Source organism: Neofelis nebulosa, chromosome 1 (genome assembly GCF_028018385.1).
Source record: "Neofelis nebulosa isolate mNeoNeb1 chromosome 1, mNeoNeb1.pri, whole genome shotgun sequence".
Taxonomy (NCBI): domain Eukaryota; kingdom Metazoa; phylum Chordata; class Mammalia; order Carnivora; family Felidae; genus Neofelis; species Neofelis nebulosa.
Window position 1 is genome coordinate 143,928,252 of NC_080782.1, and position 72,089 is coordinate 144,000,340.

At 37.6% G+C, this 72,089-nt stretch overlaps 1 long non-coding RNA gene across 2 annotated transcripts; it reads right to left on the reverse strand.

Annotated features, from left to right (window-relative positions):
• Positions 1-10,860: 10,860 nt before the first annotated feature.
• LOC131516870 (uncharacterized) lies at positions 10,861-48,230 on the reverse strand. 2 transcript variants are annotated; one of them, XR_009264280.1, is made up of 3 exons: positions 48,031-48,230; positions 46,752-46,924; positions 10,861-11,295 (listed from the first exon to the last, which is right to left on the reverse strand). It is a non-coding gene; the product is annotated as an uncharacterized LOC131516870 (long non-coding RNA). The 2 variants fall into 2 exon arrangements; XR_009264278.1 differs by lacking the exon at positions 10,861-11,295 and adding an exon at positions 29,572-29,713.
• Positions 48,231-72,089: the final 23,859 nt, after the last annotated feature.

Here is a 72,089-nt window from a genome sequence, read left to right on the forward strand (position 1 = left end):
ACTATTGTATCTTCCTAAAATGGAGCATCTAATTTATGTTCTGTTTATGTTTATGTTATGTTCTCATCTCATTCATCTTATAATGAAACCTGGGTGTGGCAGAAGGGACATATGTATGCACTGATATCTGCATTACTTTTTAATATTGATACCCTATAAAAATATTAAGAAAACATGTGAAAATAATATATTCTACAATTTATTCACAAATTGGACACCAAAGATGCATTTGTAAGTTTGTTACTTGAAATATGCAATGGAATTTCCATAATAATGATTTAAGAAATAGTTACTAAATGTAGTTTAGTTCGATCAAATACATATTTATGGAGCACATGCCATGTTTGGATAATGCAATGTGTCCTGCTTGCTATCAAGGACATAATCTCTGACCTCGTAAACTCTACAGTGTACCTGTTAACCATAATGCAAATAATCATAATGGCTACCATTGACTCAGAACTTATATTAAATACTCTTTGAAATGTTATATGTAAATTACCTCACTTATCCTTCATGAGTGCCCAGTGAGGTAGATAAAATTGTTATACTTACTTTACAAATAAATACCCAAGGTTTGCAGATATTTTGAGTCTTGCCTGAGTTCAGAAAGTCAGAACGTGGCAGAACGTTGAAACCAGGCCCGCCATATGTTCCCATGCATAAATAACATTATTGGCTAGATGGATATATGTTGGCTAAGCTAAGCAGCTACATACCATGGCAGTATTGTTTTCTTCAACTGTGTCCTTCAGAACGTTGATAACATATCTGTTCTGCATCCTAGAAGTCAGCAAGTGCTCCTTCTAACCTCAAACCTAAAAATAAGCCTGCTGGCCTCAGTAACAACAGCAGACATGCCAGTTTAAGACAGTGGAGAGGTAGGCACCTTGGCTCTGAAAGAAGGCTTGCCCTCTGGATACAAATAGATGAAAGAAGTCGGGGCTCCCAGAGGTGGATTGACTCACCATCTTACTCTATATTGAGATTAAGTTGAAATTTTAGGAAGGAGATTATAAACGGGAAAGATTTTTTTAATGATTTTTTTTTTTAGTTTTCTAAATTTATTTTGAGATAGAACACAAGTGGGGGAGGGTCAGAGGGAGTGGGATAGAGACAGAATCTCAAGCAGGCTCCACACTGTCAGCACAGAGCCCAATGGAGGGCTCAAACTCACAAACCATGAGATCATGACCTGAGCCAAAGTCAGAGGCCCAACTGACTAAGCCACCCAGGTGCCCCAATGGGAAAGGATTTTAAAGAAAAAAAAAAAGGTAACCAAAGAAAGATTAAATTGGATAGAAATTATGAGACTATAATAGGGATTTCTGAAAAGAACAGTGAATGTTAAAGCAAAACAAAACACTTTCCCAAAAATATTGTCCAGTCAAATGGATTTATGTTTTTTTTATTGAGAAGACATTGATTGCCACAGCAAGTGAAAATCTTGTGGCTTTCTGATTTGGATTCTGATTCAGTGTGCTTAAAGACAAGAGGACAGGCATGATGGGACAGAGTCTCAGAGATTAAGTTATTCTTCACATACATAAGGTTGCATGATGAATAGATTTTTGAGGCTGAGGAGGGCTTTACACCTCTGTTTGGGAAGCTTCATGAGTTGCACAGCGTGGAAACATTTTTTAAGCAAATCTTGATAACTGCATACATTTTATTTATTTGAGTTTATTTGTTTTGAGAGAGAGACACACACATGCACGTGTGCGCGCGCGCACACACACACACACACATACACACACACACACACACACACACACACACACACACACACGAGCTGGGGAGGGGCATTCAGAGGGGGAGAGAGACAATCCCAAGCAGGCTCCGTGCTATCAGCACAGAGCTCCATGTGGGGCTTCAACTCACAAACGGTGATATCATGACCTGAGTCGAAATCAAGAGGCAGGTGCTTAACTGACTGAGACACCCAGGCGCCCCATAACTGCGTAAATTTTAAAGCAGCAACACAAATTTGGATATTTTCCTGATGAGGGTGTGAATTGGCTAATCTGTGGAACCTTTTATTTATGTCTACATTATACAAACCTATGATTCTTTCATTAGAAATTGTCTCCGTAATTACTAAAACATAAAAGCTGCATCATGATTAAAACATGAAATATAGAGGATGTTTATCAGAAAATTATCCAGGTCTCTTTGAACTTATAATTCCACAAGAATAGATTTCTTCTGAGATTACCTCCTGGGGAAAGCGTGACTGTCTAATCATAATAAAAGTCTGCCTTCCTGTGTTTACAAAATTGACTGATGCGGTTTTCAGAAAATCAGACAATTCATAAGCTGTGAAAAGACAAAAACAAATGGTAAGTTTGTAATGTGTCCTAAGCTATTTTAACTTCACTATTTTTTTTAAAGACCACGGTCTGAATTTGAAGTAGTTATACACATTCTTTTTTTTCTTTTCTTTCTTTCTTTTTTTTTTTTACAATGCTTTGTGTTAATCTAACATGAGTAAACTCGATGAGAGAAAAGACAATAATAACATTTTTTAATGAATGAACCATTTGGTGAAAGTATTTAAACATTAAAAACCCTGAGTCCCGGCTAGTTAGTTAGCTGTGTCTCTGAGAAATTGTTTCAGATAATTGAAGTCTCATGGGATTACAAGACTGGAAAATCTTGGAGATTATTCTAAAATGCTTATTTATTCAAATAAGAAAACTGAAAGGAGAAATTAGGATTTATTTACCCCGGTGGTAAAAATGGACCAAACTGTTACTAGAAGCTGGTGTTTACAAACTCAGTTTAGGGTTCTCCTTTCTTTGTAGAGAATATGATATAATAGTCCTTCAAATGAAGAAAAAAAAAATTCTGCCATTTCTCATGGTTCACAGGAGATACTAAATAGCCAATCTATAGAGCAAATGCTTTTTAAAAAAGTATTTATTTATAAGGTGATGATATAGAGTTTTGACTTTTCATTGTGTTTGAGGGCATCTGGTTTTACTAAATAAGGAAAGTGACTGGCTTTTCATGGTCCATATATTCTATGTACATTCTCTTCTCTGTGCAGCGGTGATAACAAAGATAATCAGGTCGAATTATCATGTTTCCAGAAACTCTTTGGTGGGTACCTGGTTGCCGGAGCTACCTCCTCAAAGCCAGCAAGTTTAACCTATGAACTTGTAATAAAGGAAAACGTTCATGGTGATGCTCACTCAACAGAAAAATTGAAAGAGAGACTAGATTATCTAAATGGGGATAAAAGACGTTGGTCCTCGTTGCTCTGCGGATGTGTCTGAGGCAAGCGCGTTTCAGAGCCAGCCAGTTTGACGCAAGTCTCTCTGGGACTAGCTGTATATGAGTTGGACCTGAACAAAACTGGAAATATAAATGTAACTACCTCTGAAAAATACCTTTTCTTTAGGCATGGGTCTGGAAACCACTGTCTGGCAAACACCAGGCTGTTCTAAGCAGTACGGTTGAGTTGACAATGATGGTCCAAGGTAAAATAATGAAATGGAAATTGTCTTCTTAGAAAAGCAATCAAAGTGAAGTTAAGCACCCTCAAGATGAACAGGTCACTCTTTGCAGATGGAGGACTTGACTGGACTCTTTGGACTAAAGCAGTCACACAACTTAACTGATAGTCCAGGCCTAATTATGATTTAAGATTGTTTAGGATGTGCCTCTTAAAAAAAAAAAAAAAATCCTGTACCCGTTCTTGCCCTTGAAAACTTCATCCCAGAGGGCCTTAATCCCCCTCTATTGGATTAGGGTTTTCTCAGCTTTCCTAGCACTAAATTCATGTGAATATTGACTAGGTCTCAAAGTCTTGGTTGTTCCCTTATGAGTTCAAAATATGATTTGTGTCTAATGTTCTATCATTGCATTCTGAGCATTGCGTTGATACATTAAAAAAATTTTTTTTGAATGTTTATTCATTTTTGAGAGACAGAGAGGGACAGAGCATGAGCGGGGAAGGGGCAGAAAGAGAGGGAGACACAGAATCCGAAGCATGCTCCAGGCTCTGAGCTGTCAGCACAGAGCCTGACGCGGGGCTGGAACTCATGAACTGAGAGATCCTGACCTGAGCCGAAGTCGGACGCTCAACCGACTGAGCCATCCAGGCGCCCCGATACATTTTTTTAATGTATCACCCACACCTTTATCCATGTGTGTCTTTAATTATTGAATAATTAGGTAATTAATGTCTTGAATGTTGAATTCTCAGTGAGTTATTATGAAAGTGTCTAGGATGCTTAAGTGGTATTTGGAGAAAATTGGTTGGGATTTTGGAATAGGCTGGGAATGCGTTATTTTTCACATTTAAAATAATAGAACAAAGGCTACCCTGTTATTAAACAGCATGATATTCTACCCGTTTAAAAACTCAATCTCAGTGATTATTGAACACATATAAATTAAAGTAAAAAATAGATATATTTTAATCCATCAGATTGGCAATTATTTAAAGATTTTGATGATAATTCAGTTTTGGTATATTTATGGTGAAACAGGGATTCTTATATTTCACAGAAGAAGCCAAGATATATGTGTAGTATATACTTTACAGCATTATTTTTGACAGCAAAAATCTAGAATATACTAAATGTCCATTAGTTGGGAAGTGCTTAAAAATTATAAATGTACATTTCAGCTGTTAAATGAGGTAAATTTCACATGTTTTGATAATGGAAATATGGGGTCCTTTTGGTAAAAATAAACCAGTATTTATATTTCACAAGTATTATATTTCACAAATGTACAATTTGTGAAATATGGGTACCTTTGAGGAAACGTACAGAGGTGACTGGATGTGGAAATAGAAAAATATATTTGCATTTCGTATCAAAGCCTTTTGTATGTATTTTCCTACCATTTACATGCAATATACATTTTAATGTCAGCAGGATTTTTGCCAGTGATGGGATTAAGATTTTTGTTTGTTTATTTATCTCTATATAATGTTCTTTCACAGCAGAATAAAACTATGAAGATTAAAGTAAAAGAGCCACCTCAAGTATTTTTTAATGAATAGATATTCTTACAAACATTTCCCCCTAAACTGTGCTCTAGGGTGATTCTTCCAGATATTTTAAATATCACAATTGTAAATTAAGCCATCTAGCAAACAACCTGAGCTTGAAGTGATGTTAAATTTGAAATAGAATTTTTTTTCTGCCATCTCTCTTGGAAATAACATGTATTTATGCATATCCAATCATCCTTCCCCAATCCCTGAACCATTACACCATTTCCAGTCGCTTCCGTGGAACTAGAAACACGAGTAGGTTCACCTTAAACCTCTAATCTCATCATCCCCCCTTGCTTTGACCTTGGTCAGGGAGACCTGGGTGGAGATAACCCTTTTAATTCTCTCCTTGTCTTTTCCAGTATTAGAGAAAAGAAACAAAAATCTTTTCCTTGAACGGGCATGCGGGTGTCCTCTTTCTTTGAGGTGGCTACTTCAAAAGATTCCGTGAAGCACATGTGTAAATGCTTCGGAAGCTTCCCCATTGCCCTGTTTCCCAGCATGTGAGCTCTAACTCCATGTTCCTGCACCTTTTCTGTCCAATGTGCTTTCCTAGTGGGATGGAGAGGAGTCAGCATGTAAACCCCAGCTAGCCAAACCACGCTTAGCTCAGTCTCATTCTCCCCTTTTGTTTGCTGCCTTTTTCCACTGATGAGGTCAAAGCATGTGGGTTGTGTAAAGAGGTAGTTAGCCAATTAACTGACTTCTGCTAAAGTGTAGGAAGGGGACAGGGTCCCTGATTTTGTTGGGTCCAATAGCAGGACATTAGGAAGAGCTCCATCCCAGTTCATTGCCCACTAAATCCTCTCTAAATATGTGAAATAGACCCCAGAAGCTAGCTATCGTTACAAACTTTAGCCTCTGATGCTAGGAATCTGCCAGTTTATTGTAAATCTTGTTTGAAGATTTCCTGAGGGTATTACTAAGCTAATATTTATTCTGTGCCTAAAAGAGGGGAAATGGTAAGACATAAGGCTGAAGAGATCAACCAGAATAAGGTCCTGAAAAAGTATTTTATTCCCCCCAAAATGAGTTTGGATTTTGTCCTTTCAGTAATGAGAAACCTCTGAAAATTTTATCTGGGGTAATGATAACTAGCTTTGTCATTTAGAATGCACATTGGCTGCTATAGAATGGTTGGAGAGAGGCTGGCTCCTTTGGTGGAGTGGACTCACACCTGAATGAGTTTGTTTCTAAACTCAATAGGTAAGTCCAGAAGCATTGAAGGTTGTCAGATATGCCTTGAAATCAACTGGGGAAGTACCAAGTTCGAGACCAACATACCATCTTTAAATAGATATACAAGATAGGTAATTTTTCCTCCCCTTGTGATATGTCTGCCATATGTTTGGCTAAATGGCTGGTTAGCTTGCATTCAGCGGTTATATTGTAGTTTTCTGAAACTGTCTATTGCCAAGTCAATGAGAAGTTTACACAGGAAAGGAACACACAGGAACTCAGACCTATAGAGGAACCCAGCAAGTGCATCTGACACGTCTCTAGTTGATTCTGGGGCAACCCTTCATGAAATTAAAATAGTTGGTGGAATTGCCTATACTATCCAAGTAATTTTACCTTCTTTATTTTTGCAGAACATGTTAATTATGCAAAAGTTAACATTAGTATAATACAGCACCGTCATGATCTAGACAGAGATAAAGAACCTTGATAGAGAGGAAGAAAGGTCAAAGTTTACATCAAGTTTTAGGGGAGGGAAAGTAATGGCATTTGATCAATGATAGAGTTTGAAGGAGATGCAAATAATATCCAAGACATCAGGGTGGGAAACCAGAAAAATGCTGTGGTCATTTCTTTTACTAGAGACAACATTAGGAAATGTAAATTTGGGGAGATTATTATTTCAATTTTAGTTTAGTTTAGATTTGAACAGTTAGTAGGATACACCAGTGTGTAGCTCTGGGTAAAGAGCTAAGTCGGAAGGGGGAGTTTGGAAGTCATGAACCTATATATGATCAGAGTTTCTCAGCCTCAGCGCTACTGACATTCTGTACAAGGTAATTCTTTGTTGTGGGGAATTGCCCTGGGTGCCGTAGGGTGGTCAGTAGCATCACTGGCCTTTTCCCTCTGGATGCCTAGTGCGGCCACCAGTCACGGCAACCATGGCATTGTCATTTGTGCCTGGAGGGCCGAATTGCCCCTGATTGAGGACGAATGGCATAAAAGATACAACAAGACAGAGTTAGGTGGAAAATTCATTGGGAGAGAATTACATCGACATTTTTTTGGACAGGCAAAAGAAGAACCATCTTCAAAGTGCACTGAGGGGGTCTGCTCTACATAAAGGAGGGAAACCAGAGGAACATGAAATCTTAGAATCCTGAGGAGATAGTAATTCAAGAAAGGAGTGGTAAATTCTCTCAAAAGCTATAAACATAAAATAAGGTGAACACATTAGTTTTCTCTTGCTGCTGTAATAAATGACTACAAACCTGGCGACTTAAAACAGCAGAAAGGTGTTTTCTTATAGTTCTAAAGATCAGAAGTCCGGCAAAGTTCTCAGTAAGCTAGTCAGCAGGAGTATGTTCCTTCCTGAAGTTTCTAGGGGAGAACCTGTCTCTTTGCGCTTTCAAGCTTTGGAAAGAGTTTGATATTGCTCCCCAAGCTCAGCAATATCATACCTCTGTGACCCTTCATCCTTTATCAAATCTTGTACCTCTGTTTCTGACTGCAGCTGGGGATGTTTTTTTTTTTTCATTTTAAGGATTCCTGTTGATTAGAATGAGCTCATCTGGATAATCCAGGCTATTCTCCATTTTACCATGTTTAACTTAATTACATGTGCAAAGTCTCCTTTGACATGTGCTATAGTAGAGTCTCAGGTTCCAGGATCAGGACGTGGACATTTTGGTAGGGGGATTACTTTAACTCTCTCAGTGGATCTATGGAAGACCTTTAGGTCAAACAACAAGAGAATCATGTTTGGCTTTGTTGAGGGCATTTCAGAAGAATGGTAGAAGAAGAAGGCGGATTGCAGTGGGTTGGAGTATGGAGCAACTGAGGCAGAAAAACCAGATTGTTGATTTTACCTGTCTTGTTCTAGGACAGTTTTAAAGGGAATTATGTTGCTTTTTGCCATTATTTGTAAAGTTTCCTGTGCTCTGTCTTCCAAGTAACTTTTATGTTAGTGGCTATTTCTTACAATCTTGATTTTACTAAGAAGTTTTAAACTACTGACTAACTTCTATTCAGATTTCTTTTTAAAACTATTAATGTCTTCAGCCAGGTCACGATCTCGCAGTCCGTGAGTTCGAGCCCCGCATCAGGCTCTGGGCTGATGGCTCGGAGCCTGGAGCCTGTTTCCGATTCTGTGTCTCCCACTCTCTCTGCCCCTCCCCCGTTCATGCTCTGTCTCTCTCTGTCCCAAAAATAAATAAAAAACGTTGAAAAAAAAAATAAAATAAAACTATTAATGTGATCAGTTACATTAATAGCCTTTCTAATGACAAACTATCCTTCTATTACTAATACAAACCCAATCTGGTGTAAGTATCTTTTAAATATAATGCTGGATTCCATATACTTATGTTTTATTTAGAGATTTCCTATCGATGTTCATGAGAAAAGTAAACTTTAGCATTATGTTCTTTGGCATTTCAAGTTTTATATAAAGGACAAAATAAGCTCAAAAAACAGAAAAAACAAAAATGATGCATTCTTCTTGTGTTTTTTGGAAGTTTAAATAAGATTAGCTTTTAGAATGTCTGATAGAATTCACCTTGAAAATTGCATGTGCCTAATGCAATAGGCACTAGATTCAATAGATATTCAATAGATTTTGTCTACTGATTCACTGTATTCATTTATTCTAGGTTAAATTGCAGAAATGGTTCAGTATTGGGAAATTGTATCTTTATAAATAGTTATTTTCAACCAGATTTTTCAAAATGTTTATTTATTTTTGAGAGTGAGAGACAGAGTGCAAGTTGGGGAGGGGCAGAGTGCAAGGGAGACACAGAATCCCAAGCAGGTTCCAGGCTCTGAGCTGTCAGCACAGAGCCCGACGTGGGGCTCGAACTCACAAGCTGTGACATCATGACCTGAGCCCACGTTGGATGCTTAACCGACTGAGCTGTCCAGGCGCCCCTCAACCAGATTTTCAAATTAATTGGTATGAAATTGATGAGGGTATTAACCTTAGTAACTTTTGTGTCTTTTGCTGAATTATGTAAGCATGCTCACCTTTGAATTCTTCCCTTTGTTTAATTGTACCTCCTTTCTTTTTTTTATTTTATTTATCAGTTTTATCACATTATTTTGTATTTTATAGCTTTTTCTAAAGAATCAGTTTCTGTTTTCCTCATCTATTTTCATATATTCTTTTTACTTTAGTCCATTTTTGCCCTTATCTTTATTTTTCTCATAGTCCCTTTTTCTTTTTTAAAGAATTTTTAAAATTTTAATTCTTTTTGAATTACTTCAAATCTACTCTTTGCTCCCTGTTCTAAGCCAGTATTTTGTTCAAAATATCTATCAGACTATAAATATCCCCCAAAGAAAAGCTTTATCTGCATCTTACAAGTTTTTACCTATACTATTTTATTTTGTCTCAAAACATGTTCAATTTTCATTAAAATTTGTTTGTTTGTTTATTTATTTATTTACACATACATGTGTGACCATGGCTGTTTAGAAGTATGCTTCTGGGGCGCCTGGGTGACTCAGTCAGTTAATTGTCCTACTTTGGCTCAGGTCATGATCTCAAGGTCCGTGAGTTTGGGGGCGTGTTGGATTCTGTGAGGACAGCTCAGAGCCTGGAGCCTGTTTCAGATTCTGTGTCTCCCTCTCTCTCTGCCCCTCCCCCGCTCATGCCCTGTCTCTCTGTCTCTGCAAAATGAATAAACCTTAAAAAAAATTTAGAAGTATGCTTCCAAATCTTCAAATGGATTTTTGTTTTTGTTTTTGTTTTTTTTGTTACTGTTACTGTTTTGTTTTCTTTTTGTTACTGATTTCCAACTTAACAGATTCAGAAAGCATAGTCTAGTATCTAAATTTTTCATATTTATATGGGCTCCCCCCTTTTTAAGTCATTTGCTTTGTAGAAGCAAAATGAATGGTAGGCTTGGATCATTATTGGAACATCTTTGAAATTAAAGTTTTGTTGTTGTTGTTGTTGGTTTGCTTTTGTTTTTTATAAGTGAGGTTAACCGGAAAGATGTAAAATGCTAATGGCCAGAGAGAGTAGAGTATGAGAGGGGAAAATGAGTAGTGTGCATTCCCTGGGGGCTGGGAGGTGACTACTCTCCCAAATATTGCTGAGCAGTGTGTCTTAGAAATAAGTAGCCTTTATTGTCACAAGAGAGAATGAGCAAGGGTGTGTGTGTAGAAAGCTTTGTTAACTGAATGGTTGAAAAGTTACAGAATGCATCTGCACTGCCTGTGAAAAACACAGCAAAATTATTCTGTAATGGCGGGGATTGGTAGGAAGTTTGACAAAATTGAGAAATATATAAAATACTCAGACATAGTCAGGAGCGCAAACTAGGGAAACATTAGAAGGGCTGATGGACAATGTTAAGTAGCTAGCATAGTTCTTCATTAATTGATATCTATGTTAGTTTGAAGTAGCTCATGAGTAACTTTCCATAGACATTCACCCAAAATGCTTATTAAATATGGGGCATAACCTTCTTTCAAATCCTATTGAAACTGAAAGATATTCCATCACTTCCAGTTACAGGGTCTTTGGGGGCATATCCTTAACGCCCCACTCTGTGCTTATGTGAAGGAGGAAAACTTATTTTTCCTCTACCCTTTTTGGTATAACTGACCTAACATGAGGTTGCTCCTTGGTGAGTTCCAGTGAGAGACTACACCAGGTTGAGTTGTTCACAAAGTCACATTTATTTGCAGCAAATAAGGAGATCACAGGGAATAACCTCCAAAGCCATGACTCCCCAAGCAAGGGTGGATGGGTTCCTTTTATTTAGGGTTAGCATGACTATTTCAGAAGGAGATCCTTGTCTTCGTATATAGAGGCAGGCATAAAGTCCTGTATGCGCCTTATGGAAACATGCCTACACACACATAGTATGTTATGTAAATGAGCCTTGTGCTCCTCCTTGGGTGGAGATTCTAGTATTATAATGAGGTAAAGGTAGCTGTCCATCATTCTAAAGGTTACTCCATGGTTCTTCTGCACAGGCATGAGGTGGGCTTTTGCTCAAACTGATTTGGGCAGTCTCAGCCGGCCGGAGGTCTTGTAGAGCAGCCGTTATTGCTAGAGGGGAGGTTTTGCTTTCCATTTGCCTGAGGTAAGAGAGAAGCTGAAAAGAAGAGATTAAGGAAAAATAGGGGACAAAGATCAGTGAGTACACGCAGGTGGATAGTGAAGGTCAGGTCTTGGTGTCTAGCTCATGACCTAGGTTTTTGGCTGAGACCTCTCTGTAATGAAAAGCAGATTAACAGGAGAAAAAACAGAAGTTTAATATGTATAATTCCTGTATACTTGGGAGATACCCAGGAAGACTCTCAGAAATGGTCTGAGCCACCAACTTAAAAAACATCTATAGTTAAAAAAGAAAAGATGTTGGGGGGCGAGGGAGGCAGGGAAGAAGGCCACTTATAGAAGATTATCAGAAAACTGCAGGAAACAAAGGTAAGGTTGTTATGCCAATTTTAGTCCAAATGTATCCCTGATGAGTTTCTAGAGATTTGGAGGCATCCTTCTCTGCCTGGTACAGAGAGGGAGACTCCCTTACAAATAGAGATTTTCCTTATCAATGTCAGTGTCTCTAAGGCAAGTAACTTTTTTTTTTTTTAATGTTTGTTTATTTTTGAGAGAGAGAGAGCAGGCAAGCAAGTGGGGGAGGGGCAGAGAAAGAAGGACAGAGGATCAGAAGTGGGCTCATTGCTGATGGCAGGAAGCCTGGTGCCAGGCTTGAACCCATGAACCATGAGATAATGACCTGAGCTGAAGACGGGTCCTTAACTGACTGAGCCACCCAGGCACCCCTGGAAAAGTAACTCCTACTGAGTTTTCAGAGCTTCACCTGTGTCTGGTGTTTCTTAAAAATAACCAGCTTAAAATAATCAATATGCTAAAGAGGTATGTGGAGGGGTGGTACATTTTCCTCTCTTCACTTGGCACCATAAACATGTCACATCCTTTCTTCAAAGAGAATTCCATTCTGGAAATTGTTGAGCAGACCTTAGCTAATAGGCTATAGTTGCATTATATTCAGAAATGTTTAAGGCATTTCATTTCCAAGATTGAATTTAGGATTAAAATTTTTCATTTAGCCTGCATGTTACACAGGTCTCATTTTTGAAACTAAATGCTGACTGTTCCTAATTTAAAATCAGGGTTAGTCTCAGAGCTGTCCCAAATGGCAAATTCAGTTTGTGTTCACGTAACTGTTTACAGCTATAACTGCTTCAATTTGTGAATTTTTAAATTCTTTCTTTTTGCCTTTTTCCTGGCATGCTCTCTTGTTGGCTCACTTGCTCTCTGTCTCTCCTTCTCTCTGTATATTTATACTGATTAAACAGTATCCACTTATAAGCATATGTTACAACATCAATGATTTCCAACTAGAGGGCTGATATCTTGGATTCTATAAGTATTTCTGAATAACCGCACTGTAGGGGAGGAAATTCTTTTCTTTCTTATCTTCTAGCTTCTTTGACTGATCTAACAATTAAATTGGCATTAGACACATTAACAGGAGTAACACAATTTAACTTCATTTGTATGGGAATCCCAAAGATACAAGACTCAAAGACAGGAAGTTGAGGTGTATATGCCATCTTGAGCTAAGAAGGTGCTCAGGGTTTGGGACTTCAGAGTGAAGGAAGACAGTTCACCAGAAAATGGAAAGAGCAAATGTTTGGCAAACACATGTTTGCCATGCATGCAGATAAGTGTTTCTGATACAAAAATTTATCTCTGGTAACAGCTGTCTTCCCGGTACGGGACCCTATCCCAATTCTTTTAGGCAGGTAAGGGGGAGGTAGAAAGCTCTCCTTTCTTGAGTCTGTTAGACTGACTTCAGCTCAGTTAATGCACATACAAAAGTGGCACATTTTGGGGCAGCCTGCCCTAAACCCCATCAAAAATATACAACGTATTTGATTACACTAGGTCTCAAATTGTTTGTCTGTTTTGTCCATATTGACAATTTTCTTCTGTTGCACTCACGATAGGTGGTTAAGAACCCATGCTATAAATTGTTGGTGGTGTCCGTAAGCTCATCTGGAAATAAAGTGATCAGTGGTCTAGGACTGAGGTTTTCCTAGAACTGAGGGGTTCCCAGGATGTGGGATTTTCAGCTTTAAAATAGGAATGATCCCAGGAAAACTGGGACAATGCATCACCCTACTATGAGAGTCTAACTTGATCCATAGTTTGGGTTATCTCTGTTTCTACCCAGAATTCAGTGTCTCACAGTTTGTTATTAATTTTTTACTTGTTTATAGTAATAAATGTGATAGTTCCCTCTCATGTATTCTATCTTAAAGTTTGACCTCAAAACTCTTTCAAAATAGGCATTTTATATGAGGTACATACAAAAAACTTGAAGAATCATGCTTGGACAAGTAATGCTTGCTCTGGAAAACTCTATTTGCCCTTAATGTGCATTTGTAAAGAACAGTAACTCACAAAGTCTGGAAATAATTTAAGGTTGCAGACCACAAAACCTCATGCATTAGTTCTGAAATCAAATGTCAGGATACTTCACTGGGTTGGCCTGATCCAAAAGAAAAGTGAATAAATACATGGTTTGAGAGAATGGGTGAGGGGTGGGGTGTTTATCTAAGTAACGCAAGTAGAGATCAAAAGTGAGACTTTTCCTCCTGCAAGTTTTTTTTCACACAATTATGTTCATTTGCTAGCTTTGGACTTTAATAATACACTAAACTAAAATAGAGCACAGGTGTTTGTGGAGATAAGTATTTTAGTGCAAGGTGTTGAGGACTTAGCTCTAATGCATTAACATGGTCTGAATTTCTTTGTCTGATATCCCATATATGATAGGGCAGGAGGGCCGAGCATACAAACCTGAAAGACTAAAAAGGAGCAAATGAGAAAAAGAGACATTTTTCATAAAGGGAATGTTGGCCAAATTCCTTAACCCTGAAAGTAAATTTTGACATAGTCAAAGGCTGAGGAAAGAGGGCATATTTGCAGATAAAAAGTCAGTGATTTTGGTCTAAGGAGAATGGAATTGAACAGTTGTGCACAGTAACAGCACCTCCGTTATACAACAGGTATTTCTGGACCCGGTAGCGTAGACAGGAAAAGCTTTGCAAACATAGGTAAACACGTATGCCCCTCAGAGCTAGCATACCTTGTTAGAAATAAAGCCAGCAATGATACCTTGGAACATCTTTCTTTCCTCCCACGGTCATTAAAGCAAAGAGTTTAATTACGTCCTTGGAAAGAATGTGGGGATGGTAACACCATGTTTTTGTGAGAGAACAATCTGTGTAGATGTGGTGTAAAGAGTTCCCGAGGGGGATGCATGACTTTTGAGGAGAATGTCTCAAACACAATTACCCTCCTTTGATAGAGGAGAAGGCAGGAATGTGAGGCCAATGACGGCGTATGTGCAAAGACAGTGAAATCAGAGAGGAAGGGTATTGATAATGACAGGCACCTGTGACAGGGTCTTGGGAACCCATCGAAGGGCCGATTGAGGTTCAAGAGTAGGCAGGCACGCAGAGTGATGGTCAGAGCCCTTTGTAAAGGACACAGTTGAAACCTGCGTCAGCAGGTGACTTCTCTAATTTCACCTGTTTTCCCAGAGGTGGTGAAAGAATGGGGAGAATTAGTGTCAGCTGCCCCTGCTTTCCTGTCCCCACCCCCTCTCCCACCTTTTCACCCTTTCCAGCGGAGCTGGAGCAAGGCCACTGAAATAGCTAGACGGGCTCATGTTTTGTGATATACCTTCCCTGGCTGGTGGATCCGTCAGCAAAAGGCAGTTGGCTTTATGCTGGATGGTAAGTGTTATTCATTCTTTGAATTATGGTTGCGGACCTAGTAGATTCTTTCCCTTAATGCACATTTATGGAGCACCTCATAAGTGCCTGGTATTGTGCAGGATGGATTTATGCAAACACTGAAGACAGTAGGAGTTCAGATTACCCTTAATTCTATTTTCTCTGTTTGGAATTAACCGGCAGCTTGTAAATCTCATAATAAAGGCATTGAAAACTGAACAGTGCTCTTCTCCCCTTGCCCGCTCCCCATCCCTTGTGATTTACACATTTGTGCAAGTAACAGTTTGAAGAATAGTGTTTGGGGTTTTATGCTAATTTCTAGTAAGCATCAAATTAAGAAATGATAAGGGAAGGGCACTGTGTGTGGAGGGGGGAGGCCCTCCATTATTTAAAACTGGCTAATTCTATCCCTAATGTTGGAGCCCTCAGAATATTGAGGTTATTTTACCTAAAATCAGAGGTACCTCTGAAACTTTCTTAAAAGCCCAATTTTTCTTCCTTTTTTGTATTGATTTGTTCATAGCACTGCCAAATGAATTGATTTATCCCATCTTCTGTCAATGCAGCCCAGCTGTAATATTGAACATGGGCCACTTCAGGTAATCTATCAAGAGATGGCTTAACAGTGCCCAAGTTCCTTTAAACTCCTCGTTGACTGTGTTTTCTTCTGAAAAGCCACCACTTTGCAGGCTGACCCTTATACCTGGTGTGTCAAGATTCAGTAACTTACTGAATACACAGTGATTTCAGTTTTCCACCAGAGGCAGCCTGATAATCAGAGAACTATCTTACACAGTGGGACCTATAAATTAGCTTGGTGGCCCATCAATCCATGCTCTGTCAAAAAGAAAAAAAAGAAGAAAGAACTGTTAGCAAAATTATACCCTTCCCCATTTGTACTCAACAAATAATCAGTACACTGAATCTGTGTTAGGATGTGAAATAAATATAGCCTTCTATTAAAATCCTTAGCATGTAGAAGGAAAAGAGAGCCCTCATCTGGGTTGAACGCATTTTATTGAACAATGAAGGTCTAACTCCCAATTTCATCTTCCCTGTCGTGAACACTACCTATTTTTATATATAACAGGTATTCTTGTAGAAAATGTTTTTTCTTTTTCTTGTACATTATAAGAACAAGGTGATCTAACAGATTTGAGGCTTCATGTCACTTCCCAGAGACTCTGAAGTACAGATTCATTTGCAGAAAGTTTATGAGGGAATGTCCCTGTGGGGGTAGAAAACTGGATTATGCAGAGCAAGAAGTTGAGCTAGCAGGAAGTAATACCAAAACCTCAGCGTACCCCGGGAGGGGTTTGATGCTTGGGTTGCCCATCTGAGGTGTCCACATTTGGGGTCTGGCCCTTGTACCCTTGCTCAGTCATTGTATGCTGGATGCTTAGGATGACCTTTGCCAAGGTGACTCTCTTCATGTCCCAGGGAGAGCTTGGGCATTGAAGGAAGCTTAGCAGAGAGCATTCCCAACAGCTTAGGGAACAAACCTGTAAATCCTAAAGCAATTTTCTCACTCAGCACATCCAAGCGTTCACACCATCACCTCTACATCAGCTGTTAACAGTCCAGTGTAAGCATGCAGACAGGTCCAGGAATTAAAAAACAGAAACAAAAACAAACTAAGAAACAAAAACAGTTCAGGAAAAATCCAAGCAGTTAATTGTTGTCTTTCTTGCCAAAATAAATGTTGGTTGAACTCCTTGGACATGAAGGCCTCAGTGTTAGATTCTTGATGATATCAGTTCTTGAGGCATACTTTGTGATGAGGGTGGCTTGACCCCTGCCCCCATAGGTATATCACCAGTTTTGACTAGTGGTTTAACTAACTTGCTGAGAGATTTTCAATAGCGACTTAGGAGCCTAAAGGGCCTATTAAGGTTCAGAGAATGGGCAGCCACAGATGCCATGCCTGGGATTTTGTTGTTTTTCAAAGAATATTCCGGAAAGAACCAGGCGGATGGCTATAGGCCACAAAGGCTGGTTGTATGGTTAGGAAGTAGAGAGCCGGTCAGTGCTTTTGCGCTGTCATAAACTGGCGATAATAAGTCAAGAAATCCAGCTTGTGACTATAAGAACAGGCTGTAGGAGTTAGAATAGTTGACATAAATTAGTTGAATCATAAGCAAGTGGTGCTTTAGAAGAAAAGGTCTATCACGGGAATCACAAATCTGCTCAAGGGAAAGACCTAGAGAATAAGGAGTTTGGAATGCTGTTGGGGCGATATGTTAATCTAAGGTTGGTCTTCGCCACCTCAGCATTGTTGGTGTTCTGGGCTGGATGATTCTTTGTCTGGGGGCTGTCCTGAGCATTGTGGGATGTTTACCAACACCCCAAGACTCTACCCACTCGACGCCAGTAGGAACGTCTCCTTCAAATCATAACAGTCAAAAATGTCTAAGGACCCATGCCAAATTGCCCCGTCCTCACATTCTGTGCTGAGAACAGCCAGGCACGTTAGTGCTTGTGCTGTTATGGTGAGCCTAGAGAGGAATTTTACTTGCATTCTAAAAACAAACTTTTCAAAAAGATCGTGTTTTTTTCATGTTGCTGTTGTTCACTGGTGTCCCCCGTTCCTCTCATGAATGTGTTCCTCGCTTTATATTTATCATTTTCTAAGTCAAGATAGCTGTGTGTGCCATGGAAACAGTGTAATTGGAAAAGATGGAAATGGGGTGTAGAAAGAATGAAAAGTGTAATGGAAGGACTAGTTGGCTGTTGAGTGTAATCCTCAGGAGATTTTAAAAGTATTTCAGAGGTGGTTTATCACTGAAAATCTCTAAAGCTGTATTTTCAAAGGTGTCTGTGATAATCAAGTCTTTCTAGGACTATATTGATAACAACCCCATCGTTTTATTCTTCATCTGAATTTTTAATAGAAGTTTTGAACGTGATACATATATTTGGAGTCCTTTCACATTTTCCAAATATGTGAATTAAAGAAAATGCAATTCAGTGTTATGTGATTCTAAGCAGCTATAGATCATGTTGTGTGAGACACTCATACGACATAATGTTAGGTTATATAAGGGACATTTCAGGTGATACGATCACTTTTTTTTTTTTCTTCTCAGGGACAGTTTCATCATACTGTTTACGTTTATAGCGCTATATGAGCTTTATTAAATAGGAACATTCCATTTCCTTTCACACACTTAGAAAATAAACACTGAGCCAGATTTATCTGTTACCACAGCTGTGTGTTTGTAAATGTCACAGCAAGACATGTTGTATTAGACTGGTATCTGTTACCATTCATGAAAGTCCATTGCATTTGTATAGTTAGAAATCTAAGGGAAATTCACAATTAAATTCTCCTAGTACAAAGGCACCGTGGTGACTCAGCCAGTTAAGCATCTGACTGCAGCTCAGGTCATGATCTCGCACTCCATGAGTTCAAACCCCATATCAGGCTCTGTGCTGACAGCTCAGAGCTTCAGATTCTGTGTCTCCCTCACTCTCTGCCCCTCACCCACTCACACTCTGTCTCTCTCAAAAATGAATAAATGTTAAAAAAAAATTAAATAAATAAATAATTTCTTCTAGTATCAAAGCTGTAATAAAGAGAATTGATACTTTGCCTAGTTATGAAAGGTTGCTTTTAAATTCCTGAACTTTGTTGGTCTTGTGTCTGTGTTTGAAACTCCAGGTCGACTTTATTAAAGACTTTTTCTGTTAGCCAATGGAGATATTAGGTGTCTGTGGAGTATGGATTGTATTCAGTTCTTTGCATATCTCCTCTGTCACCTATGAAATGACCACCATTTCTCTCAGTTGAAGACAGCGTTGCTGCACATTTGCAAGTTACTCTATCACCAGAGAGAGGAACAAGGAGGTAGTGCTTTGAGAACTGAACATTAAAATGTTCACCAACATAAGTTGTTTTCTTCGTGCGTGCTGAATCATACCTTTGATTTAGTTCCAGGGTTCGACTCTATATTTCCTTCCAACTGAATACCTTCAATCCCATATCTGATTGGTTAAGTCATTATCAATTTTTTAAATTTAAGTTTATTAATTTACTGTTTCTAAGAGATAGAGCACAAATGGCAGGGGTGGGAGGGGCAGAGAGAGAGGGAAACATAGAATATGAAGCAGTCCAGAGCCTGACCCGGGCCTGGAACTCACGAACTGCGAGATCATGACCTGAGCTGAAGTTGGGGGCATAACCAACTGAGCCACTTAGGCACCCAAGTCAGTATCAATTTAAATGCTGTCCTCAGAGATCATCAGCAAGTTGTAATTCTCCTTTGCTGTGTCTGGTAGGCTGAAACTCCTATGAACAAGATTGTGCCTTCCCTTTTGCTAATGGCTTCTATCCTCAGCTCCTGATAGTCCAGGATTGACTACCCACCCATTCCATGTCATTGTCTTTCTTATGGATGTAAAAGACCTCAAGGGTGGTTCTCTCAGGAGTTGATACTTTTGTATGGAGAAAAATCTCCATGGGTGTTTTGAGTTTGTGCATGTCTTATGAGTGGAGACACTGCCTGCCTTTGTTCTCTAATATCTTTTTAGATATGTTTATGTAAGGTGCAGTTGTAGAAGATAGTTTCTAACTCCAGAGCAAAGGGTCATTTGTTTTCTATTGACTATAATAAAAATAATATCTTCCTCTGGGGCAAAGATTATACAGGTAACTGTCCATTATAAAAAGTATGCATTCTAGGAGTGCCTGGGTAGCTCAGTTAGTTGAGTGTCTGACTCCTGATTTTAGCTCAGGTCATGATCACATGGTCTTGAGATCAAGCCCCACATCAGGTTCATGCTGAGCATGAAGCCTGTTTGGGATTCTCTCTCTCCTCTCTCTCTGCCCTTCCTCCACTCATGCTCTTTTCTCTCTCTCTCTCTCTCTCTCTCTCTCTCTCTCTCTCCTTCCCCCCCCTTAAAATAAATAAAATTTTTTAAAAAAGTATGAATTTATAAGGTCAGGGATCTTCTCCTGTGATGTACCCTGTGGAGGAGGAAAAATAATAATCCTCCAACCCTTCTAGGTCCTTGGCTGAGACCCTCCCTGTTATTAAAAGCAAATTACAGGAGAAATGCAACAGTTTAATAACATGTATACCTCTTGTATACATGGGAAATACCCAGGAAAACCAAGTAATTCCCTGAAATAGTCCAAGCCACCACCATAAATACCATCTCCAGCTATAGACAAAGTGTTGGGGGATGAAGGGAAGGCCACTTAAGGGACATTACCAGGAAAATCACAGTACAGGGTAAAGTTGCTAGGCAGATTTAAGTCATTGCCTTCTCCACTGATGAGAGTCCCTAGAGATTAAGAGGCATCCTTCCTGGTACAGAGAGGGAGACACCCTTACCAGTGGGAATTTCCCTTAAAAATGTCAGTCTCTTACAAAAGGGTAACTTATACTCAGTTTTGAGAGTTGCACCTATGTCTGCTGTCTCTCAAAAATAACCAAGTTAAATAACATAAGGTATAGAGATGCTGAATCACTAATTGCACACCTGAAACTAATATTGTTTGTCAACTATACTCAAAAGAAGTCGACAGTAATAAGTGCTGAAGAGGCTTATTTTGGTGTAGTATCACATTCCCCCTTTAACCCCAGTGCTTTTGAAGGTGTTCCTTTTTTTTTTTTTTCATTCTGTTGGAAATAGGGCTTGAGGAACTAGTGCAAAGGCTGATTCTCTGGCTACTACTATTTCAGTGACGAGTAAACCATCTTGTGCCTCTGACCCAGGAATCTTGTGTTTCCTTTCAGTGTCCATGAAATTAGGGCAACATTACTTGTTAGCTTGCAAGTTGGGTAATGTCTCCTAGACCTTTCAGTTTATGGCGTTCTGATCCCTGGAAAATGTTTCTCCAAACTTCCTCAGCTGTCACTGGGCCTGTGATTCCTTCTGAAACACTGCCCTCTTCTCTGTCCTAGATTCTTTAGGTCTTCTCTTAAAGATTGTCTTTTTCTTGATGAGTCTGGCTAAAAGTTTTTAAATTTTGTTTATCTTTTCAGAGAACCAGCTCTTATTCTCATTGATATTTACTACCTTTTTAAATCTTTATTTCATTCATTTCTGCTCTGATCTTATCTTCTTCCTACTAATTTTATGCTTTGTTTCTTCATCTTTTTCTAGTTTCCTTAGTTGTGGGATTAGATTGTTTGAGGTTTTTCTTGATTCTTGAGTGAGGCCTGTGTAGAACTGCTTTTGTGGCATCCCAAAGATTGTGATCTGATGTTATTTCCCCTTTCATTTGTCTGAAGGTATTGTATGACTTTTCTCTTTCATTTCTGTGTTAACACATTTGTTGTTTTAGTAGCATGTTGCTTAGACTACATGTATTTCTATTTTGTCCAGTTTGCTTTTTGTAATTAATACTAGTTTCATATCATAGGAAAGATGCTTGATACAATTTCAGTCTTCTTAGAGTTATTGAGAATTGTTTTGTGGCCCAACATGTGATCTATCCTGGAGAATGTTCCATTTGAATCTGAGAGAAGGTGTATTTGACTGTTCTTGGATTTAATATTCTGTCTGTATCTGTTAAGTCCAGCCCTAGCAGGCCAGGTAGAACCTCCTGGATCCTGCTCCTGTCTGTGCTGTCAAGGTGGAGGGCAGATGTAAATAGTGTGCTTGCCAGCACCTTTGGTTCTGGAAAGTTTCTGCAGTTCTGTTGTTATTTGGCAGCTGCTCTAGGGTTACTGAGTAGATTTCCTTACCTTAACTCTAGTTGCCTTTAAACTATTCTGCCGTGCCCAAAGGCAGGTGAATCTGTATGTGGGCACCTCAGTGATGGCAGTCGCTCCCTACTGCAGGTAGGGGGTGGGGGTTCCAATCATTCCCTTGGCTCCATGTCTGCTACCCCTGTCTCTGTGGTCTCTCCATCCTTTGTCGTGCAGAAGCTGTTGAGTCAGCTGGTTTTCCAAGAGGAATTCCTTTATTTGTAGTGGATATTTTGTGTGTCTGAGGAAGGAAGTGAGTGCAAGGTCTTCCTATGCTGCTATCTTGGACCCTGAAAGTGCTATAGGTCCTATTTGTTTCTTAAATACTTTAATGACATTCTGATTATATAAGTTCATAAAATTCACTTCGTTTCTCAGAGTACCAAATTGATTGCTTTACTATCATTTTTTAAACATCTTTGTTTCTTTATTTTGATGGGAGGAAGGGAAGAGAGAGAGGAAGAGAGAGACTTCTAACCAGGCTCTGTGCTCTCACCACAGAGTCCAATGTGGGGCTCAATCCCACGATTGTGAGATCATGACCTGGGCTGAAATCAAGAGCTGGACTCTTAACTGACTGAGCCACCCAGGCTCCATGCCTTACTATCTTTTAAAATTAAATGTTGCCATGGCTTAAATCTCCTCTTGAATTTTGTTTCTGACTTTATGCCTACACGATTCTTCTCAGATGCTTTCTTTGCTATCACTGTCATTATCAGAATCGTCCTATATAATAATAATAGCCAATATATTTAACTTCTTTTTACCTATTGGGGATGGTTCTAAACAAAGAACTTACTCTAAATTGTCTAATTCTCATAACTCTATGAGGTTGAGCCATTATTATCGACCTTTGATTGTGGATAAACAGGCACAAAGAGTACATTATCCAAGGTTATACAGCTAGATATAACATGGATTTGAGCACAGGAAATATGACTCCAGAGCCTCTAGTCTTAACCACGATGCTATGCTGGATTTGAAATCATATAAAAATTGATCAAATAAAATCATAAAAATTGGTCAAATAGATGCTCAATTTCTAAGCATTAAAACAATATATATTGTTAGGGAGGAAGAATTTTTCCTCTACCCTTCTAGATCCCTCAGCTGGTAAAGTGGTATAAGACAGATTAACAAGAGGACAACAAACTTAATTATGCATGTCCTGGAACCCCCTAAGAATCTGAGATCCCACAGGCCGTCAGGCACTGAGGCTTACATGCCATCCTGAGCTAAGGAGAAAGGGGTAGATGCCTGAGACTACAAAGGGGAGGGATACAACTTAAAGCAAGATGGGAAGAACAATTATTTGGTAAACAAATGTTGGCCATGCCATGCACAGAGAATAGGACACAGGGAAGAATTTTGTCTCCAGGCTCCACTGAGCTGAGCTTTGTCCCAGACACCGTGCCCCATACATAGTCCATGCTCGTTATAGATATCTTTGGTAGTGATTCTCTTCCAGGACCAGGGCCTCTGTCTCAATTCTTTTAGGTAGTTAAGGGGGCATACAAGCTCTCCCTGAGTCCTTTGGACCTCGCTTCACTTTAGTTCAGAGTGATCCATATGCCAGGGTGGCACGTTGTGGGAAGGCTCATTTTGAAACCTTTGAATATGGAGGAAAATAAAACCTGAAACTCTCCCTTGGCTTCTCAATCCCATTTTCCTCTATAGTGGCAAGTAATGTTCACACTTGAATATTTATCTGTAAATTTTAATTTCTCATAGAAGCATACACTTGTATTTAGCATAGGTGTTTCCTTCAGTAAATTAGAATGTGACATAATGATGTTCTACAGTTTACAATATAAAATAGATCTTGTCCATGAGCTTAGATATGTCTAATGTTTTTAAATATTTCAGAGTATTCCAAATGTCAGTAAACCATAACTTATTAACTATTTATCTCTGGATAGACATTCTGCTGAAACTTAAAGGCACACATAAAATAATTATAGTATTTATTTATTTATCTTTATATTATATATTTGTAATGGGCCTCTGGCTAGACTCTGGGTTTTTTGGGGTCAAGGCTAGTTTGTTCTTAAGTTAAAGTCATTTTGATGCTTGACACTTGCCCCATCCGGCCTTCTTGTCCATTGAAGCCCTACTTCTAAAGGTCAGTATGTCCTCTATTTGACATCCCAACTAACAATTCCGAGTAGGCTCTTAGGGCATATTGTCAATATTTAGTGTGGCAAGAAACGCCAGTCATTTTGTCTTTGCACTTTGGTGGCTGGAATTTTCCTGTGGAACATAGCTGCCTCTAGATCATGATGAACTTTTTCTTCTATTATTCATATATCTAATGTCTATTTAAAAATATTCAAGTCAGTGAAACTTTCTCACTTAGGGATCCATAAATGATGCTGCAATGTACTTTCCATTTTTAACAGGAAGTCCTTAATGCAAATGTGTGAATCTCCCTGGATGCATTGATGTGACTTTGAATTATACAAGTTTTTATGTTTAATCAAAGGAAATTGTAGAGGTGTACTATATTGTGCTTTCATGTACTCCTGTTGTTGTTGTTGTTGTTGTTGTTGTTGTTGTCAGAGACGTACCTGGCACACTATAATAAGAAAAATGACAGGTCCATGGATTGGGCAAACTTAGACTGCTCTAGCTTTTTCCTAATTTCTTATATACCAAGACTGGAGAGATCATACTGGTCGCTCTCAGGACTCTCAGCCTTGTGTGATCAGTGCCAACAAGTATCCTAAAAATACACACTTATGAGGCCCATTCATTAACTGTACTTAAGAGAGAGTCAATTTTATGTACTTGCGAAATTGCCTTTGTCAGAAACTCTTTTGTGTAAGACTATTTGTTCTGCTTCAAAGTTTAGCCTTGCAAGGAATTTGTCTGAATAGTGTCACTTGACCATTTGGGTCCTTCATTTCCAAAGAGTTAACCTCTTGGATATCGGGTAGACACTGACTATTTCCTTTCTGATTGACCTTGAGCAGGGGAATTTAACCTCGACATTGTTTTTTCTTTGTCTGACCCACCTGTCGTTCTATCTCAGCTTTATGCCAACTGGTTTTTTAAGGGAGATTTAATTCATGCTTGTCAAAGCCTTTTAATATCCTTAGCTGAAGGTGTTCTAATAAATAGAACAATGTTAACATAATAATTTGAATGAGAATAAAGAGATAGGAAAAATGAATTCAGAGAACTTCTAGCTAGCTCATTTTAAAATGAAAATATTAGATCAGAGATGAAGATCCCATATAAGCATGTCATTTGCATATAGAGTTATCCGGATTTGATAGTGGGGCTTAACATAGCAAAGCCTAACAATCTTATCCGTAGACTTTCCATATTTAAGAAAAGCCATAATACCGAGTTCTCTTTTTTCCTGTGGCAGTGAAACAGATGATTTAAATGAATCCTGCAATTCGCCCTTTGTGCTAATTTCAGAAATAGATAGCATGTCTTAAGCATTTCATTCAAACAGCATTTTTCTTGAAGCTGATGGCAGAGGGCTGGGAGGGAGGTCTGTCTCAAAACAAAATTGAACATTCCCTCAATATTTGCACTTACCATTCCAATAATAATAGGAAATCAAGTTTCCATAATGATACCAGCTTCTCCAGCTGGAATCAAGAGGAGAGTTTTCTCCACTGCATCAAAGATCATCACAAGCCAAAAAAAAAAAAAAAAAAAAGGCAAAATAGGAATATACAGCCACTAAGACCTTATGTTTAAAAAGCCTTGCACAAAAATTTTTATGATGCTTTCTTATCCGAATATACAAACTAGAGATGTATTCAAAACAATTAAGATTATATTTCGTACTATCTTCCAATGTGATACTGCCTTTGTCAGTTTATTATTTGATTGTAAAGGTATATAGTAAAATACTATTTTGAAACCATAGCTGATCAGGTAATGAAAAATATACTTGTAGACTTTTTCATAATGGATTTTGGAATCTTTTTTGATCACAAGGGCTCACGACATACAGTGTAATTATCAGTATTGTTTTAGAGATAACTTAATCTAAGGGTACCACATGATAGTTCAACCATGCTTGGTTTTATTAGCAACTCTGTGTGATTATAAAATGAAAATAACCATGGCTCTGCTTCTACATCAATGAAATGACCATTGCAAAATTTTCTGTGTTGTGTGTGTGTGTGTGCGCGCGCGTGTGTGTTTTGGTGGTTTGCACTGCAATGTAGACGCTGATCAAGGGAAAGTGATTATCTTGAACTTTTGTTGTTGATATTTTTTTCCAATCCGCTAGCCTCGTGCCAATTTTCCCCCCTTAATAAACAACCAGCATAAGTCATTTATCAGACAAACATGGCTGTGGAAGTTTTGGGGGCGCTATCTTGTTCCCTCCTGCAGGATTTTTCAGCCTCTCCAGAGAAAGCATACACGGTATCTTTGTCCTTCTCCTACAGTATTCTTGGCATCTAGTGAGAGTGCCACACCTCAGGTTTCTGGATTCTCATCATTTTCCTACCTCCTACCAGAAATTTCCACTTTGCCAAATTTCCACTCTCCTGAGTCTTTTTGGGTAAAGCACTTCAGCTGCTCATCTTCTCTGCCTCTGTGTTCTAAAATGGGCTCGGTGTTTTTCTACACACAAGCACAGGGTCCATAGAATGGTTTTGTTTGCTTTTCTTATTCCATGAACAAGATATAGAGGCCCAACAAATGGGAATTTAATTCTCTATCTTCAGTAAGAAGAAACAATTGGCAGCATTAAAACAGCAATCAGTAGACACCCAAAAATAGACTAATGAACACATGTCTCTTCCAGCTTCTAAACATCTAATTTTGATGTGTCATTACCTCTACCCATTTACAGAGAAAATAGATGGTTTTTAAATTGGTTCACATGAACCATCTAAAGGGTCCTCACCCTATTCTATTTATTATCTATGTACCCCAGGATCCTAATGCTGCTGTGGGATCCCAGAAGGCTGTCCTACCAGTGGCAGAGGTTAAGTATGGATGTGGAAGAAGGTCAAACCCAAGCCATATTTCACATGTGTGGTGTGTACGGGTGGGGGTGGGGTGCTCTTTTAAGAACCCACAAACACAGCCTATGTCAGGATGATGTGAGATGTCATCTATATATTTGTCACAGAAAGATAATCCCTCCTAAAAAAGCAGCGAAAAGCAGAGAGGGTGTTCAAAACAGTCCTGATATGTCACACAGGGAAGCTCTGCCTCCCTTATTGCTCCCAACCTCAACACCAGGTGGAAGAAAACCTTTCCTTTCTCTCTCTCTTTTTTAGGCCCTTGAGGACCTGCCCATTCAGTCTTTACTTGGGAGTGGATGGGATGGAGGAAGGTTGGTGGAGAAAGAAAGAGATATGGGAAAGTTTTCTTTTCAAAAAAAAAAATATTGTTTACTTAAAAGCAAGATTATAACATTAAGATGCACAGAACTGAGTCTTAGTAATAATAGACTGAAATTATGAATGGTCACAAAATGAGACCATTTTGGGCATGGAAAGCCCAAAATTTACTTAACAAGGTCACTACCTTGTAGGAAAAGGGCTTCATATAGCAGAGTAAGGACCGATTTTTGAAAAACTTAAAACAGCTATCGATTTTCATTCAACGGTGGAATTTCATGAATACACTTGGCTCTATAAGCAAAGAATGTGATTGAGAGAGGAAAGACCGAAAATAAATACATCGATCATTATTTTTTTCTCTTTATCCCTAACAGAGCTATAAAATCATGAGTTCAGACAACTGAGAATCTTGGTGCAGGTTTAACTGTCTTGATGTAGTTTTTATTTCTACTATCCTATCACATTTCTTGATGTTTCTTTTATCTTGACCTTGAGAAACCTTTCTTCATTCTCTAGATCTCTAGGGAATCTTATTTATTTATTTATTTATTTATTTATTTATTTATTTATTTATTTATTTTTTCATTTTAGATCTGGTTCCATTGAACCCAGCTTTAGATTTCTTTAATTAGTGCTGCTCTTAACCAGCCATGAACATTGTAAACTCACGAGAATCGTATTCTTTATGATGTTTGTGCCCCCCAGATAACGAGTGACATTAGGAGTGAATTGACAGATCTTTCCCCAATGAGTACAGTGGCAATGGGAAGAGTCCTGCAGAAGTTCAGTCACTTGGATTAAGGAAGACAGGGGTCAAGGATTGTGCTCAGGGCAACCACCTTAGGAAGTCAAAAGTGAAGGCAGATTCAAGTAATGGTGACCCGTAGGATACAAAGAATGCCAGAGAAAAACGCCTGGAGCCTCTGTTATCTGTGTTCAGATGAAGAATTTACAGAGTCAAACTCTAGCTGTCAGAGCCTCAGGAGTAAGCTTGATCTGAAATGCAGAGATGCCATAATGTTCTTCCAAGCATTGGTACTAGACAAAGAATGATCTTAGGTTAAATGGTGTAATCATTAACATAGCTGTGCTGGTTGATAAACAAGAATGACCTTAGTTGGAAAACGTACGTTGCAGTTGGAAATTGAGAGAGTTAAGTGCAAGCATTATGTACAGAGCTATTTTAATGAAACCGTTTAATCTGTAAGGAAGAGAAATTTAGGTTTCAGAGAAGAATTGTGATCTTCTCGAGATATATCCTTTATATCTTTACATAAAACTTATTATATAGGTCTTTGTGGTAGGGACTTTCTAGCTATTGAAATCCATTGCTCTTCTCTCTTGGCTCCTGACTCTGAAGGGTAGAATCAATCATAATTTTATGTAGAGAAATGCCTTTTTAGCATTTATGGGGAGGTCCATGTGTGACTCCCAAACAGGCTCATAAAAAGGTAAAGCAATGCAAAGATACTCTTTAAAACGTTCTCCCCACCAAGATGGCTCCATTATCTGACACACTACACATTCAAGGGACTTTCCCTGGCTATGTCTCTTCATTGCTTTAGTAAGTAATTGCAGTAACCCAGGACTAATTTCTGAGAGTTATCTTTCTTGCACAGGGAGAACTTTTCATATTAAAGAACAATATTTTTAAAGAAAGATCAAATATCTTTAGGAATTCTAAAAAGAGAAATTGCCATTGGTGAGGATGTGGTTAGAAAAGGGGTGTGTAAAAAAAAAAAATAAAAAATAAATAAACAAATATTTTAAAAAATTTAAAAAAAAATAAAAAAATAAATAAAAAAAAAGAAAAGGGGTGTGTTCGTTCCTTCGTTGCCCCAAACCCAACTAATAATAACAGTTGTCTCACACCAAGACATAATTAGCTGAAATGGTTTAACAGGTCAGTTTTTCAATAGCCTTCATCCATTAAAGTTATTTTGGTCTCCGGATGTGTACATAGGTCCGCAAGAGGTTATCCTAAAATAACCTTAAAGAGATCACAGTGTTTGAGCAGTTGAATTCAATAAACTTTGAACGAGGAAAAAGTCCACAAAAATACATTAATATGAATTTTAGACTGATTTAGGTAGCCTGCCATTAGAAAAACTACCAGCTTTACAGCCATTGAAGAGCTTCATCCATAGCTGAGTGGGGTCTCTTGTTTGAGGGAAGGAGTGGGAGTAAATGGGAGAGAGGTATGCAAAATATGAAAAATTTTCCTGTCTCTTAGGCATTTTTATGATCCAGGCCATTCTTTGACAGTGATAGCTGGATTCTGCTCATTACATTGGATGAAGCTAAACACCTTTCTTTGGGGTACGATGAAATCTCAATTTCTGGACTCTAATATAAGAATCAAATTTGTCTTCACTCTCAAGGTCTACTTCCGGGCCACCTTGCACACTCGGCCATTTACCCTGAAATAATCCTGGTGCGAGTGTTTTCTGCTCTCAGTGTTTAGACTGGATTTGGCTTACTTCCACTTACTCTGAGTGTTGAACAGACTTGTGATTGCCTTCAATCAGAATAAATAAGGAGATTACTGTGGCACAACAAATAAATTATGGGCTAAGTCTTGTCATAATAATAGTTTTCATTTTTGTAACAGATTGGCTTGGGAGATCTTGAAGAATTTGCAAATATGGTTTCCTCTGTTTTGCTGATAGGAAAACAGTCTCTGGCTCCAGTTTAGGATTACAAATCTCAGGGACTCCAGCCTAAAACAGAGAACACATATTTTAGAAATTTGGACTTGGTTCATTAGAGCAGGATAATAAAAACATGACCAGGATCTGCATCCTTCTGCCATTTGGAGGAGGTGGATTTGCTGATTCTGCTAAAGAAATACTTGGCAAAGAATTTATTGTTTCCTGCTTTGAGACTTCTAAAGGATTTAGAAAACGCAGGATGTGAATCCTAAAAAAAAATAATAGCAGGGGGTCATATGCTAACCGCCATCTCTAAGGATTATCTGGAAACAAATTTCCCATTTTGGACAGACACTTTTATTTAGGAAGTACAATCTATAAATAGGCTCTGCTTGGTTAAATATTCTCATACAATTAATCGAGTAATGTAATTGGCTGGCCTTAATAGGCCCATCAGCTCTATGGGCAGCATTGCTAAAGTTAACAGTTACGCTGGAGTTGGGACCAAGAGGCTGCAAATGAAGCCAGATGTACACACAGAAGGGCTGTAGACCCATCAGGGTTTCCTGGGGGAAATATTCATTAGACTGTGCATCTGGTAGAGTTCTTCAGAAATCACCTCCTAAGTGATCCTTTGGTATATCTAGTTTAAAACAATCCTTCCCCCCGACCTCAACCTCCACCCATTTGAAAAGCAAACAAACGTATGATTGTCTTAAATTAATATATTATCACTAAACATATTGCTCAGACAAAATGAAAGCTTCCAAAAGTTAGTGATGGAAAGTAGTGGAAACTTCCTTCTCCCTTATTGTTACAATAATATATAGATGATGGTGGATTAAAGATATTTGTATTTCTTCGATACTCTTTTTCATTAATACTTAAAATATTTCTTTAACCTCAATGGCACTGCCATTTTCTTGTCTATCTCCGCTCTCTGTGACTTTTCCTTCTTAAGCCCCTTTCTTTAAATCAGAGTTTTTTCTCTTCTTAGATGATCCCCTTCATATCCATCGCAGAACTTGCTCTTGGGCCAGACCTCTCTGTTGAGGTCCATACGTTTATACCTAACCATCTATTGGCTATCTCCACCTTTCCCGTATTGAAACTGTCATTTTCCTCTTGTCCACATGTGACCAGCCTGTCTCACACTTGATGTTTCATTCTCAGTGAGTGACCACATCCCCAAATATCCAAGAAAACCCAACATTCCAGCTTGGTTCTTCTCTCTGTCACGTCTTCCAAGTTCAATCAGCCACCAGAGGTGGCTTTTGTGACTTCATGGAACTCACCCCCATCTGTCCACTTCTTTCTGATTGCTCTCCTCCAACCTTAGGGTAGGCAATCATCCCCTGACCACTCTTCCCCTGTCCCTTCTGCCTCCCATATTGACCAATCCATTTTCAACGTACCAGTTGAGATAATCTTTATAAAATGCAAACTGGAACATGCCATTCCCTTTTATAAAAAAGTCTTCAATGACACCTCTGCCCCTTAGACATCAGGTCTTTTATTTACATTTTCTGCTTCTCTGAGCTCTTCTCCCCCTGCCCACCTTTCAGTGGCTATGAACTTCCTATAGGAGCCATTCAGATTTCTTTTCTAAACTATCATGGGAAGCACCTGCTCACTCTTAAAGTTCCTATGATAAATGGCAGAGGGCTTAATCACCTTTCTTCACCCACTCCTTTTCTGTAACATACTGGGCCAACCTCAACCTGTCCCACATTTAAAATGAGCTCAAAATTATTTGAACTTGGACAAAACATCTCTTAAGAGTGCTGCTTGGTAACTTTACGGTGCCATTTATTTTGACTAAATACCTCTTTTGAACCTACAACCTTCTGTTATTCTCTATGAGACAGCTCCTGACTATTTTTTTGCTGAATAATAGTGGCATGTGTCGCATTAAATTTTCCTTTGCCTTGTGTCTCTTTCTGAACTAAACCCAGTCTGTTCCTGGAGTTAGCCTGTCTGTTGACATACTAGGACATACTGGGCCTCTATGATGATCTGAATCCATTCTTTTTGTCTTCATTAACATGAGGTAGGAATGGGAGGATTCTTATTTGCAGTAAAAATTACCAAATACTAACTATTTTTGGGGGGGGGGGTGACATCTGATCTTTAAAAGACAAATCTGTATGTTTATTTTTTCTCAGATTGGTATAGTTCCAGTTCGGAATGTGAGGTGGCAAGCTAAAATAAATCTGTAAGACTGATTTTTTGTTTACTCTTAAAACTCAGGGTCTTAAATCAATGTTTTTAAACAATCCTAGTTATACTCCAGTGCAATAGCAAAGCCCAAGGAAAAGCTCAAAACAACTCAGCTTACACTTATTGATTTACAAATTGAGGAGCTGATCTTATAAACAATGCACAGAGCAATAGTCTGACTCAGATATCTCTAGGCTTTAACTTTGGCTTTTAATAGCTACATATATTAATATGTTGCTAGTTGGAAAGGTTAAAAAGAAAGAGTTTTAGAAGTTATGCCTTCTTACTATTGAAAGTAGAAAATTTAAAAGAGGAGAAAATTAAAATTTTACATATTCCTTATATATTAAGAATAAGGTCTGTTAACTTTCTATAGTGCCTTCCTTTAATATTTACTGTTTTAGTATTTATGTATGTAGTATGATACATATTTTTTTGCTACATAATATATACTCCGTTAGCATAATAAATAGTTGAATGAATGGAGAAATGTATATAAATGAAAGTAATTATACTTCCACATGTCTTGAAGTAAATATGATATTAACAAAAGCATACTATTCTATAAATCATCATCTCCTTGTATGCAACAGTTTCCCTCTTGTTAAGCATCCACATAATTTCTTATTGTAAATAAATGCAAATATGATAGACCTTGGGTATATATCTTGCCTGCGTTTTTTTAAAATGACCGTTTCCTTAGGGTAATACATATTTTTTTAAAATATGCTTGATAAATACTACCAAACTGCTTTTCAGAAAAATGGTGTTTAATTCATGTGTTCGGTAAAACTGGCTGGGAGTATCTGTTGTGAAGTGCCTTGGTTACACTACACATCTTTATTTCAAAACATAACTTTTATGGTAAAGTCATCTTATATTATTGGAATTTAAATTTCTTTTTATTTTATTTCTGTATTTTTTAGTAGTATGGCTAAACAGTTCTCACTTACCATCTCTTGTACTTTTGTGGGTTTTCTCTGTGAATCTATTGACAAGGTATTTTTTCCCTAACATTTAGTGAACACCAAGCACCATTCTGAGGGTTTTACTTTTATTGATTTGCTTGATCCTCATAAGACCCCTATAAACAATAGGATACTCCTATAATCCCCTATTTTATAGAAATGAAATACATAGCTGAGATGATTTCTGATGTTGTCAAATCATTTTTTTTCTTATTAATTTTTATAAACTCTTTACATATTAAAACTGTTAGCCAGGTAGACAAAAGTGTAGCACATAGTCCCATATTATACAAATTCCTTTTCTCAGGTTTATCAATAAATTTTATTTTGTGAAGTTCAATGATTGTACTATTAAACTCATCAAAACCTTAAGTTCATAGGGTTATTATTTATATATTATCCCTGTCTTTTGTGTTTTTGTTTGTTTATTTGCCTCTTTTGTTCATTTATACCTCCTGTTGATTTGGAAATAATGTGTTATGTGAAATGAGAATGTCCCTTACTTTTCCTTCCATAATCGATAAAGTTTCCACTGATTTGTAGTACTCACTGAAGTATACTGAGTACATGTACCTGAGTATGCATGTATATGTACATATACCCAAGTCTATTTTGAAACATTACTTAACATTTTTTGTCACATGATATTTATTTCTAAATCATATTGTTTTCCTTATTGTGGTTTGGAAATCATTTTATTACATGAGATAACAAATAATCCCTTGTTATATTTCCTTGGAAATGTTTTGGTCTGCTTCGCTGACCACAAAACAAAAACAAGTCCTGTTGGATTTGAATAAAATGAAACACACATATTACAATAAAAGAGAATGTATTTTTGTTTTACTTTATCTTCATGTAATTTGTGATTAAATGTTAAAGTATGCAATTAGTTTTCAGGAATGAAAAGGAAATATAAACATATCAGTAAGGATAAAATAGGTTCTACTGTTGATGTCTTCACTATTAGCTTTCATCCAGGAACTAGATGATTTGAGGGGACTGACATCAGTGATTTGAAAGAACTGGAGGAACACCCAGGCAGTGCTGAGCTTCTTGGTCAGTGCTTCCCAATTCTGTGTGTAGATACTCTGGGAGGGCAAAGGAACATCCTGTTTCCTGTCAACTGACAGGTTTTCTTTCTTCTCAGTCCATACAATATGGCTGAACTAGTGGTTAAGTTTGCCAGCCCCACGAGGTTCTTTAAATTTTCATCTTTTTCGTTGTCTTCTTAGGTTTTAAGTAACTAACTAGAGTCTCTGTTTGAAAATGAATGTCTTCTTTGCTTCTCTTAGGATAATGACAGATTTTAAAGCAGTACTCAGAACCAAGTCTCACTAAACTCTGCAGGTATTTCCATTTAGGGGAAACGTACACACCATTTCAAAGTAAAAAGTTAATCTTGTATGCTTCTACCCTTTATTTTTTTTTTCTTCTTAATTCTAGAGGGGGTGGGGGCGAGAGAGAATCTTAAGCAGGCACCACGCTCGGCATAGAGCCCAAATGGAGCTAGATCCCATGACCCTGGGATCATGACCTGAACTGAAATTAAGAGTCAGACACTCAACTGACTGAGCCACCCAGATGTCCCATTTCTACATCTTTTTAATTATATCTGTAAAAGTGGATATAAAATATTTCCCTAAAGTGAGTCTGGACAAGACACTTAGTCTCCACGTTCATTCTCAGGAAAAGAGTAAAGGAGCAGTCAGAAGATGATGTTTTTTCCTCGGTGGTTTGTAAACATGTTATGGTGTACGGGCAAAGTGTATTTCACAAAATTTCACTGAGCCTTCTAGATCAATTTATTTCTCTATCATCTCCATCTTCAATTTAGTAAGAAAATCCATTTTTTTCTCTCCTATATCCCCACCATTATATATCCCCACCAGATATATTCTGCTTTCTTACATAATAGCATCAACTTATATCTAATGTTTGACATGTTTATTCTGTTTCAAACTTCTATAGCTGGTGATACTTATAAGTAATTTTGAAATAAAATGGTAATATAGGATCTATGTCTTTTATTTACCTCATATATCCTTTAATTAGTTGGAGCTTTTCCATGCTTCCGTGATGACTTAGATGAGCTAAGTCAACATTTATACTATGGGTAACATCTAAGGGTATGTGAGGACGCACATGAAAGTTTCATATGGCAAATATAATATTGATAAAGGTAGTATTTCTGAAAATTTCAATTGGTGGATTTTATGGAAGGTTTTTTTTTTTTTTTCAGATACTGTGCTTTAGCTATTGTCTAATTCAGTTTTTAAAATGTCTTCCAAAGTTATGTAATAGGATTTACGTATTTGATTAGTGTCTATCGGAAAGTTGTTCTGAATTGTACGGGTACTGTAATTGCTCCAAGAGTATGTCTCAGTGACAGTGTTTAAATGTTATAGCTCAGTCAGGATAGATTATGATCCTATGTAATGGATTTTGGTTTTATTTTCATTTTTTAAACGTTTATTTATTTATTTTGAGAGAGAGAGAGAGAGAGAGAGCACACGAGAGAGACATTGCAAGTGAGGGTGGGGCAGAGAGAGGGAGAGAGAATCCCAAGTAGGCTGTACACAGTCATCACAGAGCCTGATGGGAGCTCAGTCTCCTGAACCCTGAGATCATGACCTGAGCCAAAATTGAGAGTGGAACACTTAACCCACTGAGGCACCCAGGCATCCCCTGTGCAATGTCTTTTATGCAAAAATGTTTCATTTATTGTTTGTCTGACCTTTGCTAGGTATCACACCAGATTTTTCAACACACACACACACACACACACACACACACACACACACACACACTTTACATCACTTTTCTCTACTTCATTTTTCATAGACATGATCATGTGAAACATAGATGTGATTAGAGATATAAAAACTAAAACTTGAAATGTTATCACTACTTGAAGGTCATACAGGTCATAAGTGGTAGAGCCCGCATTAGAACATACACATATTTGAATCTTTTCTTATGCTTAATCAAATATGTAAATAAAATCCCTGTAAATAGACTCCCTGAATAGTTTGATTAGTAGATATGTGTCACTAAATCACCTTCTAAGGAATTGGGTTAAAATTACATGAAACCAGGAGGCATTTCCACATGTATTTTTACCTATTTGACCTAGTTTTCTACATGTATTTTTGCCTACTGTATCTAATAGGACTTTATTTGTTTATTTATTTATTTTTCATTTTCTAATATATCTAATAAAACATAGAAATCTTGAATGCAATGGGAGTTATACATGTTAACTTTGATCAATGTCGCTGAAATACCCTCCAGCTTACAGCCCTGCTTCATTCTCTCCCAGTGATAAAGACTAAATTTCCAGAATGCAGCAGAGCAACCATCTTTTTGGCATTGGCCATATGGTATGGTTGTTGCAGAACTAGGTTGTTCTGGCCTGAATCTATGAGTGAAAGAAGATCTTTGGTCACAAAACTTTGGGGAGAGAATCTAAACTCATGCAGTCTGTATCATCGAGATGGGTTGTGTTTTTAATACAATTAACCTAACCCAATAGAAATTAAACACTTGTGGTGAATTATGACTAATTATTTGAGGTGTCACCAGTTATAAAGTTAAGGAATACGTACTTGGAATGGTTTACTAAGTTTTTTTTTTTTTTTAATTTTACAAATGGCAGTAGAATCTAGGATGCTCTGATATATTCTAACTTTCATTTGATAAACTGCCTTGAATGACAGAGAAGGTATAGGTGCAATGCAAAAAATATACCTACTGTGAATATACATATTGTGTGTGGTTGTATATATATGTACATGTGGGTGTTTGGCAGTGGTGATGAAAGTTACAGGTAGCTAAAATGCTTGTACTCTTTGGCATTACAGATACTGACTTCAGGTTGGTTAAGTCACAAATACATGTTCACAATTTAAAGTTAGCCCCCAAAATGATATAAAACATAACTTCTAAACCAGTAGAGGGGAAAAAGCTAATAAAGAAAGTTCGATCAATACAAGAGAGTACAGGAAATTAGAAAAGAGAATCAAAGAACAAGCAGAGTAAGAAGGAAGCACACAAAAGTGGTAGAAATAAATCCGAATATATTAGTAATCACCATCATCCATCATGAGTGCTAGGATAGAGGGCAAGTCGAAAATTGCTGATATAGATGATATTGTGCAACCAAGGATCTTGGTAGAAATCCTGAAATATTGGAAACACACAAAAGCATTCTGATCACAGCATAATGGCTAATCTAGTGTTTGACCTGAGATAACTCTGGGTAAAATTTCACATATGTTGAGCATCAGTAAGATTTCCATATTACCTATGCTAAAATGACTTGCACCTCAATTTAATGAGTTTTTCCAAATCATTTCCTCTCGCAGTACCCTGTTATTTTCCTACTATCATTTGTAACTGTATAGCACAATTTTCTATATTAGTTTAATAGCTGTCTTTGTAAGCAGTCAGTATTCCTGCCAAAGCAGAGACTACTTCTCTTTTGTTCTGTAGAATTTTCCCAATGGCTGGCATAAGTAGAACATTGATACATATCGAATGAGTAAATAAATGCCATTGACTGATTGAGATAAGTTTTACCCTACAGGATAAAAAAAAGCAAGCCATCCAGATGCGTTGTCATAGTAACATGCCTGAAAAATGCCATTATAAGAGCTATATGGCCCTTTGTAACTGAAGTACGTATGTTCTGCAACTATATCTGGACAATTATAATCAGAGATTTTTAGCAGAATTATACTCATTCTGGTTTTTCAAGTATCATGTGGCGCATTTAACAATTGTATTAATTAATTCATTTTAAATTCATTATAAAGAATAATTGATCTACAGTGTTATATTAGTTTCGGATGTACTGATCTGAAAATTCTATACATTACTTAGTGCTCACCACGGTAAGTCATTTGTCATCATACAGTGTTATTACAATATTATTAACTGTATTTCCTACGCTGCAGTTTGCATCTCTCCAACTTACTTGTTTTGTAACTGGAAGTCTTCATCCCATTAATCTAATTTCCCATCCCCACAACCACCTCCCCAATGGTAAGCATCAGCTCACTGAATTTAGAGGACTGTTTTTATTTGGTTTGTTTCTTAGATTCCACCTATAAATGAAACAATATGGCATTTGTCTTGGTCTCTTTTTACTTAGGATAATAAGCTCCAGGTCCATCTATATTGTTGCAAATGGCAAGATTTCATTGGCTAACTAATGTTCCATTTTATCTGAATGAATAAATAAATAAATAAATAAATACCTCCAACATCTTCTTTATGCATTCATCTATAAATGGATGCTCCCATATCTTGGCTATTGTAAATAATGTTGCAATAAACAGGGTGCATGTATTGTTTTTTTTTTTTTTTTTTTTTTTTTTTTTGAATCAGTGAGGTTTTTTTTTTCCTCCTTTGGGTAAATACCAGTAGTGGAATTACTGGAGCATATGGTATTTCTATTTGTAATTTAAACAAAAATTTAATGTTTGTTTATTTTTTAGAGAGAGAGAGAGAGAGAGAGAGAGAGAGAGAGAGAGTGAGTATGAGCTGGGGAGGGGCACAGAGGGAGACAGAATCTGAAGCAGGCTCCGGGCTCTGAGCTGTCAGCACAGAGCCTGATGTGGGCTCAAACCCACAAACCGGGAGATCCTGACCTGCTGAAGCCGGATGCTTAAGTGACTGAGCCACGCAGGCACCCCCTCTTTTTAATATTTGAGGCGCCACCATACTACTTGTCAGTGTGGTTGCACCAATGTACCTTCCACCAACAGTGCACAAGGGGTCCCTTTTCTCCACATCATCAGCAACACTTGTTATTCCTTTTCTTTTTGTTACTTGCCGTGAGAACTGGTATAAGGTAACATCTCGTTGTGGTTTTGATTCGCATTTTCCCTGATGAGTGAAAATGAATATCTTTTAATGTATATGTTGAACATTTGAGTCTTTCAAAGCCACATCATGTGTCATTCAAAGTCACTGTTTCCTTGTTGGTCTGGATGATCCATCCATTGATGTAAGTGGGGGTGTTAAATTCCCCTACTGTTACTGTAATACTGTCAATTTCTCCATTTCAGTATTTTGGTACCTCTATGCTGGGTACGTAAATATTTACAACTGTTGTATCCTCTTGTTGGAATGATTCCTTTATCATTATGTAATGGCCTTCTTTGTCTCTTGTTACAGTATTTATTTTAATGTCTATTTTGTCTGATAATAGTATGGCTTTCCCAGCTTTTGTTACATTCTATTTGCATGGAATATCGTTTTCCATTTCTTCACTTTTAGCCTATGTGTCTTTAGTCTGAAGTGAATCTCTTATTGACAGCATACAGATGGATCTTGTTTTTTGATTCATTCGGTCACACTGTGTCTTTAGATTGAAGCATTTATTCCATTTATATTTAGTAATTATTTATAGGTATGTATATATTATCATTTTGTTTGTTTTCTGGTTGTTTTTGTAGTTCTCCGATCCTTTCTTTTTCTCATACTCGCTTTCGTTGAGATTTATTGACTTTCTTTTGAGTTAAGCCTGAGTTCCTTTCTGTTTTTTGTGTAGTTTTTCTATAGTTTTGTGGTTTGTGGTTCCTGTGAGGTTCATATGTAGCATCCTATGTATGCATTAAGCAGTCTGTATTAAGTTTATGGTTGCTTAAGTTTGAACACATTCTAAAAGTACTACATTTTTACTTTCCACTCTACATTTTATTTATATGATGTCATACTTCATGTCTTTTTGTGTCTGCCTTAACTAATTTTTACAGACATAATTGATATTACTACTTGTGTCTTTTAATCTTCATAGCTTATTTATTTATTTATTTATTTATTTTCAACGTTTTTTATTTATTTTTGGGACAGAGAGAGACAGAGCATGAATGGGGGAGGGGCAGAGAGAGAGGGAGACACAGAATCGGAAACAGGCTCCAGGCTCCGAGCCGTCAGCCCAGAGCCTGACGCGGGGCTCGAACTCACAGACCGCGAGATCGTGACCTGACTGAAGTCGGATGCTCAACCGACTGCGCCACCCAGGCGCCCCTTCATAGCTTATTTATAACTAATTGATCTAGTACATTTAGTGTATGTTTGCTTTTACCAGTGAAATTTTTTCTTTTATAATTTTCTTAATTCTAGCTATGGCCTTTTCTGCTATAAAAGTCCCTTTAATGTTTCTCGTAAGGCTGGTTTACTGGTAATGAACTCCTTTAACTTTCGTTTGTCTTGAAAATTCTTTCTCTCTCTTCTTCAATTCCGAATGATAGCCTCATGGGTAGAGGACTTTTGGTTGCAGGTTATTTTTAGCACTTTGAACATACCTTACTACTTCTTTCAGGCCTGCAAAGTTTCCGCTGAAAATTTGTTGATAGCTTTATGTGGTTTCCCTTGTTGGTAACTATTTGCTTTTCCCCTACTGTTTTTAATATTCTCTCTCTCTCTCTCTCTCTCCCTCCCTCCCTCCCTCTCTCCCTCTCCCTCTCCCCCTCTCCCTCTCTCCCTCTCTCCCTCTCCCTCTCCCTCTCCCTCTCCCTCTCCCTCTCTCCCTTTTGCCATTTTAATTATTATGTGTCTTAATATGGACCTTCTTGGATTCATCTTTACAGGTTCTCGGTGCTTCTTGGAACTGGATATCTGCTTCTTTCACCTGATTAGGGAAGTTCTCAGCTATCATTTCTTCATAGAAGTTTTCTGTCCCTTTTTTGTTCTGTTCTCCTGTTGGACTCCTATAATGCAAATGTTAGTATGCTTGATTTTCCTTGGATGTTTCAGCCTATCCTCATTTTTTAAATTCTTTGTTTGGCTGTTCACCTTGGCTGCTTTCCATTACCCTATTTTCAGATTGCTGACTCATTCTTCTGCCTTCTTTAGTCTAGTGTTTTTTCTTTGTAGTGTGTGTGTGTGTGTGTGTGTGTGTGTGTGTGTGTGTGGTGTTGGGGGGGCGGGGGTGGTGAGCAGGCAGAAGTTTATTAGAAGATAAGACCAGAAAGGAAGAATAGTATGAAAACTCTTTTTCTGGAGAGGGGGCATTTAAAACTGAATACCCCCTTGTAGTGTATTTTTTTTAAATTTCAATTATTGTATTCTTAAACTTTCATTCTTTTTTATGTATTTTTTTCTATCTCTATGTTAAAGTTTTCATGGAGTTAATTCACTCCCAAATGATGTGAGCATTTTTAGGACCATTACTTTGATCTCTTTACCAGGTAGATTGCTTATCCTTGGTTTTTTTTAGTTAATTTTTTAAAGTGTGTGTGTGTGTGTGTGTGTGTGTGTGGGTGTGTGTGTGTGTGTGTGTGTGTGTGGGTGTGTGTGTGTGTGTGTATTTTGAGCATATTCCTTTTTCTCCTCATTTTGTTTGACTTTCTGTGATTGTTAGATATTAGGTAGGTCAGCTACGTCTCCTGGTGGTGAAAGTAGTGGGTTTGTTGGAAGGCATCCTGTGGCGCCCAGTAGCACAATCCCCCCTGGTCTCCAGAAACTGGTGCTCCAGGGATGTCCCCTGTGTGGGGTACATGTGCCCTCCTGTTGTGGCTGGGCCACAACTGCTAAGGATGCACTAGCTAGCAGGCCTGGCCCTAAGGCAGCTGGCTGAAAAGCCTGGCTATAGCAGTTGCTGTCCTCTGGTGGGTGATGTCAGCCTTTAGCATAGCTGGCTGAGGGGCCTGGCAGTAACTGTTGTAGGTTTGCCAGTGGCTGGGGCTGCCTACCCTCCCTGGGGCAGGAGTTGTTTTGGAGGGATGCTGGTCTCAGCCAAGGTTGTCTCCTGGGTTAGGTAGGGTGGGACTCAATTTGGAAAGGCACCCTGTTGGGGTAGCGCCACAGGAGAACACCAGGGTGAGTGAACAGTGCTGTCAGGTAGATTGGGGAATGTTAGAACTGGTTTCTCCCAGCATCTGACCAACTAGGCTGAAGGAAGGCATGAAAAATGGGACCCACCCTGGTAAAAGTTTCTACCATCCCTACCCATCTGGTGCTCACTCTAAAATTAACTAGTAAATCTTTTCGTGTACTAGTAGTGCTTTCAAACTGCTGTCCTGTGTTGAGTCTTGGACCTAGTGAGTGTAGTGTATCGGCCCTTGAAGAGTGGAATCTTGGTTTCCTGTAGCCAGCTGGGTCTTCTGAAGTTAAGCTCAGCTGGTTTTGAAGGCTCCCAGAGTTAAGCCTCACCGATTTTGAAAGCCAGACATTAAGGGTGCTCACATTTCTGGTTCAGATCCCCAGGACTGTGGGGTTGAGGGTTGTCCATTCTGAGGCTTGATCCCCTTGCTCCTCTGGTAGGACCTCTTCACCTCTGATATCTCTCCCACTTGTGGGTTTCCCTGCAGGAGTTTGGTTCCCCTCCTACACCTCTTGATGTGAGTCTCTGTATATCGTTGCCTGTGGGAACACGATTCTGCTAGTCTTTAGGTTGTTTTCAAAAAGTTGCAGTATATATAGTTGTAGCCTTGGGATATCTGTGGAAGGAGGTGAGCTCAGAACCTCCTACTCTCCTATCGTTCCCGAGTCTCCTTCGTGTGTGGCATTCTTAACGTATTTTGTCAAATCACATAGACTTTGTATATGTTTTGAGAGCCATGAGCAACAAGGACTTGTTTTGCTGACGTGCAACTCCCAGTTTATGTATAACACTAGTGGAAGTTGAAATTCCTGGCTGTTCTCCGTTGTCTGTGAGTTAGCCTCATAGCAATTAACACAATTTGTAATTACTTATTTATTGTGTTTACATGTGATTAACATCTGTACTTCCTTGAGGCAAGGATGATTATCCTCATAGATACATATATTTTCTTGTACCCTATCAGGATGGTTATTTGTCCCAGCATTATATAATCTTTTAAAAAGGGAGTCATAGAGTCTGTGCATTTGTAATGATCTTACCATTATTTCAAAATGTTCTTGGGTAGCATTAAATTTTACTCTACATTCCAGGAGTATTTTTATTCTCCTCGAGGGTGTTGGTATGGGTTTACATGAAAAATTGTTTTCAGTTCAGAGTGGAAAAATTCTAGAAAAAACTAACGTACCTATGAACCCAATTGAAAGGAAATTTTCCAGAGTAAGCACTATCATAAAATTAGTATCAGAATTCACAGCTATAGTTTTGTTCCACATTTTCTTCATTGATCGTATAGTGCCTTTATACAGTAATAAATATGCTAAATAGGAAAATGACTAAATAAAATTTTATATATGTGTAAAATCTATTCTAAAATACACATTTTACCAAAATTAAATAGGGTAAGATTGAATCATGAATATTTGAAACCTGGAACACCGTGTGTCACACATAAATCAAATTTTACATCTTCCTTCATTTTGTAAAGTAATTTCAATTCAGATGTAGTTACTATATAGTTTTATATTAGTTTTGGATGTACAACATAGCAATTCAACAATTGCATATATTATTCTGGGCTCATCAAGGTAAGCGTACTTTTAATCCCCTTCACCTATTTCACCAATTCCTCCACCCACCTCCCCTCTGGTGGCCATTGGTTTGTTCTCTATGGTTAAGAGTCTGTTTCTTGATTTGTCTCTCTCTGTCTCTTCCCTTTGCTCATTTGTTTTGCTTCTTAAATTACCATATGAATGAAATCATTTGTATTTGTCTTTCTCTGACAGACTTATTTCAGTTGGCATTATACTTTCTAGATGCATCCACCTTGTTGCAAATGGCAAGATCTCATTCTTTGTTTATGGCTGATAACGTTCCGTTATATATATATATATATATATATATATATATATATATATATATATATCACATGTTCTTCATGCATTCATCGGTTGGTGGACCCTTAGGCTGCTTCCATACTTTGTCTATTATAAATGCTGCTTCAGTTAGCACAGGGATGCATCTACCTCTTTGAATTAGTGTGGATACATACACAGTGGTGGGATTACTGGACACAGTGTAGTTATATTTTTAATTTTTTGAGGAACCTCTATACTGTATTCCAGAGTGGCCACACCAGTTTGCATTTTCATCAGTTTGTGAAGGTTCCTTTTTCTCCATATCTTCACCAATAGTTGTTTCTTGAGCTTTTGATTTTAGCTATTCTGACCAGTGTGAGGTGATAACTCATTGTGGTTTTGATGTACATTTCCCTGATGATTAGTGATGTCTAGTATATTTTCATGTATCTGTTCACCATAGGTAGGTCATCTTTGGAGAAATGTCTGTTCATGTCTTTCATCAACTTTTTAAAATTTATCAACAAGTAAATGGACACATAAATTGTGATATATGCATACAATAAGCAAAATAAATAAACTAATGCACACTACAACATGAATGAATCTCAAAAATAATAAATACAGTATGACTATTGATATGAAATGTTAAAAGTGTAAATCTATAGTTAGAGTAAGGAGGGGATAGGAGGGGCTCAGGTTATATTTACAAGTGTATAAAATGAGTTTCTCAGAGATGATGGCTCATTATCTTGATTGTAGTGATAGTTTCAAAGTCATAGTCAAAGGTCCAAACTTATTAATTTCTATCCTTTTAAATATGTGCAGTTTATTACATTTCAGTTTTATCTAAATAAAACTGTATGAAACAATAAAATAATTTTCTTGACCATCTCTAATTCAAGATTTAATCAGGAAGCTTTATTTTAACCTTCAAAGTTGACATAATCTAGGATTTTAGATAAAGTTTGTTATTATTGAATAGTTGCCTTTGATTTTTAACGCTCTTTCAATACCCAGGCTTAATATTTTAACTTCTTACACTGCTTATAATTAAATCTTTATTCCATAACTTCTCAATTTTTGAGAATATTATTATTCATTTGTTGCTTTCCTGGATTATAACTTGAGGCATTCATATGCACAGTGGTGTATTTTCTGAGACATTCCAGAATCATACATTTGTGTTCTTAGATGAGACATGCTTGTGTAAAACATTTGGGGAATTTGCTTCTGCTTTCAGAGGTCTATAAAATATCCCCAGTGTTTCCTGGTATGGAACCCTTCTTTGTAGGTAACATTTTCTTCCTGTAGATTCTTGGAATAACTTTAGTGTCCAACTCTTGATTTTGGCTCAGGTCATGATCTCATGGTTGTGAGATGGAGCCTCCATCAGGCTCCCTGTTGGGCATGGATCCTGCTTAGGATTCTCTCTCTCCCTTCCTTCTGCCCCTCCCCCACTCAAGGACACACTAAAAAATATATTAATCATGCAATGTCTAGATATGGGGTTCCTTTCTGTTAATTGTGGTATTAAGTGGACACTTTTGATTTTAAGACATTCCATAGTTTGAGTTCTCTTATTTTTTGTTTCCTTTATTGTTGATGTCTACTCTACTTGTTATTTTCTTTTCTCCAGGAACTACAGTTCTCTATTAATTAAATGTCTATTTTTTGTCCTCAACTCTGTTACCTTTTCAACTAATACCTTCTTTTATTAATCCTCGTTTGATTTCCTACAGTATCAGTTCTCCTTTTACTACCTTTAAAGCAAAATTATAATCTGTATCACAATAGGAAATACTTCCTTTTCTTATCCATTTTTTCATCTCTTCCTCCACTTTAATTAGCTCCTTTTTACCTCATATTTAAGTTTTTATTTAAATTCCAGTTAAAATACAGTGTATTAATAGTTTTAGATGTACAGTTTAGTGATTCAATACTTATATACAACACCCAGTGTATATCACAAGTGCACCTAATCCGTATCACCTATTTTATCCATCTCCCCATTTACCTCCATCTGGTAACCCTCACTTTATTCTTTATAGTTAAGAGTCTCTTTCTTAGTTTGCCTCTCTCTCTCTCTCTCTCTCTCTCTCTCTCGTTCCCTTTGCTTGTTTGTTTTGTTTCTCCAGTTCCCCATAGGAGTGAAGTAATATGATATTTGTCTTTCTTTGACTGACTCATTTCACTTAGCATAATACTCTCTAGCTCCATCCATGTCATTGCAAATGGCAAGATTTCATTATTTTTATGGCTGAGTTATGTTCCATTGTGTATATATATCACATCTTCTTTATCCATTTATCAGTTCATGGACACTTCAGCTGTTTCCATAATTTGGCTATTGTAGATTATGCTGCAGTAAACATTAGGTGTATGTATCCCTTTGAATTAGTAATTTTGTATTCTTTGGGTAAATAACTAGCAGTGTAATTTCTGGATCATGGGGTAGTTCTATTTTTAACTTTTTGAGGAATCTCCATACTCTTTTCCAGAGTGGCTGTACCAGTTTAAATTCCCATCAGTAGTGCAAGAGATTTCTCCTTTATTCTCAGCAATACCTGTTGTTTCTTGTATTGTGGATTTTTAGCCATTTGACAGGTTTTGAGGTGATATCTCATTGTAGTTTTGATTTGTATTTCCCTGGTGATTAGTGATGTTGACCATCTTTTCATGTATCTTTTGGCCATCTGGATGTCTTCTTTGGAAAAGTATCTATCCGTGTCTTCTTCCCATTTTTAATTGGCTTATTAGTTTTTGGAGTGTCGAGTTTTATAAGCTCTTTATATATTTTGGATACTAACCCTTTATAAGATACATCATTTATAAATATTTTCTCTGATTCAGTAGGTTGTCTTTTAGTTTTGCTTGTTGTTTCCTTTGTTGTGCAGAACCTACCTCTTCCTTATTGAGAAGGAAATAAAAACCCTCAGAAAGCCTTCAGGAACTGTGTCTCATAAACATAGATCTCAACTCACAGTTGTTTGCATTTAAATATATAACAGTTAATTAGACTCAGTGACATCCCAAGAATGGCAAAGTAGAAAGCCCCAGGCCATCCTTACTCCCACAAACACACTAATTGAACAACAATTTACAGATAAAATCGTTTTGAGAAATTCAGAAACTAAATGAAAGGCTCTTGCCCTCTGGAAAAACAGAAAACCAGACTTACTGAAGCTGGTAAGGAGATATGGCACACTCTCTCAACATTCCCTTACCTGAGTCAATGCCATAGGATCAGAAAGAGACCTCGAAGCTCCTAGCTTCTCCCAGAGGAGGGACAGTGTTGCTTTGCATGTCTAGCTCCCCAACTTTCCAAGGGGGTTCCCCAGAGGATTTATCTCAGTTCTGCAAGACTTGGAGCTCAGATGGGTCCACTGCAATCTAGCATCTTGTGGGAGAACACAGACAATAGCTTGGGCTGGAAGATGCCATAACTTTCCCTCATGGCTCCCCATAGAGTGAGATAACAAAAATGAAACTAAAGGCATATAAAGAACATTTCAACCTGAAACAGCAGAATATACATTTTTCTCAAGTGTACCTGATTCCTTCTCTGGGGAAAATCACATGTTACTTCACAGAACAAATCTCAATGAATTTAAGGTTAAAGTTATATTTTCTATCTTTTTGGACCACAGTGGGATAAAATAACAAATCAAGAGCAGAAGGAAATCTTGAAGATTCACAAAAATGTGGAAATGAAACAACATACTTTTGAGCAATTATTTAGTAAAAGAAAAAAATTTATAGAAATTGCAGAATACCTCAAGACAAATGAAAATGAATAAAAATACTATCACTTAAAGGATGCAGCATAATCAGTATACAGAAGGACATTCACAGGGATGAACAAGTACACTAAAGGAGAAGAAAGGTTTCAAATAAAATACCTAACTTTACACCTACTTGAATGAGCTGGAAAAAGAATAACAAACCAAGGCCAAACTTAGTGGAAGGAAGAAAATAACAAAAGTAAAAGCAAAAATAAATGAAATAGAAAATAGGAAAACAATGGGAAAAAATCAATAAAACTGAGTTTTTTTAAAAAAGATAAACAAAATTGATCAACCCTTAGCCAAACTAAGTGAGAACAAGGGAATACTAAAATCAGAAATGAAGGAACATTACAAATGATAACACAAAAATGAGAAGGATTTTAAGAGACTATAGGCTAACTGGATAGTCCAGAACAAGTGGATAAATTCCTAGAAGTACACAATGTTTCCAAAGTAAATCATAAGGAAAGGGAATATGTGAACAGATCCATAGTTGGTATGGTATAGAGATTGAATCACTATTCAAAAACTTTTCATCGAAGAAAAACCCAGGATCAGATGGCTTCACTGTTGAATTCTACCAAATACTTAAAAAAAAAAAAAAAAAATCCTGTGAATCAAGTCAATCCTTCTCAGGTGCTTGCAATAAAGTCAAACGAATCTAAGCAATTAAGAATTAAGTATGTATAAAATAATAGGGTCTAAACCAGCTGGTTACCAAGATCACTTGGGAGTCCTTTAAAAGGTAGAGATTGCAGAGCCTCTTCCCCAGAGGGTAGGATTCATCAGTTGGCAGGTGGAGGTCTTGTAATCAGAATCTTAAAAATCTGTTTCTGATAGAGTTTGGTTTTCACTTAGATGGCAGCCCCTTAGGAGAGGTGGTCTATTCCCAGGAGAATGGTGGGCAGGTTCCAGCTCCTTGTGATACTTCCGGTGTTCTTCCCCGCCCCCGCCTTTCTTCTTGTGATCTCACAACTGCTCCCCCTTTTAAAGCTGTATTGAGATACGTCTGGATTTACAAAGAGGGGTTGTCCTGAAAACAGCCCTCCAGAATAACTTAGGGCTTTAGGGGTGGCTTCCTGGTATACTTCGTAGTTCTCCTTGTTGTCTACTTACAAACCATGAACAAGAATTGCTCCTTCTGTAGAAAACTCCTGCTCTTTTTTTTTTTTTTTTTTGTTTTTGGTCATAGCTATCTTTCTTTCGCAGGGTCTAAAATCAAATGATCTACGATCTACTTCTCAAATAGTAACTGAATAAGAATGGACATGGTTTTGAGTTTTTCGTTTGTTTTCTTTGTCAATGTCTAGTAACCAATAGACAACAAAAGGAATGAAAAAATTTCACCAAGGTTTTAAGGTCTAAAACTAGCTGTGTCTTCTTTGAAGTGTAGCTGTTAAAGCCATCTTTTTTTCCCCTCTCTTTTAACTTTCCTTGAGAGTTAGAGACAGCTAGGCAAGCCTTCCAGCTACATTTTTATTCCTTGAATTAATGTATCAACACTTTCTCACCTTTTAAATCCTCTTTTTCATGCTCCCTTGTCTTTGATTTTACCCCAGTTCACATACATAGGGTCAGGCAAATCAGGCACTGTGGGCGCCTGGCTGAGCCAAGGAGGCAAGATGGTTTCTATTAGCAGAAAATACACAAATGGAAAATGTAATATCATGGTTCTTATATGGTGCCGTAACTTGGATGGCCTCAGATTAAATGGGCAATCACTTCCAAACTATCACAGTTCTTGTACAGTGGAGGCATCTGGCTCAATGCTTTTGGAGTACATTAGCCCTGTGCAGGGTTTGTTGGAGGTGATTCCTAGATGCTAGCTTTTCTCTTTCCTACCTGTTCCGGTGATCACTGTCAAACCTTACGTTCTCCATGAATGTTCAGTTTTTGTGAAGGATATTTAAGAGGCTTGCTGAAGAAATGCTAAAAACTACTCACACAGATATAGTATTTTACACCCACTTAACGTACACTAAGCTGGTTGCTGATTTTTGCAACGTCTCAAAACATACTAATTTCTGTGTTTAAAAAAAGCAAGCAGGTTGATACACTTAGCCTCAAGGACTGTCTTTCTTTAACTTTCTTTGTTTAAGACCTTTTGAATTGTGAGGCTCCTTAGTTTGGGGAGGAATTAAAAGAGAGTGGTAGGAAGGTGCTGTAGAGAAAATATCTACACAACAATGTGGCTACCAGTTTTGAAACTGAGGCATCTCCCAAAGGGATGTTTCCAGTGAGTAGGTAGAAAATGAAAGTATTTGCAAAGAAGCAAGTGCTTTATCAACACAAGAATTTGCTATGTTTTACAATTAAAAACAAAAAGCATTTAGCCTGGAAACATTTTAAGTCTCTTTTTTTCTTTTAGTACCTCTCAAATAGTGTGGTTTATAATATAAAATATATTCCTACAAGAAAAGTGATGTTCACACAATACTTATATGAGCTCCTGTTTTAATTGTCTGGCACAGAATCCATGCATGTGCTCGGTAATTTTTTGTGGTGTGAAACATTTTAATTTTCTCTATGTTTATTTATTTTTGAGAGAGAGAGTGAGAGAAAGCAAGCAGGGGAGGGGCAGAGAGTGAGGGAGACACAGAATCCAAAGCAGGCTCCAGGCTTTGAGCTGTCAGCATAGAGCCTGATGTGGGACTTGAACTCACAAACCATGAGATCATGGCCTGAGTTGAAGTCGGCCGGTCAACTGACTGAGCCACCCAGGAGCCCTTGAGCTATGAAGCATTTTAGAAGTATCATCCTTCAAAAGCTGATGCTTGCTGGAGCCTCTCCCTTTTGTGCTTTCATATGCAACCTCTTAACACCAGCAGAGCAATTACAACTCCCTTTTAGTTTTTTTTTTTTTTTCCCCTCTGTTTTGTTTTAAATTTTAGAGTGAGGAATCTTTTGTTGCTTCCGGCCATGTCACATCACCTCCTCATTGACATGGGTCAATGTGCAACATGGGTCACTGTGGCACTTTTATCTTTATTCTGCTTACACGTTTAGATAGAAGATGATTTTCTTGGGGTGCGTGGGTGGCTCAGTCGGTTAAGCGTCTGACTTCAGCTCAGGTCATGATCTCACAGTCCGTGAGTTCAAGCCCTGCATCGGGCTCTGTGCTGACAGCTCGGAGCCTGGAGCCTGCTTCGGATTCTGGGTCTCCCTCTCCCTCTGACCCTCCCCCATTCATGCTGTCTCAAAAATAAATAAACGTTAAAAAAAAAAGATGATTTTCTTGGAGACAGACTGCATTATTCCAGGTCAGGCTCTCAAATGCCTTTGAAAGGCTACCCTTGTTGACGCTTGGGAGAAGTAACAGGACAGCCATGAGGAACGCTTCCCCGGAGAACCTCTTGTTGCCTTGCATGCTTCGCTTGCAGGTAGAATGCATTTATGACTTTGCTTTAAGAGTAGACGTCAGGAAGATAATCAGTTGTCTAACACCTTAGGATTGGAAGTAAGGTCAAATCATCAGATTGTGAGACTTAAGCAGATGAGGTAGTGATTGAGGAAGCATGACATCCGTCGGTAGAACTGGGCCACAGAACCATAAAGAAGATTGAATGGCTCACTTGTTCGGTACATTTTAATTCCGTTCTTGGAGTGGATACTTTTGCTGGCTCTCTTGGTTTTCAGTTTATTAAAGTGGGCATTGGCTTTTTAAATTCAACTTGGTTTCTCTACATTTATTACTGTCTTGTTTGACTAAGGTGGCACAATCTCATTACAATTTTTAACGGTCTCATCGGTAAAAAGCACTTGAGGATATAAATTCACTTCGGCGGGATGTTGACTCATCAGTAAAAATTGTTTTTGGACATAAACACAGTTTGGCTGTAATTTGGCTGAAGTATGAATTTTGCTTTATTTTTAAAAATTGTTCTACCATGAAGTGCTAAAATTTTAAAACTCTCAATAGAACATTCAGTTCTATCCAACTAAGTTGACCATATGACTGGCAGTTAATATGTGCCCAACATATGGGAAAGTACACATTAAGCATAGGGGTAAAAGGCATGGCTTACTTTGGAAAAGTCAAATACATTGTTTCTATACCTAAGCTTATATGTGCTTAATGATAAGAGGACTAAACACTGGAAATAGCATACCATATTTACCGGGACACCTGGGTGGCTCATTCGGCTAAGCGTTCAACCCTTGATTTTGGCGCAGGTCATGATCTCAAGGTTTGTGCAACTGAACTCCATGTCAGGCTCTGGGCTGACAGTGCAGAACCTGCTTGGGATTCTCTCCCCCAGCCACCTTCTCTGTCTCTCCCCCACTTTTGCACGTGCTACTTCTCTTTCAAAATAAATAAACATTTTTTCAAATACCATATTTATTGATTCTAATATTTTTCAATTTTCTAAAATTGGGTTGTGATGTTTATTCATTGTATACGGGTAACATATTGTCTTTCTCTCCTTCCCTGTTCTTATCCACTGACCACTGACAAGTTGTTCGAAGATGTATGGTTTCTTTGTTTCCTGACTAGCGGTGTCTTATAGTTCACTGCCTGAAAATGACAGTGCATTGAAGGAACCCTGAGCATAAGGTATAAAAATGACTGTGGTAAAGACACAGAAGGAGAGAAGCTAGTTCAGGAAAAGGTGGATGTAGGAACAAATGCCTTCGGTTTGGAATGAGCATGTTGTGATCAGAAGGTTAAAGACGGATTACCAGCAGTAGAAGGAGACACCCTCAGAGTCATGGAGCTCAATTCATAGGCAAAGTGGGTCCTGATAATGGAGTATAAACTTGGACTTAAAGGATTGGTTTTGGATACCTTTGATAAGTGAAGCCTCTTTACAGACTTTTGAACAGGGAAGTAGCAAAAGGAAGCAGGGTTTCCATATTTATGGGTCACTTGTAGATCAGGAGGAAGATGCTGGGAGAGGTAGCTATACATACAGGAAACAGAGAAAAGGACGCTTTTGGGTTCTTACACACATCTGAAAGAATGATGAAGAGCGAGTAAGACAGAAAAGCTGAAAGGTCTGTTTTAGACCAGATAGCTCATGAGCAGTCTGCATATGTGGATAAATCCTTTGTAAGGGACGCTGTAAATGTTGAAATAAATGGACGAGTACTTAAAAATATGATACACTGGCTGAATATTCAAATAGATTCAGCTGCTACATGTGAAGAAAAAGGGAATAAGAAAAGAGAAAGAGTGAGCAGTTATTTTAATTCAGGCATGGGGATAAAGATAGAGGAAGAAAAACAAGAATATCAAATCGAATAAGCAGATTTTAGCATATTTCATGGTAGTCGATGATAAATAGAGTAGTATCTACATATACTTTATGCATTCATGACCTCTCTCTCATTTTTTTTTTTTTTTGATTCTTTTGGGCTGCATGGTTTGTCTGCCAGTGTTTTTCAAATTGTCACAAATCTCCAAAAATGTTTCCAGTATATTTACTGGGGGGGGTGGGGGGGGTGGGGGGGGAGGGGAACATGAATAAACGAACCTACGTAGTTCAAACCTGTGATGTTTAAGGGTCAAGTTTACTTTGTTAAGGCAGAAATAGGAAACTAACACAAGTTGGTTTTGGGGAAAGGCGTGTCAGCATTTAGTAGGCATAAGTTTTGACATTTGGAACATTGATTCTGCAAATATTTAGCTGAAGTGTCTTGGGGGAACTGCTTATATTCTTTTGGTGTCACTTTCTTTATTATTTCCTTGGCATCCAGAAAGACTTGTACTTGGTTCTATATGTTCTTTCTCTGGCCTTTTTTTTCTGACTCTTAAAGTGCTCATGGTCTCCGGTATTCTCACTTTCTCCTTTCTGATTTCCTTTCTAATGATTTGACTCTTGTACAAATTGCATACATATATATTTTTTAAATGATTCCCTTAGAGGTCACTAGAAGGGTATATCAAGCTCAACTTGTTTCTAAGCAAACTGACCATGTTCTTTTATTTATTTATTTATTTATTTTTAACGTTTACTTATTTTTGAGACAGAGAGAGAGCATGAACAGGGGAGGGGCAGAGAGAAAGGGAGACACAGAATCTGAAACAGGCTCCAGGCTCTGAGCTGTCAGCACAGAGCCTGACGTGGGGCTCGAACTCACGGACTGTGAGATCATGACCTGAGCCAAAGTCAGACGCTTAACCGACCAAGCCACCCAGGCGCCCCTGACCATGTTCTTTTAAACAGTTCAGTTCCATTTATACCATTAACTATACTCTAAGCTTCTAAAACATAAGTGCTTTAATCTCTTTGCTTAGTTAAATCACAAACATTCCCTCCTGATCACCTTCATTGAGGATAAGAGGGCTGGAAATGAAATAAGCATTTACTGAACACTCAATATATGTAAGATATTGAAATAGATCTTATGCAAGAAATGGGGATTTTTTTTTAAGAGAAAAAGTTAAATGGCTTTAGTTAAATTGAAGTACGAAGCTTCATTGTGTCTCCCTAAGCATTTGAGCAAAGGCATTCATCACTTCTGGAGGAGAGAAGATGCCATACAGAGCAAGAGTTGGCAAACATTTTTCAGTAAAACACCATAATAGATATTTTAAGCTTTGTGAGTCAGGTAACATGTCTGTCTCAGATTCATCTTTGTTGGTTTTTGTTTGCGAGGGTGTTTGTTTCTTTGATCATTTGTTTGTGTGTATTCTCTAACAGCATTCTTAAAATATAAAATCTATTCTTAGCTCCTGGACCATTCAAAAACTGATTCAATTTGGTGCACACACGGGATTTGGCTTGCACACTGTAATTTGCCAACTAGAACAAATAGGGCATTAGTGAAGCGTATCATAGTGAGAAAATATTCTTGAAACCCAGACTTTGTTGAGAAAGATTTTTTCCCCTTCTAAATTATAAATATTTCCTTTCATCTAGAGAGTACTAGTTGTGGTGAAACTGGATTGTTTTTACTATTAGTAATAGCAGAAAGGACGGGACTTAGGGGCTATTCTTTTAAGACAAGAGGGAAGTAGAAAGACCTTCTGGAACTGAGTGGTAAAGCCCAAGAAAAACAGAAATGCGAGTGATTGGACAGGAGTCCCTTTGGATTTGCCCAAATCCTCAGGTCAAATTAGAAGGGTAGGTGTAACAGAAATATCAGGTAAGATTTGGAGGGTAAGATTCCAGCAGAGTGGGAATTTTTCTGTTTTTCCCAGTGTATTGCCCCCCACAATTATAGCTCATTAAAGAAAGAACCTTATCGCACAAGGTCTAAAATGTGTCAACTAATATATCAATATATTAAGTTACTTAGATTTCGGGTGTAAATGTAATCAAACAATTTGGGGAGGGGCTCATGGACTGAAATGCCCCTTCTGGCATAGTACTATCCTAATATCCTGGAAGCAGGAAGATAAGGTGCTGAAAGAACAGGTCATGAAGAAGAGGCCTGCGTTTTAGACAAGGAAGTTTCTAAGGTTCATGATAGTGGAATATGCCAGGGACCATTAACTTCAAAAACAGATGTAATTTGGATGCTCTGATAGACAAGTTTAGCAGTAGGGTAATCAGCAACAATGCCAAAGCGACTATATTCAAGTGAGTATCCACAGGACAGTGTGGTGGACATTACTTTTACTCAGGATTCATTCAAGCAGTAATAGGTTAAAGAGGACCACAAATATCCTGATTATATCCCTTACCCCTTGACTCAGGTCAGATTCAAGCAACTGCTTTGACCAACATACTATGGTGGAAATAATGTAATATCAGTCTTTATATCCAGGCTTCAAGGGGCAGGCAAATTTTTCTTACTGTCTCTTAAAACATTTATTCCTGGGACACCCCTCTGGGGATCTCCAAACTCAATGTTGTGAGAAGCTTACCCAGAAAAGAAAGCTACTTGGAAGTCCTCAGGTCAGCAGCCCCCAGCTGAGCTCCCAAAAGCCTTCATTCAGTGATATGAGTGAGCCATGTTGGATGTCTAGCTCTGTTGATTGCTTAGGGGTAACTTCAGCTCAAGCCAGGTTCTGGCTGCTTCTATATGGGAAACATTAACTGAGAACCCTCCAACAGAGCCCAGCTAGTCCACAGAGATATGAGACAGTACAGCAATACAATAGATAATTGAAAGACAGTTCAAGAAGACATCACTATTACATGGAGAAGAGCTCTCCAGGTGAATCACCCATACCAGGAGTGGACTTTTATCAGTGATAAATAGCCTTTAATATAGTAAATTACTTAGATTTCAGGGTTAATTTTCACCACAGCCAAACATATGGTTTCTCAAAACAAACCAACAAACAAAAAACCAAAAAAAAAAAAACAAAAAAAAAACAAATGGGTTTTTTTTTTTTTTTTGGAGTTTAGTGGTTATCAAAGTACATTTTGCAGACCTGGGAGTTCCTGAGATCCTTTTAGGCCATCTGGAAGGTCAAAGCCATTTTTATATAATTTTAAGATATTTTTTGATGTTTGTATAAATGGTACACAAGCAATATTGGCCAAGACTGCTGATGCATTAGCATGAATTAAAGCATTGACACCCATTGATAATGGGAGTCATTGTATGCTTTGTTGGCATGCACTTGGATTTAAAAACTGCCAATGTCACTTAATAATGTCCTTGACGAAGTAACAAAAACTGGTATTTTATATATTAAAATCCTTGCGTGTGCATCTATTTATTATTTGTGACAAAATGGAAAGTATGCATAAAGTACTATATAATACATTATGATATTTATGTTAAGGAAAACCATTTGGGTGTTTTTTGAGTTGTGAGCTAAACTACCTGTTTTTCCCCCCCCTCCATGGATCACTGTTTTTACTTAAAAGTACAACCGACAGGGACATAATGATGATTTCAACTTGGATATCAGATAGATACTTTCTTGAATATGGACAAAGTGAGCCTGTCATTTCAAGAAAAAAAAAAAAACACCAGTGATTGTCTTTGTTTCTGGGAGCAAAGTAAGAGTATTGAAGGAAAAATTAGAAATTTGGTGTAGTAGGCCAAATAATACCCCTTGGCTCCGCAAGGCCCATGCCTTAAACTCCATGGATATTTTAGGTTAAATGACAAAAGGAACTTTGCAAAATATAATTAAGGCTGCCAACCTTAAAATAGGGAGATTATCCTGGATTTTCCTGAAGGGCTAGTCTAATCACATAAGCTTCTGAAGCAGGGAACTTTCGCTACCTGAAGGCAAAAGAGCTAAAGCATAAGAGGGGATCAGAGAGCTTTAAAGTGTGAGTATGCAAGATGCTATCGCATGTTTGAGGATGGAGAGAGTACCATGGCCAGCACTGAGGGTGTCCTTAGGGAGCTGAGAGCCTTTCTGGCTGACAGCGTATAAAGAACCAGGGACCACAGACTGCCACATAGAACCAAATTTTGCCAACATCCTGAATGATCCTACAAGCAGATTCTCCCCATAGCCTTATTAATCTCAATTAATGTTTCCCATATGGAAGCAGCCAAAAACTGGCTTAAGCCACAGATATCTCTAAATGATCAACTGAGCTAAACATCCAGTGTGGTTCCCTCACATTATTGGATGAAGGCTCTTGGGAGCTCAGCTGGCGCTGTTGACCTAAGAGAGCAGGCTGGCCAGTACCTTGACTGTACCCTTGCAAGACTCAGAGTAGAAAAACTAGCTGGGTCTCTCTGGATTTCTGAAAACACACTGTGAGATCAGAAGCTAGTAGTAAATGACAATAGTAGAAAACTGAAACATGTGAATAACTTGTATTTGCTACCTTCCCTGGTATTTCTCATAAGATCAGTGGTGATACGAATGAATAATTTTTGATGTTGCATAGTGAAATGTGTCACCATATGGAATATCTGCATAACTTATTCAATATTTTCCAAAAGATGTTACAAAATCATGCATGAGGGGAAGACCTATCCATATTGCAAGGTAAACTTGAGTATAAAAAGAGTACAAATTCATTGATAGGCTTTCACATTACTACTTACTTTTAAGAAGTTCTCATTGAGTTGGATTTAGTTGTAGAATTAAAAAAGAATGTCAACAATTAGGTGAAAAGACTATTATAATACTCCTTTGTCAATACAGGATGTGTTCAAGGCTGGGTTTTCTTCAAATATTTAAACTAAATGTATCACCAGATTGAATATAGCAGTACTGATGAGAATCCAACTATCTTCCATTAATCCAGGTGTCTGTACATCAAAGAGCTTTGCACAATGCAAACAAGTGCCACTCTTATCATTAACACTCTGTTTTTGGAAACCAAAACTTATTTTTCATGAGAAAATTATTTGTGTTAATAGCAGTGAATTTTCAGTTTAAAATTAATTTGCAGTTAACATTTTTTTTCTGTTTTGATTTCTAATATGGTAACTATCGAGAGATGACCCACATCAACATATAAACAATATAACCTATATAAACAATATGACTCACATACACAAAAACTTTTGGGTTTCTTAATAGTTTTTTGAATATGAAAAGGGTCTTGAGGTCCTAATGTTCCAAAATCAATGACTTCATCAATCCTCACAAATATAGACTGCAGATAAATTGGAGAGCCCTCTGAGTAGTTCTGTAAGAACTCCCCCTTTTCTCTGTATCTGAAACATCTTCAGAAAGAGAAAAGGGAGGGAGGATGCTTTGAGAGGGGGAGCCATTCCTGGTTTTGACTTTGAGCTTTGAACCGAGTGAAAAAATCAACCTGAGAAAGTCTGTCTTAAACAGGAAGAAATCAAGGGCACCTGGGTGGCTCAGTCGGTTAAGCACCTGACCCTTGATCTCTGCTCAGGTCATGATCTCAGGTCCTGAAATCAAGTCCTGAGTCGGACTCCATGCTAACAGCACGGAGCCTACTTGGGATTCTCTCATTCCCTCTATCTCTGCCCTTCCCCCCACGCTCACTCACTCTCTCTCTCAAAATAAATAAACTTAAAGAAAAAAACAACCCAAAACACAGGAAGAAACCAAGTTTCCTTTAATTGGTCAGGTCAGATTTACCTATCTTGGATCCTTATTGCTTTGTTCATCAGCAAAAACAGGGAATCCAGAATATAATACCAGTTTACAGAAGTTGCACTTCACCTCTGTTTAAATGAGAAAAATGAAGTTCAGAGAGGGTTAGTGTCACTGTGCTTAAATAGCCCCCTGTTGCCTTCTGAGCAGTGTAAAAAGCCCTATGCAGACACTGGCTAGTGTGGCCAGTTTCTTGGCACTGTCACCTGTCACCAGAATTTTGTACCTGATGAGCTTTAGTTTGAATTCACATCTGGTGATTTTACGCTTCCTGAATACAACAGCTCTGTTTTCTCCCAAGCCTGTGCATTTCTTTTCTGTCTTTAGAATGTCCTTTTCCTTGGGGTATGCTTGGGGATCTTATACTTAAAAAAAAAAAAAAAAAAAAAAAAAAAGCTGTTGTTATGCCCCCTCCTGTCTGAAGCCTACTTTGAATAACTTTTTTTTTTAATTTTTTTTAATGTTTATTAATTTTTGAGACAGAGACAGAGCATGAACGGGGGAGGGTCGGAGAGAGAGGGAGACACAGAATCTGAAGCAGGCTCCAGGCTCTGAGCTGTCAGCACAGAGCCCGACACAGGGCTCGAAGTCACGGACCGTGAGATCATGACCTGAGCTGAAGTCGGATGCTTAACCGACTGAGCCACCCAGGCGCCCCTGAATAACTTCTTTAAGACCTCTCCCAAGCATCATAAATTCCTTCCTTTTACGTCTCTTAAAATATTCACTTACTTCATAGTGACTGGGTGACTTAGTCGGTTAAGCCTGACTCTTGATTTCGGCCCAGGTCATGATCTTAGGGTTCACGAGTTCAAGCTCTGGGTGGGTCTCCACACCTGGCTCCACGCAGACTGTGCAGAGCCTGCCTGAGATCCTCTCTCTCTCCCTCTCTCTCTGCCCCTCCCTTGCTTTCTCTCTCTCTTTCAAAATCAATAAATAAACTTTAAAAAATACTTCATTTATTTCTAAATGGTACTATAAACTCTTTAGGGGATTTTTTTATTTTTGATAAAAAATGAGGCAGCATGGTATTTTCTGATAAATTGTGGACTTTGACTTATCCACCCCTGACTTTCCATTGTACTTTTATTTCTTCTATACTCATCCCATCTGGCTCCTCTATATTGTCAGCATAACGTTTAGTCTGTCTGAATATGTCGGTTGTGATGTGGTTGTCTTAGAAACTGAAGATTTAATGTGAAATGGGGAAAACAGGTTACTTTTTCATCTTGCCAAATGCACTATGAACCCTGGGAAGACAGACTCCGTGATGGTGTTCCCAGCATTGTCCTTGGCACATTTCGATGTGATGGTAGGTAAATATGTGGCTGATGAACGTGTGAGTGATAAGATGTTTGAACTGGATAATCTCATTCTTTCTAAAAATCCTTCCGATACGTAAGCCCTATCTTTTCCTCTGAAGCTCTTTTCTCATTTTTCTCCCCTAATTAATCTCTTTCTTCCTGATTTTGTTTTCTTTTCCTTGGTCTTTTTTTTTTTTATGTCTACCACTCTTTCTTTCCCATTCTGTTTTTTTTTTTTTCCATTTTAAAGCAAATAAAGACTTCAGTTTTAAAATGACATTTAGTTAGCAGCCTCTGATGGAGATTTTCCTACCTGCCCTTTTCCTAACAATGTGTGCTTAGAGATAGGAAATTTCACATTTTTCCCATAAGTGAAGATGAACAAATTACCCTACTGTTCTTACAGTGAAGGTTATCAGTTAATTGAGAAAGATAATCTGTGACCCATCTATGATTTAAATGATTTGGTGTTGATGATGCCATCATCAACACTGCCAGCAACTAGCACGTGATCTTTGCTAAGCCTTTAGGAAACCAAGAATATAGTTATTGCAATTACCGCCTAGGTCTAGTAAACCCCTTTTCAGTTTTTATACTTTTTAGTCATTTTATGAAAACTTTACAGAAGAATAAAGAGATGTTAAAAAGAACTAGAATTATTAGTCTAAACGTAGCGACACTTTTTGTGTCGAGAGAATTGTAGCATACAAACATGATAAAAGGTGCAAGAATACTATCACACTTGGAGCAAAATGGGATGATTTACGTTCTTGAAATGAAATACTGTGTTGTTAGGTTCTTGTTTTATGACTAACTGGTATATATTTTTTCTTTATAGTCTGAGAAACACATTGTTCACTCAGAAGTTCTTAAGAAAATTCATACTGGATTTCACTTACACAAATAATTTTACTCTCATTTTTATCTTGAATGCTGTGCTGCCTTGTGAAACATCTTTTCCTTTGTCAGTTTCTTTGGTTGGTATTTTGGGTAGAAATTCAAAAATTCTGAATTCTCAGTTGTCTTTGATAAAAGTAAATAGCCCAATACAGATAGTATCTTCAGTCTTCTTTTATACCTTAGAAAGATGGTATAATTCTTTAGATAACATAGTAAGAAAACCAATGAAGGAAATTATATCAGTTCCAGGCTACTCCATCGTGGTTTCTATTTTCCTGTTTTTAGTTATTTCAACCATCAGTGGTGATAATGATGAGTAATGAAGATTTAATGATACAGTAATCTCTAGCATGATGAATAATGAAATACTTTGAGATAGGGAAAAATTAAGCATGAATTGTCCATAATGAAGCATAGATAGAAAAGGCTCAGTGGACCCATTTGGTAATGGCTAGATTGAATATGTTTCATAACATTTTGCAAAATTAGTAAAATTTCTGTCTGATCCCAGGAGAACCTTGAGTAAGAATAAAAGTTATTAAATATTCATCCTTACAGAAAGTTAGAATTGCTCGAAGAAGAAACTCAAAAACTAAAATTTGATCTGATGGAGTCTGAGGCATACTGAGAGTTAATATGTGTTAGTGGCATTTGGAAGACATTACTCATCTTTGTACTTGACCTTACCTATTGTATTCAGAGCAAATAATCAGGACAGGAAGATGAGCTTTTTGGAAAGGGGAGGGGCAAGAAGCTATTGGAAGCCCATTGCATTACATGGATTATGGGATCGTAATGCTACAGGGAGATTATAGCCTAGAGGAATTTAAGTAGCAGTGTGAGCTCTGGATTGTTCTTAATTTTCTTATTGTCTTCTCGGTGAGCATAGCCACCTTATTTGATATTGGACACTGAGCATTAGGCTGGGAACCTTGCACATGAGCCTGTTCGATTCATTTAAGTGAAGGTTTCTTCCGGAATCAAAGTATAGATTTAAAATCAGAGGAGAGATCACTGGGCAATGAGAAAGAATGAAATCTTGCCATTTTCAGCCACGTGGATGGAGCTGGAGGGTATTATGCAAAGTGAAATAGGTCACTCAGAGAATGACAGATATCATGTTTTTATTCATATGTGGAACTTGAGAAACTTAACAAAAGACCATGGAGGAAGGGGAAAAATAGTTACAGAGAGGGAGGGAGGCAAACCATAAGAGACTCTTAAATACAGAGAACAAACTGAGGGCTAATGCGGGAGGGAGGCAGGTAAAAGGGGAACATGGATGATGGGCATTGAGGAGGGCACTTGCTGGGAGGAGCACTGGGTGTTGTATGTAAGCAATGAATCATGGGACTCTACCCCTAAAACCAAGAGCACACTGTATACACTGTATGTGAGCCAACTTGACAATAAATTATATTAAAAAAAAACTAAGATCTAAGGGCCATCTCCCTGTAGGCCTATACTGAATCAAGATAATATTTCTCATGCAATTAATAGTAAAGAATTTTAAATGGAACACACACACACACACACACACACACACACACACTAACCAAAATAGGACCTGCAAGCAAATATGACAATACAAGAGCTAGGGGATATAATTCTGAATATTCTGAGGAAGAGTATTTCAAAACTGATTTGCATTATCATGCATATTGATAAAATTTCTAAGCAGAAGCAAGAAGAATAAATTACACGGGTTGTACAACGTGAAGCAGAGTCGCAAGGAGACTAAAACTGTAGTCTAAGTGAAGTCCTTCTCATAGTGAGTAAAGAAGAGATCTGGCATTGCAGAAAGTGAATCCAGGATGTGGATGATAAACTTGAAAGCAGAGCTAAAAGGCATGTAAATAAGAAAGGAGATGAAAATGCGAAGTGTAGGTAACGACATCCAACCCAAGATTTTTCTGAAGAAGGTCAGAAAAAGCACAAGGAAAAAAAAAATCAAATCAATAGCATTCACTAAAAGGGGATCTACCTTATACCAAGTTGCCTAGCTAAGGATGGACACATCACAGTCACTCAGTAAATATTTGCTGACTGGACGGATCACAGAAAGATGAATTGATAATTGTAACTAAGTGATGTCAAATGATAGGCTATCACCAAATGGGGCTGGCAGATAATTTATGTGGCCCGTACAACATCACTTGAAGAAAAAAAAATGTTAGGCCAATATTTAAATAGTGTGATATCACAACTTCTCTTGAGAAATTTGACTACATGGGTACAGTTAGCCACTGTTTCCAAATGGCAACCACTTCTTAAATTTGAGTAGCTGCTACTCTCTTTAGGTGGGGCCTGCGTTTTCTCTCAGGACCCTCTCCACTATTCACTTGTCTAGACACCCGGGTTATTGGAGTTGATGACCTGTGCTTTCAAACAGAGAAAAAGAATCTGTGAGATCACATTGAAATGTGATGGCTTATCACAATGCAAGTATATATATACATGTGTGTATGTATATATATATGTATGTTTATATATATATATATATATATATATATATATATATATACATACACACACATACACATATATATATATATTCTGTCTGACTTACTTGACTTCATATATATATATATATATATATATATATATATATATGAAGTGAGGTCAATGAGTCTGGATGTATTCAGGCAAAACAATTAATTACAAAATCACGAATAAAATTATGCAAGCATCTATGCCAAAAATACGGTTTACCCACCAAACAGAAGTCAGAATGAATTTGGTTTTACTCTTCAATGACAGATATAAGATAGTAATAGAGACATAATCACAAAGTTTCAGGAGAAATTTTTACAAGTTAAACTTTATACTCATCGTTTTTGTCAATGCAACATTTTGTAGGGGAAACTAGACCTTAAACACCCATCACGAGCACGTTACTGAAAAATGCAGATGTATCCATACATTTTGCAGTCAGGGAGAGCTCAAGAATAGTGAATGTTTAATAGGATGGTGGTGAGCTCTGAAGTCATTTACACAAAGAATTGCTGATATAATTATTGCATGTCTGGCCATGACCCTACACAGTAAAGTCAAAATAATTTCACAAGCAGAAAATAATAATACAAACACATATCCCAAACTCCAAATCCCACACTAACAAAGGTTTAAAAAAAAAAAAAGACAGGTTATCAAAGGCCATTGAAAACATGCTAAGTTACAGTTTTGTGTAAAAAGAAATTCACTGTACCAGTTCATAATTTCACCAATCAGCTAATTTCAGGCTTAAGGATACTTGTGAAAAACCTCAAAGCTAAACAGCGTATACAAAATGGTAAGACACAAAACAACACATAGCAGCCTACCAGCGATGATCTCGCCTGGCCCCCAAATGAGAACAGAAAATTCACCAAACGAGAAATATAATTATCTATAATCACAAATTACCCTGTTGCAGTAATCATGACAACAGTTACCGATTATTGAGTTCATTATACACTGTCAGATGCTGTGGTTTGGGTGCCTACTTTGTGCTAATTGGTCCACTTCTGTTGGCTAACCAGTCCGATTCACATCATAGTCATACTGAGGTGGGTATGATTATGTCTGGTTTTAAAATGAAGAAACAGAATTTGGGGAATTTGAAACAAGCTACCCCTCTAGTACTGAATAGCATGAGAATTTCATACCCAGCAACCTCAGGCTACTTTTCTCACTAAGTGACAATCTGTAGTTCACTTGTAGGGGCGACTCAGTAGGCAAATTGAGACTGACCACAGGCACCAATAAATCAAGGACTCCACCCAAACTAAGGTGGTAAATTTATTAGAGTGATATTTCAATGTTTTATTTCATTTTTTTTTTTAGTTTTTGAGAGAGAGAGAGAGAGAGCACCAGTGAGCATGAGCAGGGGAGGGGCAGAGAGAGAGAGAGAGACACAGAATCTGAAGCAGGCTCCAGGCTGTGAGTTGTCAGCATAGAGCCCGATGCAGGGCTTGAACCCACGAACCATGAGATCATGACCTGAGCCGAAGTCGGACGCTCAACTGACTGAGCCACCCAGGCACCTCTATTTGAGTGATATTTCAAAAAGAGCTTTAAAATTGCTTTTGAAAAAAAAAAAAAAGAGGGGGAAGGGAATTGTGTTCGATTTTGTAAACGCTTTTTTTTTTTTTTTTTTTTTTACAGTTTAATATTTTTACTTTCAAAACCATTTTAATGAGTGTGTGATTGGGGAATAGAGACTATATAATCAAATTAGTGCTTGGGGCATGAAAAAATATTTACCAAGATCAGAGTTTCCCTGAAGTGTGGTCAACAAACCATTTGTATTCTAATTTTTGACGGAAGCGATAAGAACAGAGGTACATCTAGGGCCACCTTAGGCCTCTTGAATTCAACTGTCTAGCGGCAAGGCCAAGAAAGCTAGGGGCTTAACTCGCTCCCCAGATGACGTTAATGTACAACAGAATGTGAAGACCACTATTTTTTTTATTTTGTGAATCTTCCATTCATTTTTTTTAATGAAGTGTAGTAGACGGACAATATTATATTAGTTTCAGGTATCCCACTTAGTGATTTGCCAAGTATATACATTACAAAACGCTTACCGTGAACGTATAGTTACCATCTGTCACCATACAAAGTTACTACGGTGTTATGGACTGTATTCCCTATGCTGTAGTTTGCATTCCTGTGACTTATTTATTTTAAAACTGGAAATTTGCTCCTCTGAATCTCCTTCACTTATTTCACCCCTCTCACCACTTGCCTCTTGCAACTGCTACTTTGTTCCATTTATGAGTCTGCTTCCGATTTTTTTGTTCATTTGACTTCTCATACATTCCACATATAAGTGCGGTCATATAGTTTACCTTTTCTGTCTGACTTACTTGACTTACCATAATACCCTCTCTGTGTTTCTCTGGTGTCATGAATGGCAGTGTTTTATTCTTTCCCATGGATAAGGCCAAGGCTTTTGGCCTGGCTTATGGCCATGGCTGAGTAATATTCCATTGTATATATGTTTGCCACATCTTCTTTATTTATCTATCAATGAAGACTTAGGTTGCTTCTGTATCTTGGCACTTGTAAATAATGCTGCAGTAAATGTAGGTGTGCATTTATCTTTTTTATTTCATAGTTTCATTTTCTTTGGATAAATATACAGAATTGGAATTACTGAATCAGGCAATATTTCTATGTTTAATTTATTGAGGGACTTCTCTTTTTCATAGTGGCTGCACAAATTAGATTCCCACTAACAGTGCACAGAACTTCCCTTGTCTCCATATCTGTGTCAACACTTCTTTATTTTTTAGCATTTTATTTTTGTATTCTTATTTATATTTTAGTGAATAAACAGTCCAATATTGGTTTCAGAAGTAGAATCCAGTGATTAGTCACTTACATGCAACACCCAGTGCTCATCCCAACAAGTGCCCTCCTCAGTGCCCATCCCCCACTTCCTTCCATCAACCTTCAGTTTCTTCTCTATTGTTAAAAGTCTCTTGTGGTTTCCCTTTCTCTTTCTCCCCTCCTGTCCTGTATGTTCATCTTTTTGTTTCTTAAATTCCACATACGAGTGAAATCATAGGGTGTTTGTCTCTCTCTGACTGACTGACTGACTTTGCTTAGCATAATACACTCTAGCTCCATCCACGTTGTTGCAAAAGGCAAGATGTCATTTTTGATGGCTGAGTAATATTCCACTGTGTACATATGCACCACATCTTTATCTTTTCATCAGTTAATGGACATTTGGGCTCTCTCCATAGTTTGACTCTCGTTAATAATGTTGTTATAAATCGGGGAGCAAATACCCCTTCAAATCTGTATTTTTGTACCGCTAATTATAAGGTCGTTCTATTTTTAGATTTTTGAGGAACCTCCATACTGCTTTCCATAGTGGCTGTACCAATTTGTCTTCCCACCAGCAGTGGAAGTGGGTTCCCCTTTTTCTTCATCCTTGCCAACACCTGCTGTTTCTTGTGTTGTTAATTTTAGTCATTCTGAGAGGTGTGAGGTGGAATCTGATCAATTACAATTTTGCTTTGTATTTCCCTGATGATGAGTGATGTTGACTGTCTTTTCATATGTCTGTTACATATCTGGATGTCTTCTTTGGAGAAGTATCTATTCATGTCTTCTTTCCATTTCTTAACCGGGTTGTTTGTTTTTAGGGTGGTGAGTTTTATATGTTCTCATTGATTTTTGGATACTAACCCTTTATCAGATATATCATTTGCAAATATCCTCGCCCATTCTGTAGGCTGCCTTTTAGGTTTTTTTTTTTGTTGTTGTTGTTGTTGTTGTTTCCTTTGCTGTACAGAAGGTTTTTTTTTTTTTTTTTTTTTTTGTTGTTGTTGTTAAAGTCCCAATAGTTCATATTTGTTTTTGTTTCCTTAGCTGTCGGTGACATGTCTAGTTGCTCTGGCCAAGGTCAGAGATTGCTGCCTAAAATCTCTAGGATTTTCATGGTTTCTTGTATTACATTTAGGTTTCTTACCCATTTTGAATTTATTTTTGTGTGTGGTGTAAGAAAGTGGTCCAGTTTCATTCTTCTACATGTCACTGTCTAGTTTTCTCAACACCATTTGTTGAAGAGACTGTATTTTTCCTATTGGATCTTCTTTCCTGATTTATTGAAGAAGAGTTGACCATACAGATATGGATCCATTTCTGGGTTTTCTGTTTTGTTCCATTGATCTCTGTGTCTATTTTTGTGTCAGGACCATACTGTCTCGATGACGACAGCTTTGTAATATAGCTTGAAATCTGGAATGATGATGTCTCCGTTTTGTTTTTCTTTTCCAGGATTGCTTTGGCTCTTTGGGGTCTTGTGTGGTTCCATACAAATTTTAGGATTGTTTGATTTAACTCTGTGAAGAATGCTGGTTGTATCTTTATAGGGATTGCCTTGAATATGTGAATTGCCTTGGGTAGTATAGACATTTTAATAGTGTTTGTTCTTCCACTCCATTAGCATAGACTGTTTTCCATTTCTTGTTGTCTTCTTCAATATCTTTCATAAGTCTTCTATAGCTTTCAAAGCACAGATCTTTTACCTCTTTAGTTAGGTTTATTCCTATACATCTTACCGTTTTTGGTGCAGTTGTAAATGGAATTGATTCCTTGAGTTCTTTTTCTGCTGCTTTGCTATTGGTGTATAGAAATGGCAACAGATTTCTGTATGTTGATTCTATAACTTGTGACTTTGCTGAATTCATGTATTAGTTCTAACAATTTTTTGGGTGGAGTTTTTTGGGTTTTCTACATAGATTATCATGCAAATAGTGAAAGTTTGACTTCTTCATTGCCAATTTGTATACCCTTTATTTCTTTTTGTTGTCTGATTGCTGAGTACTTCCAGCACTATGTTAAATAGTAATGGTGGGAGTGGTTATCCTTGTCTTCTTCCTGACCTTAGGGGAAAGGATCTCAGTTTTCCCCCATTGAGGATGATACTAGCTGTGGGTCTTTGGCATATGGCCTTTGTGATGTTGAGGTATATTCCATCTATTTCTACCTTATTGAGGGTTTTATCAAGAATGGATACTGTATTTTGTTAAATGCCTTTTTTCTGCATCTTTTTTTTTTTTCAACGTTTATTTTTTTATTTTTTTATTTATTTTTGGGACAGAGCGAGACAGAGCATGAACGGGGGAGGGGCAGAGAGAGAGGGAGACACAGAATCGGAAACAGGCTCCAGGCTCCGAGCCATCAGCCCGGAGCCCGACGCGGGGCTCGAACTCACGGACCGCGAGATCGTGACCTGGCTGAAGTCTGACGCTTAACCGACTGCGCCACCCAGGTGCCCCAGCATCTTTTGACAGTATTATACACTCCTTATCCTTTCTTTTATTAATGTGATGTATCCTGTTGATTGATGTGTGAATATTGAACCAGCCCTGCAGCCCCAAAATAAATCCCAGCTGATCTTGGTGAATAATTCTTTTAATGTACTATTGAATTTGATTTGCTGCCATCTTGTTGAGAACATTTGCATCCATATTCATCAGTGATAGAGGCCTATAGTTCTGCTTTTTAGAGGGGTCTTTGTCTGGTTTTGGATTCAAGGTAATGTTAGCTTCATAGAATTAGTTTGGAGGCTTGCCTTCCATTTCTATTTTTTTTTGGAACAGTTTGAGAAGAATAGGTATCAACTTTCTTTAAATATCTGGTAGAATTACCCTGGAAAGCCATCTGGCCCAGGACTCTTGTTTGTTGGGAGATTTTTCATTACTGACTCAATTTCTTTGCCGGTTATGGATCTGTTCAAATTTTCTATTTCTTCCTGTTTCAGTTTTGGTAGTTTGTGAGTTTCTGGGAATTTATCCTTTATTCCAGATGGCTCAGTTTGTTGGTATATAATTTTTCGTAGTATTCTCTTACAATTGCTTGCATTTCTGTGGTATTGGTTGTGACCTCTCCTCTTTCATTTGTGATGTTACCTATTTGGGTCCTTTCTCTTTTCTTTTTGATAAGTCTAGCAAGGTGTCTATCACTTTTGTTAATTCTTTCAAAGAACCAGCTCTGAGTTTTGTTGATCTGTTCTACTGGGTTTCTGTATAATTTGTTTTGCTCTAATCTTTATTATTTCTCTTCTTCTGCTGGTGTTAGGCTTTATTTGCTGTTCTTTTTCTAGCTTCTTTTGGTATAATGTGAGATTGTGTATTTGGGACCTTTCTTGTCTTAGGTAGGCCTGAAATGCAATATACTTTCCTCTTAGGACTGCCTTTGCTGCATCCCAAGGGTTTGGGCTGTCATGTTTTCATTTTCATTGGCTTCCTGTATTTTTTTTTTTTTATTTTTTCTTTAATTTCCTGGTTAATCCATTCATTCTTTAGTAGAATGTTCTTTAACCTCCATGTATTTGAGGACTTTATAAATTTTTTCTTGTGGTTGATTTCAAGCATTGTGATATGAAAATATGTATGATATGTTCTTGATCTTTTTGTACTTGTCAAGGACTGATTTGTAACCCACTATGTGAGCTGCTCTGGAGAATGTTCCATGTGCATGTGAAAAAAATATGTATTCTACTGCTTTAGGGTGAAATGTTCTAAATATATCTCTTAAGTCCATCCAGTCTAGTGTGTCATTCATAACCATTGTTCCCATATTGATTTTCTGCTTGGATGATCTGTTCATTGTTGTAAGTGGGGTATTAAAGTTCCCTACTATTATTCTATTATTATTAATGAGTTTTTTCATGTTTGTGATTAATGTTTCTATTTGGTTGTTCCAATTTGGGGGCATAAATATTTGCAATTGTTACGCTTCTTGATGGATAGACCCCTTAGGTATGATAAATGCCTTTCTTCATCTCTTGTTACAGTCTTTGTTTTAAAATCTAGTTTGTTTGAGGGGCAACCAAGTGGCTCAGTTGGTTAAGTGTCCGACTTTTGCTCAGGTCATAATCTCACAGTTCAGGAGTTAGAGCCCCAAGCCAGGCTCTGTGCTGACAGCTCAGAGCCTGGAGCCTGCTTCAGATTCTGTGTTTCCCTCTCTCTGCCCCTCCATCATTCATGGTCTGTCTCTCTATCTCTCAAAAATAAATACACATTAAAAAAATTTTAATCTAGTTTGTTTGATATAAGTATGGCTAGTTTGGCTTTCTTCTGACATCCATTAGTGTGAGACATAGTTCTCCATCCCCTCACTTTCAATCTGCAGGTGTCTTTATGTCTAAAATGAGTCTCCTGTACCAATACTTTTCATTTCTTGTCTCTTTGATACTAGCCACACTGACAGGTACAAGGTGATATATCATTGTCATTTTGATTTGCATTTGCCTGATGATTAGTGATGATGAACATCTTTTCATGTACCTATTGGCCATTTGTGTATCTTCTTTGGAAAAATGTCTATTTGGGTCCCCTGTTTATTTTTTGATCAGATTATTCATGTTCTTGGTGTTCAGTTGTATGAATTTTTTAAATATATTTTGGATATTAATTCCTTATTAGATAGATCATTTGCTAATATCTTCTCCTATTCAATAGGTTGCCCTTTAATTTGTTGGTTGTTTCTTTTACTTAGCAAAAGCTTTTAGTTTGGGACACCTACATAGCTCAGTAAGTTGAGCCTCTGACTCTTGATTTCAGTTTGGGTCATGATCTCATGGTTCATGGGATCCAGCTGTGTTCTCAGTACAGAGCCTGCTTGGGATTCTCTCTCCCTGTCTCTCTGCCCCTCCCCTGCTCATGCTATCTTTCTCTCTCTTTATCTCAAAATAAACACTTTTTTTTTCAATATTTTTAGTTTGGCATAGTCCCAATTATTTATTTGTGCTTTTGTTTCCCTAGCCTGAGATGACAGTTACAGAAAAATATTGTTAGGTCAGTGTCCAAGAGAATACTGCCTATGTTTTCTTTAAGGAGTTTTATGGTTTTAGGTCTCACATTTAGGTTGTAACTCATTTTGAGTTTATTTTATGTATGGTGTAAGAAGGCGGTCCAGTTCATTCTTTTGCATGTAGCTGTTCAGTTTTCCAACACCATTTATTGAAGACGCTGTCTTCCCCATTGTATAATCTTCCCACCTTTGTCATAGATTAGTTGAACATATAAATGTGGGTTTATTTCTGGGCTCACTATTCTGTTCCACTGATATATATATATATATATATATATATATATATATCTATCAGATATATATATATCTGATAACTGATATAACTGATAAATTAATATATATCAGTGGAACAGATAAATATATAAATATATTTATATAAACATGTAAATATAAGTATAGAAAAATATATTCATATAAATATAAATATATATAAATATAAATAAATAAGTAAATATTTATGCCAGTACTGTGCCATTTTAATTGCTTTAGCTTTGGAGTATAGTTTGCATCTGGATTGTGATACCTTGAGCTTTGTTCTTGTTTCTCAAAATTTCATTGGCTATTTGTGTGTGTGTGTGTGGTTCTATACAAATTTTAGGATTATTTGTTCCAGTCCTGTGAAGGACATTAGTGGTATTTTGATAGATTTTGCAACATATCAGTAAACTGTTTTGAGTAATGTAGACTTTTTAACAATATTTACCTCTCAACCCACAAGCATGGTATATCTTCCCACTTGTGTTGTCTTCAAGTTTTTCATCATAGTTAGTGTTTTCATAGTACACATCTTTCAGCTTCTTGGCTAAATTTATTCCTAGGTATCATATTTTTTTGATGCAATTGTAAATGGGATTGTTTTCTTAACTTTTTATTTTCTGCTAGCTCATTATTAATGTATAGAAACACAACAGATTGCTCTATATTAATTTTGTATCCTATGACTATTGAATTCATATATTACTTCTAACTGATTTTAGGTGGAGTGTTTAGGGTATTCTATATATAGAATCATTTCATGAACAAATATTTACAATTTCACCTATTTTTGCCAATTTAATGCATTTTATAGTTTTTTATTAAAAAAATGTTTTATGTTTTATTTATTTTTGAGAGCAAGAGAGACAGAGCACAAGTGGGGGAGGGGTAGAAAGAGAGGGAGACACAGAATACGAAACAGGATCCAGGCTCTGAGCTGTCAGCACAGAACCTGACGCAGGGCTCGAACTCACAGACCATGAGATCATGACCTGAGCCAAAGTTGGACGCTTAACCCACTGAGCCACCCAGGTGCCCCTCTTTTTTTTTTATTTT